Source organism: Dipodomys spectabilis, unplaced genomic scaffold (assembly GCF_019054845.1).
Source record: "Dipodomys spectabilis isolate Male_0828 unplaced genomic scaffold, ASM1905484v1 ptg000085l, whole genome shotgun sequence".
NCBI lineage: Eukaryota > Metazoa > Chordata > Mammalia > Rodentia > Heteromyidae > Dipodomys > Dipodomys spectabilis.
In genome coordinates, this window is record NW_024870762.1 from 6,831,545 (window position 1) to 6,903,633 (window position 72,089).

The window sequence follows — 72,089 nt, forward strand, 5'->3', positions numbered from 1 at the left end:
ATTGATTCTTTGTTAAGAGGCATATTTTTCTTCATCAACATACTATGAATGTAATAAGTACGACCCTGTCTATTTTCTTAAAAACTTTCAAGTATCTTCTAACTACATCAGAGATATCAGCCATGTGTTATATTTAAAAATTACTCCATGGACAGGTGACTTAAGAGGAAAAAGGAAAATTCTATCTGTCTATCTATCTATCTATCTATCTATCTATCTATCTATCTGTCTGTCTGTCTGTCTGTCTGTCTGTCTGTCTGTCTGTCTGTCTGTCTGTCTGTCTGCCTGCCTGCCTGCCTGCCTGTCTGTCTGTCTGTCTATCTATCTGTTTATAGCCAGGGAAGGTGGCTTCAGAGAAGAAGGCTTTCATGTATTTTCAGTGAAGGACAAAATCTATTGTGAATCACTAAGATAAAATTATTAATGGAACTATAATAAAACTTAACAATGATTATAGACAGGCACTGGTGGCTCATGACTGTAATGCTAGCTACTCATGAGGCTGAGATCTGAGAATCCTAGTCTGAAGCCAGCCCAGGCAGGAAAAATCATGACATCACTAATTAGCCACTTAAAAAGCTGAAAGTGGGGCTGTGTCTTAAGAAGGTAGAGTGCCAATCTTGAGCACAAAAACTAAGGGACCACACTCAGGCCTTGAGTTCAAGGTCCAGTATTGGTGTGCACATACGTGTGTGTGTATGCACACATACACACTCATGCATATACACAATTATTGAATCACAGCACCAAAGATATGTATCTTTAATACTTAACATTTTAAGGATCAAATAATACACAGGTTCTGAGGTAGGAATTGAACAGAAAATATTATACCTCAATATATGCTTTTCTTGAAAAGAAAATTGTTATATAGAAAAACCAATTGTTTCTCACTAGACATGGTGCCTGTAAAGTTACTTTGCCTCTTTTTTTTTTTAAGTGATGTTGAATCAAACTTTAGTCACTGAATTTATTCTCCTTGGAGTAACAGACATACAACAACCACAGCCTTCTCTTTTTGTTGTTTTCCTTGCCATCTACTTTGTCAATGTGGCTGGGAATGGAGCCATCCTGACAGTTGTCATCTTGGATTCAAAACTGCACTTACCTATGTATTTTTTCCTTGGAAACCTGGCTTGTCTAGATATCTGCTACTCCACAGTGACACTGCCGAAGATGCTGGAGAACTTAATCTCTACAAACAAAGCCATTTCTTTCTTGGGATGTATCACCCAGCTCCATTTCTTCCACTTCCTGGGGAGCACAGAGACCATTTTGTTGGGTGTGATGGCATTTGACCGCTTTGTGGCGATCTGCAAGCCCCTTCATTATTCTGTCATCATGAATCCTCGGCTCTGTACCCTAATGGCTATCACTATCTGGACCATTGGGTTTTTCCACTCCCTGATGCACTCAGTAATGACGTCTCGCTTGAACTTCTGTGCTTCCAACCATATCCACCACTTCTTCTGTGATGTGAAGCCATTGCTGGAGCTGGCCTGTGGGAACACTGAGCTCAACCAGTGGCTACTTAATACTGTCACAGGGACTATAGCTATGAGTACCTTCTTTCTCACACTGCTCTCCTATTTCTATATCATCGTTCATCTCTTCCTCAAGACCCGGTCTTGCAGCATGCTTCAAAAAGCACTGTCCACGTGTGCCTCCCACTTCACAGTAGTTCTTCTTTTCTATGCTCCTGTTCTCTTCATTTACATCCAGCCTGCCTCGGGGAGCTCCCTGGACCAGGACCGGGTCATCGCCATCATGTACACTGTGGTGACTCCTGCACTAAACCCTCTGATATATACTTTGAGGAACAAGGAAGTGAAAGGTGCCTTGAATAGACTGATCAGAAGGAAGCTATGACACCTAGAAATCTAGAAAACTCAACAGGAAAGCATAATGCTGAGATGTGAAATTGTTTTGTTTCTATTATTGTTCAGATTGTATAACGCAGGAACCTAATAAAGGAAAATAGATGGGAAAATGTATTCAAGTGATATTAAGAATACATTCTAGGTAACATAAGGGGAATTGGGAAGATGGTATACAAACCATAGTTTCCTAAGGATAATTTTTTAGGGGGGTATCTGTTGATAAAGTATCTTATACTTTCTTATGCATTCTTGTATGAAATATGGCTATATAACCCAGATGTTGAGTAAAAGTATAATGATTAGTTGTATCAGCCTGTCCCTTTGTTTATATAGTATAATGAGATCAATAAAATTATTCTGCTTTGTATTTTATATATTTTTTTAGTTTAGGAGAATGATTATCCAATGGACAGTTAGAAGATTGCTAAGTCTCTGGTTTACTTCTTCTGGTAAATCCAAAAGAATATGATCTAGTGCTATACAACTCATTAGGACCTGATAACTTAGTTACTTAGAACTCCTAGTTATATTGCTTTTCTCTGTAAGTATCTCAGAAAGGGACTGCAGGGAAGTGTTGAGCTTGCTTCACAAGGTCTGAACTTGTCTGTGATCATTTCAATAGTTGGGAGTCTTTATGTCTTTCTCCAGTTGCTCCACATGGTTTTATTTATTTTTTCAGTAGGAAAGCCTCAAGCCAGACTGTATTTTTCATGGTTAACAACCCAAAGTAAAACTGCCAACTATTTCAAAGGTAGAGCCATAATCAGCATTAATATAACTTCTGGTCAGGCACTGGTGGCTCATGCTTGTAATTTTAACTACTTAGGAAACTGAGATCTGAGGATTGTGGTTCAAAGCCAGCCAAGGCAGCAAAGTCCATGAGAGTCTTATCTCCAATTAACCACAAGAAAACCAGCAGTGGTGCTGTGGTTCAAAGTGATAGAGCACTACCCTTGAACAAAAAAGCTCAGGCTCTGAGTTCAATCCCATGACAAACAACAAAAAGAAAAAAAAAGAAAACAATGACAACAACAAAAAACATAACTTCTGCAATAGTCTATTTGCAAACTAAGCTTTATGGGAAGAAGAAACTAATCCCGACTCAAGGGAAAGTAGACATCCTTAATACAGTACAGCTCCTTCTCTTTTTAATATTTATTTATTCCAGTAATGGGTGTACTTTGAACAAATTCACCTGTTTACCATATCTATATTCATCTCTTCCACCTTTCCAAACAACATTTAATTACTCTCTCAGGCATGTGTATGTATGCATGTGTATGTATGCATGCATGCATGCATGTGTATATGTAAGTATGTACGTATGTATGCATCTGTAAAACAATGCAACATCCTTTTTGGGTTATGTGTAAAACAACAGGCTTTTTGGGCTATTTGTGCTTCTTTTGAGATGTGTTTCTTGAATTTATTTGCCCATTTACTTATTAGATAATTCTTTTGGTTAGTACTTAAATTTTGATTTTTTAAATTTTATTTTATTGTAAAGATGCTGTAGAGATGTGTTACAGTTATATGAGTAAGGCAAAGAGTACATTTCCTGTTGAACATCATTACCCCTTCCCTTGCTGTCCTCCCACTATTCCTTCCATCCCCAATTTTTAAAAATATATTCTGTATTTTCACCTGTCAGATGAGTACCTGAACCAGATTCTCTTTTACTGTCAGTTTCTTGTTTAGCTTTTGCAGTGGTCCACTTTTATTGGTGTTGTGTGCAGGTGATAGCTTCTAGTAATTATACTTTTTTCAATTTTGACAATGGGTTTGTCATTAAAAATATTTTGTAGAATTAGTAGTTCTCACATTTCTGGGACTATAAAGTCAACCTTTATATACTTATGTAGTAAAATAAAAAGATAACAATCATTGTTAGTTCTAAGATTCCCATTTATTACCTTTCTATTTCTCTGGTAGAAATGAAGCAGAAAGAGAAATTAAGTGGAGTTGTTAAGCTTGGACACATGTTCATTTTCCCTACATCTGGCTTTGTAGAATGAGATTTTAGCCCATTTCTTTTACAAGAGTAATTCATGTATAACTCTTTTAATTGTTTTTATTGCTCAGAATCTATTCATGGGACAAGTTTTCTATATATGACTTTTCTGGTAATAAGATATGTTTCAGTTTCCAGTTCTTGCTTTCTCAGGAATAAATGCATGTGATTCAGCACAAGTACACTTGCTTTGAAAACCCTTTCTTGGATGTGTTTTTAAGACCTCATTTCTCAGGCTATAGAGAATTGGATTGAATGTTGGGGGCAGAACAGTACAAAAAAGCAGTGAACACAAAGTAGATGTAGAATCAGAATGTGGCTTCAGAAACTCAAAGATGCAGCAGAGAGGAACAACACAACAACAGATAGATGAGGCAGAAAAGCAGAAAAGGCTCTGGCTCTGCCTTCATCAGATAACATCCTCAGAATGGTAGAGAAAGTATGCATGTAGCTAGGTCACACTGAATTAAAGCAAAAAAAAAAAAAAAAGCCTCCAAGGGCACAAAGCCAGCAGCTCTCAGCTGGAAGAAGAGTGTTTCAGGAACTGGGGTACATCGCAGAATTGATGAATAGTATTTGTACCACACTAGTGGACAGAGAATGTAGCAGTTGTACGCGTGATTCCAGGGATGGTTCCACCAGTTCACACGCCAATACCTCCTGAGCACAAGTACCAACATCCATGATGACCTTGTAGTGGAGGGGAAGACAGATGGTCATGTAGAAGTCCTAGGACATCATTGTGAGCATACTATCAGTTATTAATTTATATATGCTAAATGACATCCTTGTCTCTCTGGGTAAACCTTACTTGGTCATGGTGTACAATCCTTTTAATGGTCTAGTAGGTTCAGTTTACTGGAGCAGAAGGGGTTTCTAGTTTGCATGAAATTAGGCCAGATACCTATGTGACTGAAAGTGAGGAGTCTTGCCTATGGACCTTATGTGACCCTGAGGTGTTTCAAAATGTATGCAAGCCACCTCATTTTGCTGTGATCTGTAATTGGATGGGAGTGTAAAATATACCTGATCAGATTATAAGTCTCTAAAGAATTACAGGTTTTCTGCAAGGTGGCCTTGAAGGACCATGGAGGCCACTTGAGACTCTTCTCTTGGAACTCCCTGAAGCTGCATGTTCTAGTCTCCAACTCTCAGCGCGCTGTTGTACAGCTAGGCATGGCCCTACCCTCATCAAATGTTTCTGTTAGTGTAGAACTCCCAGGACAATGATTCTATCACTGCATCAAATAAAATGAGCCCAGGAAAGAATCTCATTTGAGACTCAGAGAATTTCAAATTTATCATCTACTCTTCTGCTTTCACAGGCAAGTTGTCTTCCTCCTCTTCACTTTCCTTGTCTTCCTATTCATCCTCGTCCATCTCTTCTGGTTTATCACTTAACCTTGTGGTAGTTATTCAACCACACTCTTTGGAAAATATGCTATTTGGGATGGGTAGGAAGAAAGGAAATTAAAGATCTGATGGTGTTGTATGTGAGTGAGATATTAAATGTTCATTCTGTTTCTGAGTGTTTGTTAGTTCAGGTGTCTGCAAACCAATTGTGTTAGCCTTTAGCTACAAGGAAATATTTGATGACTCACAGTATTTTTGCATTTTTAAAGCAATGGATACATTTTCAGTTCATAATAATAAAAAGTTTCATTGTATTTAGTGTAATGAGAGTTTTCAGATTCATATTATATGAGAGAAAAACAAAACTTTTATTTGTCAAACAAGTCAAGGTTGGTGACTCATATCTGTAATCCTCACTCAGGAGACTGAGATTTGTGGATCATGGTTTGAGGCCAGCCAGTGCAGGAAAGTCCATAAGACTCTTATCTCCAAATAATCCCCCAAAAGCTGGAAGTGGAGCTGTGGCTCAAGGGGTAGAGTGCTAGTTTTGTTAAACAAACAAACCATAAAACTGCTCATGGACAGTGTCTAGGCCTTGAGTTCAAGCTTTAGGCCCAGCATATGCATCAAAAAAGAAGTCAAAAGACTCCAAGTCTTTTATGTAGGAAGGAACAAAGGTTACTTATAGCTTCATGGGACAGAGTGAGAGCATTCTATGGAGCAATAACTTTGCAACTGTTTTGTTACTGTTATATATCACACACAATGCTACATACTAAATGAGGAGAAGGACATTGAAAGGGCAGGATTTTGTCGATCACATGGTCATTGTTTAGAGGTCAAAATAGGCATTGGTGACCATACTAGTTAAAGAGAGAGCAGCTGGACTTTAAAATAGATCTCCTCTGAGGGATGTACTCCTAGATGTCAAATAGCATTATAGTCTTGTAAAAGATTAGGAGAAATGTAGGTACATATCTGTTCTATTCTCTACCTTATCACTGACAGAAATCTGAATCAGTCTCTGTGCACTCTCTCTGTGCATCCTAAAGTAAGGTACGACTTTATTTAAAAACTTGAACAGTACTCTAGGTGGGCACAACTCTTTCATCATACCCAGCATAAAGATGAAATGTAGTTTTCCTTTTGAATATTACAAAGAGCTCAGGCTGTGGAAGTCTGTTTGGGACTAAAACAAGACAAAATATTTACAAATTTTGTTGACAACCTTAGAATTTAGAAGATTTTATTTCTTCTTCTTCCTCTTCTTCTTCTTCTTCTTCTTCTTCTTCTTCTTCTTCTTCTTCTTCTTCTTCTTCTTCTTCTTCTTCTTCTTCTTCTTCTTCTCCTTCTTCTCCTTCTTCTCCTTCTTCTCCTTCTTCTCCTTCTTCTCCTTCTTCTCCTTCTTCTTCTTCTCCTTCTCCTTCTTCTCCTTCTTCTCCTTCTTCTTCTTCTTCTTTTGTTGGTCATGGGGCTTGAACTCTGGGTGCACCACTTCCAGTTTTCTGGTAATTAATTGGAGATAAGAGTCTCATGGACTTTCCTGACTGGGCTGGCTTAGAACTGTGATCCTCAGATCTCAGCCTCCTGAGTAGCCAGGATTACAGGCGTGAGCCACTGGTACCCAGCTGCTGCTCTTCCTTCCTTTCTTCCTTCCTTCCTTCCTTCCTTCCTTCCTTCCTTCCTTCCTTCCTTCCTTCCTTCCTTCCTTCCTCCCTCCCTCCCTCCCTCCCTTTCCTCTCCTCCTCCCCTTCCTTCTCCTCCTCCTCCTCTTCCTCCTCCTCATCTTCCCCCTCCTCCTCCTCCTCCCCTTCCTTCTCCTCCTCCTCCTCCTTCTTCCTCTTTTTCCTTTTCCTATTCTTGTTCTTGGGATTGAGCTCAAGACCTTGCATTGCTAACATGCTCTCCTACTTGAGACATGCCTCCAGCTCATTTTTCATTGACTGTTTTTAAGGTAGGGTCTTTCTTTAGGCCTGAGCCAGTTTGGGCTGAAGTCTTCCTAATTGTGTTTTCCCAGATTGCTACAGATGACAGGCACAGGACATTGTGCCTACCATTGTGCTTCTCCTGTAGCTGGGACAACAGGAGTGAGTCACTGTACTCAGATGGAATCTTACAAATGTCTTTTGCCTGGGCTAGCCTTAAACTTGGATCTCCGAATCTCTGCCTTTTAAGTAGCTAAGATGGCAGGTTTGAGGCATTGTTTTGTCTTGTTTTTTTTTCTCTGTTCTTAAGCATTCTTTCAGCAAACAATCCCTTGGAGAGTTTCCTCATTGCCAACGTAAGAATCATGCATTGCAGGCTTGTGGCCCACAGTAAGCACCTGTGGCCCTGCATTTATTGGACAAGTCTGTCAAAAGGTTTGGGTCCATATTCTCTTATGATGTTGCTTTTCAATTTGTTTTTCCTTCAACATCTTAAGATCTAATACTGTACATTAAAATATAAAAAGAAATCAATAAGAGTGCAAGGAGAACAAGACCTCCATGAGAAGAATCTCAAATAAGTTCGTGATTCTTACACTGACTATAAGGGTCCTGATTTTAATCCTCATCAGCTATCTCTAAGACATGATGGAGATGAGGGAGAGAGTCACCACTTCTTAGTCCCTGACATTACATGTGGACTTTTCAGTATTCATTGTCCCCCATAAAAGTGTTCTGTAAGAGATGTCAAAATTATTAATTTGCTAATCCATTAAATTTGTATTATTATCTTTAAAGAGTTGCAAAGAAACTTTCAATTTGACACACCAACGTATGAGTAGAATGCATCTTATCTGCGTCACCCTTGTCACCTGTTTTTTTTCTAATTATGATTATTTGTGGACCCCATCATGAGTTGCCATAGATTACACAAGGCCTACTATGGACCAAATTATAGATAAGGATTATGTTGTTTATAACAGCTATATCTCTTGTTTTGTAGATTACTGCTGTTGCAGCTCATGAATACTACAATTGATGCTGCTTTTTTCTTAGTCTTCAAGATTAAACATCATGGAAGGAGAAAACCAAACCTCTTTCTCTGCCTTTATCATCATGGGGTTCTCCAATCTAAATAACTTGCAATTTTTACTCTTTACTACTTTTCTTATGATCTATCTGTGTACCCTTGGAGGAAATATCTTCATTATTTTGATGACACTGATGGACTCTCGACTACATACCCCCATGTATTTTTTCCTGAGGAACTTGGCTTTTCTAGACATCTGCTATACCACCACCAATGTGCCCCAGATGATGGTGCATCTCCTCTCAGAGAAGAAAAGCATTTCCTTTGGGGGCTGTGTCACTCAACTTTTTGCATTCCTTTTCTTTGTGGGTGTAGAGTGTCTTTTGCTGGCAGCAATGGCCTATGACCGTTACATTGCAATCTGCAAACCCTTACGCTATTCAGTCATCATGAACAAGGCCCTGTACAGCCAGCTAGCCACCTCATGTTGGACAGGTGGTTTGCTCAACTCAGTGGTGCACACAGTGCTGACATTCCGTCTGCCTTTCTGTGGCAATAACAAGATCAACTATTTCTTCTGTGACATCCCACCTTTGCTGGTCCTGTCTTGTGGGGACACTTCTGTCAATGAGTTCGTGTTACTCTTCATTGGAGTTTTCATTGGATGGGCTCCCTTTCTGGGCATCATCCTTTCCTACCTCTACATCATCACTACCATCTTGAGGATCCGCTCTGCGGAGGGGAGACGCAAAGCCTTTTCTACATGTGCTTCCCACCTACTCATTGTCCTTCTCTATTATGGTAGCTCCATCTTCACATATGTACGGCCCATCTCATCTTACTCATTAACCAAAGACAGGCTGATCTCAGTTTTGTACAGTGTTGTTACCCCTATGCTAAACCCCATAATTTACACACTGAGGAATAAGGACATCAGAAAGGCCCTGAACACTGTGTTGAAAAAATAGCTACTTTCAAATTTCATTGATCTTGAAATGTAATACCAAGTTTGGATAAATAATGTAATTAAATTATTTAGTCTAGTAATGTTTCGTGATTGCTTCTCACCAAAGTTATTGATAAAACCATAATAACTAATTGTTAATTTGAATGGTAAACCAAATGATGTAAATATGAGCGGCATATGTATTGGATAACTGGTAAATAATGGTTTTAGTATTATTCTCATTCTTAAATACTTGCATGTTCACTAAGTTTTTGAATTGCAAAGGTTGAAAAGCTAATTAGAAGTTTATATGTATAGGATGTACTTATTTCTCCATGTTTTCTGTTTAAGAATCATGCCAAATGCATTTGTTAGTTTAGCTGTTCTTAAAGTTTGCTAACCTATGGGGAACTATCCATTGTCTCTGTCTGTTGCAACTTCTGTCTAGACCTTGTTTTGCTTTGTTATTCCCCTGCCCACTTACTATTTCAAAACCTTTTTTTTTAATGTATGCCATCAAGATTTTATTTCTTCTCTAATGGAGAAGGACTTAAAAGACACTATGCTACTACTTTGCTTTCAATGAAAATTGGCATCAGTAAATCAAGTTGTTAAAAATCAAATAAAAATTTCCTCATGGGGATTCAGAAACCTGTCTCATCAAAAGAAATTTGTTTTTTTTTTCTTGGGGAGGGGGGAGGAATGATCAAATAATGCTGATTTTGGTTTGTTTTAGTTTCCATCAAATGACCTCTTCATATTTCTCAGAGTTCCATGAAGAATTTTGGTGGGAACAACCTTGAATCTGTAATCTGCTTTTGTTAGTATGGACATCCTAACTTTATTGGTTCTTTTGTTGTTGAACGTGGGAGCTCTTTCCCTTTGTTTTTTTTTTTTTTCCTTCAGTTTCTTTCTCCAGTGTTTATAATTTTCACAGTAGAGGTCTTTAGTTTCCTTGGTTATATTAACGTCCAGGTTTAAAGGAAATCTATCTAGTGCAGATGAGATAGCTTTATTTCTTTTCAGCAAGTTTATTATTAGTGTATTTTTCAGCCTAGATGCTCCTTAGTGGACAAATGGATCAAGAAAATGTGGTATTTATACATAATGGAATTTTACTCATCCATTAGAAAGGATGATATTGCACCATTTGTAAATAAATAAAAAGACTTGGGAAAACTATGTTAAGTGAAATAAACCAGGCTCAGAGAGACCAAGGATGCACATTTTCCTCATATGTGAAGCTAGATTTAGTTTAGAAACTTATAAGTCAATACATTGGGTGGTATGCAAATGTATCCTAATGTATTAATTAAAATATGGTAGACTCAAGAAAGAACTCAAATAATGTAATTCCTTAGAAAGGTAAAGTCAAAGTCCAACAAAATAGGGGCCAGGAATGTGGCTTAGTGGTAGAGTGCTTGCCTGGCAGGCATGAAATCTGTGTTTGATTCCTTAGTACCATATAAACAGAAAAACCTGGAAGGGGTGTTGTGGCTCAAGTGGTAGAGCGCTAGCCTTGAGGACAGAGAGGCTCAGGGTCAGAGTCCAGTCACACTCAGGACCAGCAAAACCCCCCAAAGTTCAACAAAATAAACACCAGGAAGTGGGTACTTGAAAGGGGTGGAGTGAGGTCAAGTGGAAAGGGTTAGACAAATGAAGAGGAGAAGAGGGGGAGAATGCATATATCCTCCAAAATTGTATATCCCACAAAATTAAGAAGAGTGAGGGAAAGGGTGGGTCAGAAGGGCAGCGTGAGAATTTTGGAAGGGTGGCATTGATCAAGATGTATTGGAGTCATAAACTGCTTTGTTAAATGGAAACTCCTTTGTAGAATTACTTAAAGATCATAAAAAAGAAAATCAGCAAAAATATAAGTGGTTTTTGTATATTGGTTTTGTTTTCTGTAATGTTATTGAATTCATTCATCAGTTTGAACACTCTTTGGTGAGGTTTTTAGGTTATTCTGAGTATAGAACCTTATCATATGAAAATGAAGAATTTGATTTCTTTCCCTCTTTATTATTTTTATGCTTTTTGTTTCTTTTTCTTTCCTAGAACGTTCACTATAATGCTGATCAAATTCCAGCATGCAGCCAGAAAAGTATGGCTGTTAAGTAACCATATTCAGGATCTGGCTATTTGTTTCTTGGTTGAGATCTTAGAAGTACAACAAAGTAAATTCCTAACAGAATTGTCATTAAAGGTACTTATGTTTATGTTTGTTATTTCTTTCTATTAAAAATAGTGAGCTGAAGTAATTGAGACTCCTGGAACTAACAAAACTATTCAAAAGCTGACTTTTAGTGGGTTAAGTGGGTGATTGTCTATAGGTAATCATCATTGTCCTAGTTCAGGTAGAGATGCTAGTCTTGAGCAGTAGAGGCTCAGAAGAACCCAGGGAAAGAATTCCTCAGAGAGAATAAGGAGGATCATTTCATATTATAATCCCACTTGAACAATAGGAGTGTGATGATCTTGGAAATGCCTTCTTATACTACACGTCATCATCATTAAAGCAGAATCAAATTGCTTGTCAGATGTGCAAATGAGCTACTGTTAGTGGTCATGACTTGGATTAACTAATGATTGTATGTGATTGGTAGGTCATAAAGTGTTTTCATGAAAATACAGGCTGAATAGGAGGGTGCACACATAGGTAATAGTTAATAAGTAGAGTGACAGCCTTGAGTGAACAATCCCAGTGAGGATGTTAAGGCCTTGAGTTCAAGTCCCAGGCCCAACACAAAAAATAGAATATTAATAACACCATACCAATTAAAGTAATTGGGCTGTAATAGAGTTTTTGATGAAAGGATTAGAGCTTTCTTTCTAGGTGGAACAAGTGGCCTGTTAGGATCTTTGGGCTGCGCTTCACAATGCCCAAGGGCCTTAAGCTTCTTTTGTTTTGAAAAGGAAAATCACATATACTCCTTCCCAATCTGAATCTAGAAATCAGGAAAATGTAAGTTGAGTATCATCAAGGAAAATAGATTCAGTTGGTAGAAGATTTTATAATTGTTTTGGAAATTAAACAATTTGTTTTAATTAATATAATTTACACTGATGAGTTTTCAATGCAGTATCATAAGGGACAAATAATTAGGTGCTCACATACCCACAGTCATTAAAAATTCAGAACAAACTGGCTGATTAGTAGAATATGATCAATGTTTTAATTCATTTATTTCAATTGCAAAAAATGAGTGACAATAACTCTCTAGTAATGTATCTTTTCATTATGTCCAAGTGTAAGGTAAATAACATTTGGATAGTATTCAAAATACATGATTAAAAGCAAGCAATAAATTTGGTGAAAATTTTGGAATTTTATATTGAAGATTAAAATCTATGCAAAAATATATTGTACAAGTCAACAAGATTAATCATCAATAGGAAGAGATGGGCAAAAACGCTAGGTAGTTAAGTTATAGAAAACAATATTTGAATTCAGAATAAACATACTAAAATGCTCTTATCAGAAAATCCAGATATACAAGTATGAGCAATAAAATATCTGTCTTGGCTACCAGAATTGCAAGTGAATTAGAATAAAAAAACTCATTAGTAATGTTAGATTAAGGCATAGAGGGGCAAGATCTTGTTCAGGAGAACTCTGTCAAGCAATTTTATTATACCTATTAAAATATTGAATATGCATATATTCTAGCACAGTAATTTCAGTTTTATAAATGAATTTTGCAGAAATATTTTCTTTTCCCTTTCTTTCTTTCTTTCTTTCTTTCTTTCTTTCTTTCTTTCTTTCTTTCTTTCTTTCTTTCTTTCTTTCTTTCTTTCTTTCTTTCTTTCTTTCTTTCTTTCTTTTCTTTTCTTTCTTTCTCTCGTCAGTCATGGGGCTTGAAATCTGGGCCTGGGCGCTGTCCCTAAGCTCTTCAGCTCAAGGCTAGCACTCTACCACTTGAGCCACAGCACCACTTCTGGTTTTCTGGTGGTTAACAGGAGCTAAGAGTCTCATGGACTTTCCTTGCCTGGGCTGGCTTTGAACCATGATCCTCAGATCTCAGCCTCCTGAGTAACTAGGATTATAGGCATGAGCCACCAGTGCCCAGCTTGTAGAAATATTTTCTAAAACAGGCAAAGATGAATATGCAAGACTGTTGATTGCAGCAGGTATAGTAACAACATAAATAAAAATAACCAAATTTCTCCTATTTCCATTAATAAAGAGATATGTCAAATTAATGAAAACTACACAACTATTAAATAACAATACATATGCTAGTCTCTTTTCCTCTATGTCTCTCATATATTTTACAGAAAAAGCAAAGTATTAAAATATACATATGTAGTGTAGAATATATGTTGAATATATTTAGTGAGATTACATTGTTGCTTTAATTTTATAGACATTTAGGAGGATGGATAGAGACTAATCTTATTTTGTTTATTTTGAGACAAGGTCTCATTCTGTAACCTTTACTGCCCTGAAACTTGCCCTGAGTGGTCTTGAACTCATAATCTTCTAGCTTCAGCTTGTCTTTGTCACCACACTCAGCTCAACACACTGAACTGTATCTAAGGATTGATGTCAATGTTAACAGTAATCAAATTGTGGAAATACAGAGTCTTACTTTTGTGTTGTAGCTCAAATGTTCTTAATTTAGCCTCCCATGTATTAGAATAGGAGAGATTACAAGTACTAACAACGCTGAAGGAAAAACCAGTTCACTGTAGTAAGGTACCAAAAGAAGTTTTACATTAAGATGAAATCAAGCTAAATTATGTCTGTAAAGGACATGCTTTCTGTGGTAGTCAAACTTTTTGTTGCTGGAGCAAAATACTTGAGCAAAACAATTTAAGTGAGGTAAGATTAATTTTGCTCATAGGTTTCAGTTCAGCCATGGTAGGAAGCAAGTGGCAGAGCAGTCTTCCCCTCATGGTGGACAGGAAGCAGAGAGAGAACACATCAGGGATCAAGTATAGCTTTCAAAAACAAGCCTCATGTGACTCATGTCCTCTAGGTAGGCTCTGTCTCTTAAATCTACAATCTCATAATATCAAGCTATCACCTGGGGACCAAGTGCTTAGGAGTGTGTTGGGGACATTTAATATTCCAACTATAACTTTCCATTTAAAACGAAACAAAAGCCATTACCTTCAATGGAGGGAGACTTTACATGTAAAACTCCCTCTTCCCTTACCATTTCACCTTAATAAAAGATTTCTACTGTAAAGTTCAATCTCTTTAGCTCCCCACCCCCTTTTATGTTTATTTGGAGAGGTGATGGCAAGTATTCTGCAAAGTATGGGAAGTTTTGATAGAAACATGTCTCTCTAACCATGGAGAAAATTCTCATTTTATACCTGATATCTTTATTTTTTTTTTTTCCTGTCAGTTTTTCTGTCGGTTGTGGGCCTTAAACTTAGGCCCTGGGAGCTTTCCCTGAGGCTTTTCTGCTCAAGGCTAACAATTTAACACTTTGAGCCATAGCTCCACTTCTGGTTTTCTGGTGGTTCATCTGGAGGTAAGAGTCTCACAGACTTTCCTGCCCAGGCTGGCTTTGAATAGTCGTCCTCAGATCTCAGCCTTCCTAAGTAGCTAGGATTATAAGCATGAGGTACCAGTGCCAGACTGGACCTGATTTCTTAATCTTGACAGGAAGCTGGGAGCTATTCAGCATGTGGAAGTTAGTTAGGGCAAACTAAGACGGTATTAACTAGATCTAGAATGCTTTGAAAGAAAAAAAGCATTTTTTTTGTGTGGTTACATGTTGATATAGTGACTTGATAAAATATACTGTTAAGACAAAAAAATCCCAAAGCAAATCAGACAAAAAAATTCATGATACATCTCTTAAAATTACCACAACTCATGTATAGGAGGCATTACCCTTTTCAATTGAGTAACCATAGTTAAATTCTTCAAAAGAGAAAAACATAGTACTTTTGTGGATTACAGTAAAATGCATTGGCCAAGAAGATCATACAGAAAATGGCCTCAATACTATTCATTGACTCTCAACATGGGTAGTACAGACATTTCTATACTACCTATACAGACATTTCTATGTATGACTAGTCAACATCACCAACTGTAATCCAAAACCAATTCACCATAGGGGTTCTGTGGCTAATGTTCCGCATGTCTATGCTTTCCTTGTTACCTGAGGATGTATTGATTCATATCACTAGATCTTATTTATCTATGTTTACATTTTGAGAAAAAAAATCTATTATAAAGTCCAATGCAATTTACTCTGTAGTATGTATTCTTATCAATTTCAGAAGCAATATAATTGCATATCAGCTTTTTTTTTTTATATCTCAGAGGTGTTCTTTAGGTCTCTTGGAGGCAGAGCTTCCTTTTGATCAACCTGTTCAAGGCACCCTTCACTTCCTTGTTCCTCAAAGTGTAGATTAATGGGTTTAGTACAGGAGTCACCACACTGTACATGATGGCAATGATCCGGTCCTGGTCCATGGAGCTCCCTGAGGCAGGTCGGATGTAGGTGATGACAACAGGAGCAAAGAAAAGAATAACTACCGTGAAGTGGGAGACACACGTGGACAGTGCTTTGTGCAGCATGCTACAAGAGTGGGTCTTGAAGAAGAGATAGATGATGATGTAGAAATAGGACAGCAGTGTCAGAAAGAAAGGGACTGAGGCAATGGTCCCGGTGACAGTATTGAGCAGCCACAGGTTGAGCTCAGTGTTCTCACAGGCCAGCTCCAGCAGTGGCTTCACATCACAGAAAAAGTGGTGGATCTGGTTGGTAGCACAGAAGTTCAAGCGAGACGTCATTACTGAGTGCAGCAGAGCATGGAGAAAAGCAATGGTCCAGGCAGTGATGGCCATCAGGGTGCAGAGCTGAGGATTCATGATGACAGAGTAACGAAGTGGCATGCAGATAGCTACAAAGCGGTCAAATGCCATCACAGCTAGCAGGAGGGACTCTGTAGTACCCAGGAAATGGAAGAAATGGAGTTGGCTTATGCATCCCAAGTAGGAAATGGCTTTGTTTGTAGAGATTAAGTTCTCCAGCATCTTCGGCAGTGTCACTGTGGAGTAGCAGATATCCAGACAAGCCAGGTTTCCCAGGAAGAAATACATAGGTAAGTGCAGTTTTGGATCAGAAATGACAACAGTCAGGATGGCTCCATTCCCAGCCACATTGACAAAGTAGACGGTGAGGAAAACAACGAAGAGAAAAGGCTGTGGTTCTTGTATGTCGGTTACTCCAAGGAGGATAAATTCAGTGACTGAGGTTTGATTCACCATCACTTAAGTGTCAAAATAATTTGTGTAACACTCTCCCCAATGAAGGTCAGTCTTTCCAGTCTGAGATTGCTATTATTTTTTACACAATCAACCTTAGATCCTATGTGGTATTTGAATGTCTACATTATTATTATTATTATCATCAATTTTGACTCAACCATTTAAAAACTATGAACTTCGCCATGAATACTTTTCTTTCTTTTAGGGATTTAAAGCAGGTTATCCATGCACTGTGTTATCTAGCTATGAATACTTACATTCTCATATAACTTTTATTTCTTAAGACAATTATATGACATGGTATTTTTTTTTACTTACTCTATCCCATTGTTATTTATTTTCCTAGTGAGAAATTACCTGAAGAATTTTAACTTCAGAAAAACAATCAAGGATGAAATTATTACACTATAAAATCTTTAAAAACTAGGAAAGCCCTAAATTAGTACAAATAGCTTTTTCTTTGAATGTATTTGCTAGAGTTATTCTCTTACTTACTCATCTCTCCTCATTCTCAGTAGGACAGCCAGGAAATCTATTTGGGTAGAAAATGAGATCACATTAATCTATATTAGTCTGAAGTATTAGAAATTTTTATCATACTATATTTAATGATAGGTTTAGTTTTATCCTGTTATTCTAAGCCTTAATGTTCTTCAAATATGATCCAAGTTTACTTCTTTAATGATAGATGCTGTTGTGTCTAGTTGCTCTGGGAAATTGTCTTTTCTCATATCCTCAAATTCCTGGATCAGAAAATTTCTGCCTCCAGTGAGTTCAAGTTGCTCTCTTACATCACTGAGTATATCTATGCCCTCTATCACTTGAAATTTCTCTTATGACACATTTCAATCATTTTATCATCTGGAAAATAAATGCATTCCTCAGTAATTAAGAAATGTTCTAGTGCTGTATGAAAAGAGAGCAGGTCAGCACTCCCCTTGATGAGGATAGAAAGGCCCCAGGCCTGATAACACACATATGGTTAAAGCATTGCCACTGCTTTTTGTTCATTGCAGCATTGTTTACCATTGCCAAGATATACAATGAACCCAGATGCCCTCAGTGGATGAATGGATCAGGAAAATGTGGTACATATACACAATGGAATTCTATTCTTCCATTAGAAAGAATGATATTGTACCATTCATAAGGAAATGGAAAGACTGGGAAAAAATTATATTAAGTGAAATAAGCCAGACCCATTTGTGGTACCTAGAATGTGCCTATAAATCTACAAGTAAACACACTGGATAGTAAATGACAAAACAAAACAAAACAAAACACTGGGATATCATAAGTTATGCAGCTCTCTAGACATTTACACAGTGAGACCAAAGGAGGATATTCTTAGGAGAGGATCACAAAGGCTCAATAGCTATGCGCACATAATCACAGAAAACAATATTTATCTGAATGAACTTCCTGAAATGGAAACAAGAATTGCTTTTTTTTTAAAAAAGAAATTTTCTACCTCAAGAAAAATCCATCTTCTGCACTTAGCAATCCTTTAATGTGTTACTGGCTGGTATGGCAGCTTCATGCCTGTGTTCTCCAAAGTTGCTACAGGTTTCTATCTCTTCAGTTGCAAAATGCATTTTCTATATTGAGTTTCTTTTCCATTATATACATTCATGTTTTCTATGAAATAAATGCAATAAGTTTTATTTCTTTCCTTTCATAGAATTGAAATTATGCTTTTGTTCAGTGAAAGTTTAAAGTCTTGAGATATTGGAAATAAGGTAATTACAATGAAATTTGATACTTGACCAAAGAGGAAATTCCTTTGAATCTTTTTCTCCAACATCATTTGAAGAATAAAGGACATTTCCTCTTTTAGTGACACTGAAAGAAAAAGACATAATGGCAACAAACAACTTTCTCTTTATTCCTTTTAAAATAAGAGAGGTAGTGTATTGCCTTTTGTATTTTAGCAGGGAAGAAACAAAAGCTTTGTGGGAAGTTGTAAAAGTGTGAATTGCTGAGAACTGTTTGGAGATCTCTGAAGATAGACAGACATAAGGGTGTTCTAAAATCCGGATGAATCATTGAAGGTTCCAGCATTCATACAAGAGAGAATTAATCAGTTTCATATGATTTGAGTAAAAATATTCAATAAACAAAGGAAATCCTCTAGAGAGCTGCTGGGAATTTTGATATTGAGAAATTAATCTCTATCTTCTGTCCAGGAGGACTACTGTTAACCAATTCAGAATATCTTTGGTAAACCTACAGTTTCTTTATGACATAAATTACCGTTTGGAAAAATACAAATGATAAACCAAATATTTTTATTTTTCTGCTCCAAATAATAATATTGTACCAAAACCCTATTGGGAAAAATATGTAACACTCCAAACAATAAATTAAAGAATAAACAGTCTTTCTCATGTTCCTCAGTGTGACATGGCTTTTTTATCTGAACTTTTAATATTTGTTGGTTACAGATTTTTTCCCTTAGAGAATGATGAACCAGTTATGCTAAACTGTGAATGAATATAGGAAATAAAATATGAGAAGTAAAGTGTTTGCATAATTGTACCATGAGAAGTCCATTATAGCACAGCAAACCAGATCTCCATTTTGAACATGTATATCATTCATTAACAAATAAAAAAAATATGAGCAATTGCTAACCAATTGCTATCCAATTTCATCCTCTTACCTGTCTTTGTGTTCAGAATCACAGAGATCAGGTCACTTTTCAGATCTAACCTCCTAAGTGATTTTAAATAATAGAAAAGTATTTGAAATGGTAGCTTTTGTTAGAATTTCAGGTTGAGTTCCTCATCTTCCAAAACCTCCCCCTCAGCTTCTGAAAATCTGCTGCCTCTTAATGATTTGTAGTTCTGTAGTCATAAAATCCTGAGAGAGAGTGTCCCTGGTGCCAAGAAGCATTGTTGTGATAATAAACAGGGTGTCTTCCCAGGAAATAGTTTTATAAAATTACTCTGTGGAGTTTTTTGGTTCCTCTCTCTCTCTCTCTCTCTCTCTCTCTCTCTTTCTCTCTCTCTCTCTCTCTCTCTTTGCCAGTCCTGGGGCCTGAACTCTGGGCCTGAGTGCTGTCACTCAGTTCTTTAGCTCAAGGCTAGCACTCTACCACTTGAGCCACAGAGCCACTTCTGGCTTTTTCTGTTTATATGGTGCTGAGGAATCGAACCCAGGGCCTCATGCATGCAAGGCAAGCACTCTACCACTGAGCCACCTGTTTCTTTTTTTTTCTTCAATTTTTTTCTTCATTTGCTCTTTAAGTTGAGAATCATGGGCAGAGTAAGGCACCATACCTACTATATTCCTTTAGACAATTTTCCTTTTATTCCTTAAGAAAGCAGAGCTTTCTTAGAATAGAGATAGGTGCCAGTAGCTCATACCTGTAATTCTAGCTAATGAGGAGGCTCAGACCTGAGGACTGTGGTTCAAAGCCAGCTATGGGATTCACCTCCAATTAACTACGAGAAAAGCTGGAAATGGAGCTGTGGCTCAAGTGGAAGAGCACTAGTTTTGAGCACAAAAGTTCAGGGACAGCATGTAGGCCCTGAGTTTAAGCCCTAGAACTGGCCAAAAAAAAAAAAAAAAAAAAAAAAAGCATAGATCTATTTTCTTATCTCTCTTTTAATATAATTTGAAATTGAAAATAGAAAAGAAAATTGGAATGAAAATTAAAGCAGTATGTCTTATTGATCATTACCAAAACAATACTAATAATACTCTACTTATTTACTTCTATGGATTTTAATGAATACCAAAGAAAGAAGAAAAATAAAGAGAATGTTTACTTTTGTTTTTTTTTAGCCCTGATTTATTTTGTCTACTTAGTAGCATGATGTTTGATTTTTTTTTTTTTTTAAAAATGTGTACCTTCAATTCTTGCTAGAACCGTGAGATAATAAAACTTTTCTGTCTCACTAGTCACCATGTTGTAAGTGAACTATAAAACTTGTGGGAAAATGAGGTCAGGAGGGAAAACTGGGAGAAAACGAGGGAAGAGGTGACAGACACTGTTAAAAAAGAAACACACTCATTTCCTGACTTATGTAACTGTAACCCCTCTTTACATCACTCTTACAATAACAATAAAAAATGGTCTGAATAACCCTATGGCCAACTGTCTGGATCTTCCATCTATGAAAAGATTATAATAAAAGATGTTCATAGTTTATTGTTGATGCTTCTTTTATTCCATATGAATCACATTAATCACTCCTTGTTGTCTATGCAAACACAATACAAATAGATAACATTTATTACATGTACTTAAGTTCCTAACATTTAATTCTCAGAATAGCCCAGTGACAAGATTTCTTTACTCCAATCCTAAGTACAAGTTGTCATGTCAAAAACGAACTTCACAACTTTGGTGTGGCGGAGTGGGGGGGGGGGATTAGGTGGGGGAGGCGGGAGGCTGGGAAGGGATGTGAAGGGTAAACAAAGGAGGAGGCTACAATGCTTGATAGGAAATATACTCATTATCTTGCCCATATAATTGTAACCCCTCTGTACAGTATGTTCACAATAAAAATAAATAAATAACAAGAAAACCGAAGCTCCTCAGTAGATAAATGGATCAAGAAAATGTGAATATCTATCTATCTATCTATCTATCTATCTATCTATCTATCTATCTATCTATCTATCTATCTATCTATCTATCTATCTATGAATTCTATGCCTCCATCAGAAAGAATGACACTGCCCCATTTGTTAGGAAATGGGAAGACTTGGAAAAAATTATATTAAGTGAAGTAAGCCAGGCCCAAAGAAACATAAGTTCCATGGTTTCCCTTATCTGCAATAACTAGTATATGTCTAGGACAAGTAGAAAAGGTCAAAGGCCATGTACATATAACCATATAAGATGATGCTAAGTGAAATGAATCACAAGACAGGGACACAAGAGGTTTTATCTTTGTTGCTGTTGTTTTTAATGTTCTTACAATGGACTATGTGATGTTTTTGTTTCTCTTTATGTTCTTCCCCCAGATATTACCCCTGCTTTTACTGTATTTGATTCTAGTGCCCTGCATCTTGTATATACATTTTTCTAATTTGAGGAGAGGAAATAATAAAAAGCTGAAATAACTATACATGTTGACCCATTGTAACAATGAGATGTACAAGACACTATGTTGAAAATGAACTTTACAACTTTGGGAGGGAGGGAAGAGTTGGGGAGGTGGGGCGGGAAGGGATAGTAGGTGAAAAACAAAGGAGGCGGTAACAATGTTTGCTAGGAAATGTACTCATTACCTTACTCATGTAACTATAATCCCTCTCTACAGTATCTTTACAATAAAAATATATTAAAAAAGAAAACTGAAGCTCAAAGGATTTAAATACATTTCCCTTTGTCTTGTGATGAATTGTGAAACTACCATTCAAACTCTGTTTAGCTCCAGAATCTATTGAAAGAGGTATAACAGGCAGGTGCCTACTAAGAAAAGGATGGAGATTACAAAATAACCTCAGTTATCAGTAAAAAATTACCTTGTTCTAATAAGGTACAGCAGCGCTTGTCCTTCATGGCATTTAGACTTTAGCTTTGTTCTACTGAAGCATCTAGGATTCACCAAGACAAAATTTAGCATTCACAATGATCTCAGTGATTCTCAGATCTTTTTCTTTTTGCTTTCTTTCTTTTCTTTTTTTTTGGGGGGGGGGGCTCGATCGTGGGGCCTGAACTCTGGGCCTGAGCGCTTGTCCCTCAGATCTTCAGCTCAAGGCTAGCGCTCTACCACTTGAGCCACAGCACCACTTTCGGCTTTTTTTCTTTTTGCTTATAAGGTGCTGAGGAATCGAACCCAGGGCCTCATGCATGCAAGGCAAGCGCTCTACCACTGAGCCACCTTCCCAGCCCCAATCCTCAGATCTATTGCCTGTGTTAAATATTTCTCAAGTTACACATCTGTGGTGTTCTGAAGAAATCGTATCAATGTTATTAAAAGACCACACAAACAAAAAATAGGCAAAACACATAAGCATGTAAGTTATAAAGAGAATGTAAAAATGGATGTGTTGCATTTGAAAATGCTTTCTAAAAATAGTTTGAAATGTTCTGACTACATAGTTACTAAAATAGCTAAAGGAAAAAGGACAATAGCAAATATTCGTGAGGGTTTAGGACAACTGGAACCTTCCTGTATTGCTAGTAGAAAATCAGTTGTTATCACTTAGAAAAAGTGTATTGCAGCATCCGATAGAGATGACAAACACATCTGTATTACTCAGTAATTTTCTTCTAGATATATACCTTTATCTATCTATCTATCTATATCTGTGTGTTTGTGCATTAACTTTAACTTCCAAATGATTTTTTTGCCTCCAGAATAAGTTTTCAAGAAAAGCAACAGTTTTTGGATAATTTTCCTAAAACCATATTTATTTTTCTGTGTATACATCCACTCTTTAATTTAAAATCCTGTTGTATTCTCTATTGTTTAGATGGTAAACATGAATTTCTTTCTTTCTTTCTTTCTTTCTTTTTTTTTTTTTTGGGTCCGGTCGTGGGGCCTGAACTCTGGGCCTGGGCGCTGTCCCTCAGCTCTTCAGCTCAAGGCTAGCACTCTATCATTTGAGCCACAGTGCCACTTCTGGCTTTTTTCTTTTTGCTTATGTGGTGCTGAGGAATCGAACCCAGGGCCTCAAGCATGAAGGCAAGTGCTCTACCACTGAGCCACCTTCCCAGCCCAGTAAATACGAATTTCTTTACCTGAAATTTAGCAATCATAATATATATTCATACAAAGATGGTTGAGTATTTACTGAATAAACACCAGGAAGATTAAAAAAATTGTTGGACAATTGTGCATATTCATGGACATAATGTGAGTTTTCAATGTATGCATAGAAAGTGCAAGGGTCAGGTAAGAGGAATATGCATCTGTATCATTTCAAACATTGTTTCTTTGTATTAGGAAAAATATATTTTATAAAATATAGTAAACTATTGTTAATTATATTCATCCTACTGTGAGCACTGTACACAGTGTTCTTCTACTTAGCTAACTCTGTTTTTGAACTTATTAACTAATAATTTCCTAATTCTTCTCATCTTTAATCTTCCCACCCGGTGGTAACCACTCTGTCTACTCCTAAAGATCAGCTTCTTTATTCTCTACACATAAGTAGGAACATGAAATATTTGGCTTGTTTCATTTAACATCCTATCTTCTAATGTCACAAATGACAGAATTTCACCCCTTTTCATGGCTATATCATACTATTCCATTATATAAATATGACACATTTTTCTTTTTTCTCCTTTTAAAATTATATATTGGTGAGTTTTACTATGAAATTTTTATTCATATTTATAATTAATAATAAATTTTACTTATATATAATGCAGTCATCTCTTGATGGACCCTTAGGTTGATTCCATAACTTAGTAATTGAGGATAGTACTACAATAAACATGAGAGTGCAGAAATCTCCTCAGCATACTGATTTCCTTTCCTTTCAGTATACACCTAGAAGTTAAGTAATGGGTCATAGTTATTGGTTGTATATGTCGACTAACAACTTGCATACCTAGTTAAATGCCACTAAATTCTGAGGCATACATTTTTTGATGTGTTGTTAGATTCAGTTTTCAGAAGAGCTTTCTAATTTGCATGTGAGATTAGGGGAGACATTTATCTGATGTCTTTCACCCTCTGTGATGCTGAAGTGTTTCAAATTTTATGGAAGCCTCACTTTGTTTGTAGTAACACTTGGATGGAGGTAGCAAATAAACATAAGAAGAGGACTGAATAAAGGATTTTAGGTCCTTCATGAAGAAACCATGAAGAATCATTGAGGCCACTTGAGATTTTTCTTTCAACTCCCTGAAGCAGTGTGTCCTGGTCTCCAACTCTCAGAGCATTGGTGCACAGCTAGGGATGCTTGGCTCTCATTAAGTACTTCTGATAGCATAAAAATGTAGGGATAATGGTTCTACCACTCCATAAAACAAAATGGCCCATAAAGTAGCCCCATATCAGGCTCTGAGAATTTAAAATCTGTCATCTGCTTCTGGGCTCTCATTTCTACTACAGGCAAGATGTTATTCTTTTCTTCCTCCTCCTTCTCCTCTTTGCTCATTTTCATGCGCTTTCTCTTTCCAATTTATGATATTCTTCAACTAGGTTTTGGAAAATTGTAAGGTATGGTTTGTTGGTAAGAAAGAAAAGTAAGATCTGGTGGAGCTCTGTGAAAGGAAAGTATTCAAAAGGTCTGTCCTTTCTCTGGGTATGTGATTCAGGCCATGTGTGTGTAAACTGTGCACTTTCCTCAATGTGCTAACTTTTCGCTATAAGAAAGATGTCTGTCTTCCCAACATATTGGCTTAACCTGCTCTGATAATTATTTGAACTTTTAAAAGCAGGGACAAATCTTTCTGTTTGTGGCAACAAAAAGTTCCACTGTGATATGCTTTGGTATCATGACAGCTATCAAGTCTGTGCGTATGAGAAAAACATAAAATCAATGTATCTGTGTAGTTCGGAGAGTCAGAACTTCACAAAGTCAAATCTTTTATGGCGAAGTGGGAAATATTACTTACAGCAGAGGGAGACCAATATGAAGCAATAACAACCATGTTGTTATTATTATGTACTGCACACAAGGCTACGTAGTAAGTGACCACATATGGTACTTGCATTATTTTAATTTAGGGAGGAGGAGTTTCACAACTTGTTAGTGGCCACTAAGTAACAGCTGGTAAGTGGGTGGAGAACTTGGACATTTTTAGTGTTGATAAAGCTAGTAGGTAGAAGAGATTTGAGTTTAGCCATCCTGCCAATGATTAAAATTAAATCATAGTGGGTAAAAGTTCTAACTCTTAGACTCATCTATAAATGGAATGATCTATTTTTTTTGTTGTTGTTGGTAATGGGGTGTGAACCCTGGGCCTGGGTGCTGTCCCTCAGTTCTTCAGCTCAAGGCTAGCGCTCTACCACTTGAGCCACAGCACCACTTCTGGCCTTTTCTGTTTATGTGGTGCTGAGGAATCAAACCGAGGGCCTCATGCATGTGAGGCAAGCACTCTACCACTGAGCGAGCCCGTAATGATCTATTTTTGCAGGGTTTACAGTATCTGTTCATGCAGCGTTCAGAGTTGGACTGAATTGTCAGTCAGCAGAGCAATTGTATGGGAGAATTTTAGTGGCTGGTCTTGATTTTTTTCCACAAGTTTCTTCCAAATTGCAATTGTAGATTCCTCAAGTTTAAGTTCCAGGAGAGACAGTGTGATGAACACAAATACCCATGGTTAGCAGTGCATCAGAATTCAGATGTTGGAGAGCAGATGGAGATCAGGGAAGCAGATAAAGGCTCTTAAGGCAGGGTCTCTAGGATTTCTGTCTTATTTGTGATTTTTTCAATATGTATGTATAATTTTGTCAATTCTAGAGAATTCACTGATGAATGGAAAGTACTTTGTCACAGACTTTTGTTTATCTGTTAGTGTGAATACTCTGTGAATCACAGTGGGTCAGACAACCAAAGCAAAACCACTCTCTGAAATGGGACTTCAGTGTTCATGAATTAAATTTCTCCTTTCAATGTTGGTAGATGTTCTGGAGGACAGTTTATGCTTTTCTTTAGTATTTGGCCTACATTTTTGTAAATATTATTTCTTTGGAATTTCCATACGTTCTCCACTACAATGAATTCAGGCAAGGACTGAAGCTGAAGTGACCTCTGGAGGGTTTTCCTTCATGGAAAGTTTATATATGGCTACCGTGAAGTGATTCAAGCTTCTGTGAAGTTACCCCACAATGTGAAAAACTGTCATTCTTAGCCTTAATTTCAATTTCTGTAATATTTCCTCTATTGTTCTTTTTACATCTGACCATGTGTAGATAATAGATTCTGTATGTGTAAAGCAAAACACAACAGGTATTCTAACTTAGAACATAGATTTAATTAAAAGCACAATCCTACTCCACTCAAGAAACTGAAGATTAGTCTGAAGGAACACTAAGTACTCTGGCAACTTGGAATATGGAGGAAGGCCACAGACAATAGATGACTTAATGTCCATTTGATGAAGATTATTGAGATTGTTATGTAATTAAGAATTTAAGTCAGCATATACCCACCATTGTTTTGACTCTTTTCATTTATCGCTATTGTTGTTGTGCTACTCATTGGGAAGGAGGTAAATATGTTTTTGATTATAGGGTCTAATGTGGGATGGTGATTTGGAATACCTGGTTTGAGTCAGGCCTATGCTCTTGACAGAAAGAAGTGTTTTTGAAGGAGTTGGAGTATATATAGTTAAGAACTAGAGAAGCATATTCAAAAGGTAGAAATTTACTGGCCACATAATCATAATCGTTCAGAGGCCAAAGTAGGCACTGGTGACCTTGCCAGTTAGAGGAGAACTTGACTTTAAAATGGTTTTCTCTGATATATTTATCCCTAGATGTAAAATAGCATCATGCTGCTGTATAATGTTGAATGAGTTACTAATATATTCTATTGTTAGCTCATCTGTGGCATAAGTTTCCATTGCCTTGTACACTCTCTTTTCCCAAGTGAATCTTTAACCTTATTACTATTATTTATTTATTTATTTTTTAGCATGGCTCCAGGTAGTTCTGCCCTTTGATCATACCTCAAATTTTGGATGAAATTTACTTTCCAACTTAATAATAGGAAGAACACAGGCTAGGAAAGGCTGCTTACTACAATAAGACAAAGTCTTTAATATATTATGTCACTAAACTTGGAAGTTAAACAATGATTTTTCTTTCCTTAAGTATATGGAAGTGGTTTCAGCAAGCAGACTCATTGATAGCATCCTCACTGCTGAGCTCAAATTCATGCAGGCAGATATATGTCCCAAGACATGCACTTTCATTTGTTTTATTAAGTCTGTTGAAGGCTATGATACCATATTGTGGTATTCCATTGCTTTTCACCTTTTCCCTTTCTCCACCACCATCTCCTTCACAATGCCTAGTAGATGATATTAAAATAGAAAAAAATCATTAAGAAGAGGGACTCAAATAACTCTATGACTTTGAGTATTGTGATCTTTATCCATCATCTCTGAGACACAGTGGGGATGGAGGGAGGGCCTGTTAACTCATATTTACACACACATCCCTGGCATTGCGTGTGATCTTCTCAATAGTCACTTTTTCCTCATGAAGTTTCTCGTATTTCTTAAAAGTTGTATCCCACCAGAAATATTAAAACTGTTTAAATGTTATGATGTTACATCCTACTAGGATTTGTCATGGAGTATAAAAGCTATACACAATAGTCATGTTACTTACAATAGCTATATTTCCTTTTTGTATTAGCCTCAATTAGCTGTACAAGAAGGTATCATCTCGGCATGTCCAAATGTGCAATGTACCTCAATAAGTCTCATCCCTTTACTCCTTTTCCCTTGTCCCATACTTCCCTAATGGATCTCAATAAGTTTCACTGTAACATTTTTACATATATAACAGCTATATTTTTCTTATATTTTTTAGATTATTACACTTCCAGCCCTTGAATATTGCAATTGGTGCTGCTTCTTTCTTAGTCTTCAAGATTAAACATCATGGAAGGAGAAAACCAAACCTCTTTCTTTGTCTTCATCATCATGGGATTCTCCAACTTAAATCATCTGCAATTTTTACTATTTACCACCTTTCTTATGATCTATCTATGTACCCTTGGAGGAAATACTTTCATTATTTTGATGACACTGATGGACTCTCGACTACATACCCCCATGTATTTTTTCCTGAGGAACTTGGCTTTTCTAGACATCTGCTATACCACCACCAATGTGCCCCAGATGATGGTGCATCTCCTCTCAGAGAAGAAAAGCATTTCCTTTGGGGGCTGTGTCACTCAATTTTTTGCATTCCTTTCCTTGGTTGGTGTAGAGTGTCTTTTGCTGGCAACAATGGCCTATGACCGTTACATTGCAATCTGCAAGCCTTTAAGGTATTTAGTCATTATGCACAAGGCCCTGTATAGCCAACTTGCAGCCTCCTGCTGGGTTTGTGGTTTCCTGAACTCAGTGGTGCACACAGTCATGACGTTCCGTCTGCCCTTCTGTGGCAATAACAAGATCAATTATTTCTTCTGTGACATCCCACCTTTGCTGGTCTTGTCTTGTGGGGACACTTCTGTTAATGAGTTGGTAATACTCTTCCTTGGAGTCTTCATTGGATGGGCTCCTTTCCTGGGCATTATCCTTTCCTACATCTACATCATCTCTACCATCTTGAAAATCCATTCTTCCAAGGGGAGGAAAAAGGCTTTTTCTACATGTGCCTCCCACTTGCTCATTGTCCTTCTCTACTTTGGCAGTGCCATCTTCACGTATGGAAGACCCATCTCATCTTACTCACTGGGCAAAGACAGGCTGATCTCAGTATTATACAGTGTTGTCACTCCCATGCTAAACCCTATAATTTATACGCTGAGGAATAAGGACATCAGAAAGGCCTTGAGAACTGTGGCAGAAAAAATAGCTACTTTCAAATCTAATTTCCCTTGAAGTATATTATCAAAAAAGTTAGTCTATGATTTGATAACTTATTTAATAACAATGTTTAGTTTAGTAATACTATCTAGTTGTTGCTAGCAACAAATTCCTAGGAATTAAACGTTAATTTCAATAATAAAACAAATGTGGCAAAATATTAATAGCAGATGGTAAATTTGGGTGAAGAGTGCCTGGTATCATTGCTGTTTTATTCTTAAGATTTTGTATGTTATCAAATATTTCTGATATATAAGGTTAAAAAGCGAATCAGAAGCTTACGTCTGTATGACACCCTTGTTTCTGTATGTGTGAAGGCATTTGTTAATTTACCTGTTCTTGTTAAAATTGCTTCTTCTAAGGTGAGCTACCTCTTGGTTTGTGCTTTTATTAGTCTACCAAACGAAAATCTTCAAGTTTCACTAAAGTTACCTACTTAACTAAGACCTAAGAATGACTTTTGGATAAGCAAGTCATACTTAAGAATGATTTTAAATAAATAAATATAACAGAATAAGAGAGAGCTCTGGTTGATTTTTGTGGTGGAATTAGTCAAAAGTGAAGTTTTTCTTGTTCCACTTTCTGTTCACTGCTCTGGTATGTTTTTATTTCTTAGGTCAAGGGTACTTAGTTCTCTAAATCCAAGCTCTGCCACTATCTGATCTTTCAAATATTGGCTCCATGCTATTGTTACACACCCTGAACTCTAGTCTTTACTTTTCTACCACACTCCAATCTCATTATCAAATGTTTCCCTTTATATGTATATATTTATTGGTAATTGTATTTTAAGCTTATTATCCTTAAGTAGTTACAAAGGGCTTTCAATTCCATTCCACATGTCACTTTGTGAGTACAATGCATTTATTTTTGTGCCTGTCCTGAGGTTTGAACTCAGGGCTTGGGTGCTGCTCTAGCATTTTTGTGCTCAAGGCTAGTACTTTTCCATTTGAGCCACACAGCTCCACTCCAGCTTTTTTTTGGTGGTTAATTGGAGATAGTCTCATGGACTTTCCTGCCTGGAATGGCTTCATACCATGATCTTTAGATCTCAACCTTATGAGTAGTTGGGATTATAGGTGTGCACTACCAGTGCCTAGTATAAACAATGATATTTCTGAAAGGAACTTTTGCAAATAGCATCAACAATTTACATATACTCCCATTTTTATGCAAATTCATTCTCTAGGAATTTATTTTAGGTAGGCAATACACATACTCTCTAATATATTTTCAAAGATTTAAAAAAGTAAAAAAATGACAGCAATCTAAATGCTACAACAAATATAATAATGATAGCTATGGATGACAAGATAGTATGAGTCAGGTAATAATACCATGTGTTGTAAGGAGAGAGGAAAATGTACCCCTGAGGCAAAACCATGAGGAGCTCAGTATAGGATTCTTTTGTACAGATAGAGAAAAGGAAATCAAGCAAAGCTTTGGAGAGCATGGGGCGGGACCAGGGAATTTTTTTCCCTGGGCCATGTTGACTCATCTTCCATTGATCTCTGTGATGGTTGACTTTTTTTTTTTTAATTTAATTTAATTTTATTTGAGAACATACTGTACAGAGGGGTTACAATTACATGGGCAAGATAATGCATACATTTCTTACCAAGCATTGCAGCCTCCTCCTTTGTTTACCCTTCACCTCCCTTCCCAGCCGCCCCCCTCCCCCCCACCCAATCATACCCCCCCTTTCCCCCTCAACACCCACATTGTAAAGCTGGTTTTGACATGACATTTTGTACTTCTCATTGTTGCAACAGGTCCACCTGAATCCTTAAACGACTTGTTTGTCCCCGTCTCCTCCACATGTTATACTGACATCAAATATAGTGAAAGCGGGGGTTATACTGTGGGGGAGGGACATACAAAGCAACAAAGAAATAATCTTATAAATGCGTTAGAAACACATGCATGAAAGAAACAAAAACATTAAAATACATGTTTAAGGGTTCGTTTTCCTAACATCACATTATCTGACCTTTTCCGCTTGACTCATACCTATACTAGATATTGCAAATAAGGGAAACCATGGGACCTATGTTTCTTTGGGCCTGGCTTACTTCACTTAATATAATTTTTTCCAAGCCTTTCCATTTCCTAACAAATGGGGAAATGTCATTCTTTCTGATGGAGGCATAGAATTCCATTGTGTATATATACCACATTTTCTTGATCTATTCATCTACTGAGGGGCATCTGGGTTGGTTCCATATCTTAGCTATGGTAAATAATGCTGCAATAAACATAGTTGTGCTGGTAGCTTTAGTGTGGTCTTTTTTGTAAACATTAGGGTAAATGCCCAAAAGTGGGATTGCTGGGTCATAGGGGAGTTCTATGTGAAGTCTTTTGAGGAACCTCCACACTGCTTTCCAAAGTGGTTGAACAAGTTTACATTCCCACCAACAATGAAGTAAGGTTCCTTTCTGTCCACATCCCCTCCAGCATCTGTTGTTGTTAGAGTTCTTGATTTTTGCTGTTCTAACTGGAGTGAGGTGATATCTCAATGTTGTTTTGATTTGCATTTCTTTTATGGCTAGGGATGTTGAACATTTCTTCATGTGTCTATTGGCCATCCTTCTTTCTTCTTCAGAGAAGCTTCTCTTTACGTCTTTCGCCCACTTATTTATTGGGCAGTTGTTTCTTTGAGGATTTGTTGTTGGGTGGTTTAATTTTTTGAGTTCCAAGTATATTTTAGATATGAGACCCTTGTCCGTTGTATGGCTAGTAAAGATCTTCTCCCAATCCATGGGCTTTCTATTGATCTGGCTAGCTATGTCATTTGCCCTGCAGAAGCTCTGCAACCTTATGCAATCCCATTTGTCCAACCTTTCTTCGATTTGTTGTGTTTCTGGGTCTCTATTCAGAAAATTTCGGTCTGAGCCAAGGAGACCTAGGGTTTCTCCTATTCCATCCTGTAATGTTTTCAGAGTGTCTGCTTTGAGTTCAAGGTCTTTGATCCATTTGGAGTTGATTCTGGTGCAGGGTGATATATAAGGATCTAGCTTTAGTTTTCTACATGTAGTTAACCAATTTTGCCAGCACCATTTACTGAAGAGGCTGTCTTTCTTCCATTCTATTGTTTTAGCTCCCTTATTGAAGATTAGATGGCTATAGGTCTGTAGGTTCATTTCTGGGTTTTCAATTCTATTCCATTGGTCCTGAGGTCTGTTCTTATGCCAATACCAAGCTGTTTTGATTACTATGGCTTTATAGTAGAATTTGAAATTTGGTATTGATATTCCTCCAGCAGTGTTCTTTCCGTTGAGGAGCATTTTTGCTATTCGGGGTCTTTTATTGTTCCATATGAATTTTTGGATTGCCTCTTCTATTTCCTTGAAGAATGAGGGTGGGTGATGGTTGACTTTTAATCCCACTAAATACAAAGGAACTTATTCCAATATCCTAGAATTCTATGAGAGGAGCTCCTAGGATCAGAGCTCAGGAAGATGTCAAGGATTGAGGGATTTCAGTGTCTCAACCAAAATTATAGTCCATCATCCAGTGTGACCAGATAATCATCCCATCTACTAGATAGCCAAGAATCAGTAAAGAGTGAAGGCAAGATCCTGGGAAATGGGACCCTTGCACTATCTTGAGGGAGATGCACATTTAGTAGAAGTCATAAAATGAATAAAAAGTCACTACTGAGTTAAGTGCTGTGAGAACAAGCTTATAGAAATCATGTAAGCAGAGAACCTGGAGAACTTAGTTCCACAGACCTATTCCCAGTATCTAAAACATATGAGAAAGATAAGAAACAATGAGAAAAACAGGAAGAGAATGTTACAAAATTCTATACTAGAATACCAAAAATAAATCTTGGAAACTTAAGAAATTTGTAAATCAACAATTCAACAGGTAAGTTGGAAGACTCATGGAGTTGTACAAGTGGAGAAAATTAGCAGACATACTGGAATAGTAAGGACACCAGGCTATTACTCAAGAAATCCAAGCTTTGGACTGGGAAGGTGGCTCAGTGGTAGAGTGCTTGCCTTGCATGCTTGAGGCCCTGGGTTCGATTCCTCAGCACCACATAAGCAGAAAAGGCCAGAAGTGGCACTGTGGTTCAAGTGGTACAGCGCTAGCCTTGAGCTGAAGAGCTCAGGGACAGCGCCCAGGCCCAGAGTTCAGGCCCCATGACTTAAAAAAAAAAAGAAAAAGAAACCAAACTTTTTACAAGTACCCCTCCCCATAAAAAATAAAGACTATTAAGAATGATTGGAAAATCTCAAAAAAATTTGTGAGTTTACCTGGAAAAATGTACATTTTTCATGGCCTTCTCCAGGGGTTTATTGTTCTTACCATGGTAGAACAGACCCATACCAAGACACCTTACAATGAAATTTGAGGAAGTGGAGGGAAAAGGACCCCAAAGACGGGAAAACAGCTTTAGAAACTTGCAAACAAGTCTGGTATGACAGGAATTCTAACAAGTCATAAGACTTTGTTAGCTGTTGATGAATTGGAATACCTATATATGGAAATATTTTCTCTATTTAAACTTGGTAACACTACAAATCATAATAGTACAATAGTACAATAGATGTGTTGCATTATTACAATAGCATTATTATAATGCATTAATACATACATGAAGTTGCTTCTGCTGAACGTCTCTAAAACTAATCTTATACACATAAATTAAACAAATTCATTTCTACTGTTCAGTCTTCCCTGTTTTACCATAATTTTTCCAAATCTTTCCATTAAAATGTCTGTAGAACCCAGCTTATAATTGATTATTTTCAGTTTTTATTATGTTTCTCTAAATTATCTTTTTGCATTCACTAAATGTTAGATTTCTCAAAGGTACGAGATGTGGTTTCTCTTTCAGATGCTTTTTCCCCCTCATTATCAACAAAGCAGTCTGTCAAGATTGATTATTTTTAATAGCAGTGTGGTGGCTTCCCAAGAACAAAAGAAGGGAATAAATAAAATGATACTTAGGGGAAGAGAAATATGGAGCAAATAACTCCATGGAGAGAAGAGGAAATCCCAAGATCATAATGCCCATCCTGCCACTTGGGAAGTTTTCAACTGTTTTTTCTCTGTCCAAAATACGAGATGAGATTTTCTGAGGTTCAATATTACACATAGACACAGGATATTAGTAACAAAGAGGCATATGGGACTTTGAGCATCCAGAACTCTCTGTTAATTTTATTTGAGACAAAACAATCTGGGTCTCAGGTTTTTGGATAACCATATTGTGTAGAAAGTTATACTCATTTCTAAGGTATGTTTTGAGAAGAATAAAGGCCAAATTGATTTAAATAGCCAAAAATGATCTATAGTAGTATTTTATTTCTGATGAAATGGCATTGAGATCACAGGATTGGATGAGTTAGTGTACCTGGGGAACTATTTTTTTTTTTAAGACATGGTTTTGATAGGGCTAAGGTCAAGACTGGCCTGTCCTCAACTTCTAGAATGCTGAGATTAAAGGCAGGTGCCACAATACTCAGCTGCTGCAGAATTTATTTAAATCAAAGCTGTGAAAAGGAGGACAGATCTAATAATATATGGGCTCATGGCACAAGTCATTAGTTTAGAAAGCTTTCAGTTTGATAATATAGTTACTCTTTTGAGAGTTTTGGGTTTGCTGTCTGTGTGATTAAGTATACATGTATGTTGTAATTATATGTCTGATTGTGTATGAGTCTTCAATAGAGACAATGATAAAGTGGTCAGATGTATGAGTTGTGTTATAAAGAGAGAAAAGATAAAGGAAAGAGGGGAGTGAAGGTGGAGAGAAAACAGGTAAGTCATCGCTTATTTTTTCATTTATTTAGTTTTATTTAACGCCAGTGCTGGGCTTGAACTTAGGTCCCAGACACTGTTCCTGAGTTTTAGCTCAAGGGTAGTACTCTACCATGTGAGTCACAGCTCCACTTCTGGCTTTTCTTTTTATTGTTGTTGTTTCTCTCTCTCTCTCTCTCTCTCTCTCTCTCTCTGGTTAATTGGAGATAAAAATCTCACAGTTTCCTGCCAGGGCTAGCTTAGAACTATGATCCTCAGATTTCAGCCTTTTTAGTAGTTAATATTATAGGTGTGAGCCACCAGAACCTGGCTAGAGGGAAAAATTTTATGATTTAGGACCGGAAGGAAGGAGATAACAATTGGGGAGTTGTTCTTACAAGAACAGAGGAAGTTCCACTTAAGTGGAAGAGTGATCTTCATACGTAACTAAATCATTATATGTAATTCATATAACTGGCACAGTTGCAAGACCATGGGTAGTTATATCAGCAGGAAACGTGTAGATATTCCCTTTTGTCTGTTGTATTGTTTCAAGGTTTCAGACGTCATGTGCTGCCTAAGAGAGAATAGAAATGAAGAGTTAGAGGCATGGGCTAACAAGACAAAGTGAAATATGCAGTTGTTTGAAATTTCCGAGCTTTCATATCTGGGATCTTTCTAGCTTTGTTGGGATCTACATAGTTGAAGAAATAGGCTTTTAATATTTGAAGATTGGCTCTCACATGGAAACATCTTCAGTCAGCTCATCCAGAGATTGTTGGCAAGCAATGTGGTGTATCCTGCCACGATCTTGCTGCTAGTATTTTCAGACAGGCCTGTTTGGTGTCTGAGTAAGCAGGTGAGTCCATAATATCTACAAGATTTCACTGCAGATGAGAATTAATGAATTTAAATGGAGAAGAATGTGCATGTCTATTTTCCTTCACTCATGCTTATCAGGGAAGTATAGATGCACAGTAAATAGTCTTTATTTTTTAAAAGGATTTTCCAGGTGAGGACATGAAGCACAAGTTGGCCAGCGGATATAAGGATGCATTCAAAGAGCTATCTTTAAAAAAATTATTTTATTTATATGATACTGAGAAATTGAACCCAGGGCCTCATGCATGCTAGGCAAGCACTCTACAACTAAGCCACATTCCTAGTTCTCAAGAGAGCAATCTTAACCCTTATTCTTTAATGGGTTTGAGAAGAGTAAGGAGAAATAGGAATGCATGACAATAGTGAGGGCTAAATAAAAAGGTTACTTGATTGTAGAAGCTGAAGTAAGACCTATAATATTGGAAAGAGAAAGAAAGTCACCTGATGGTAGTTTGAATCTAAGATGCTTGGTATTGATGTTATAGAGAGTTAACATTATTTCTTTGTAGGTACAAGGGTGTGAATATAGGGCCTTATACTCTTGATTGGCTTTCTTGCTCCTAAGTGGCTTGTTACTATTTGAGCCAACCCTCCAGCCTGACATTTTGCTGATTAACTGGAGATAGACGCTCAGACTTTTCTGCCTGGGGTTGGCTTCAAACCTCAATCCTTCAGATGTTAATCTCTTGGGTAGCTAGGATTACAGATGACCTATTTGCATCCAGAGACTTAGAATGATTAATAAAGGTAAGAACTGCAGAAGGTAGCTAAGGAAAAATGGGGCTTGTTTGAAATAACCTTTGATTCAAAGGACAAGGAGATTTGTGTGTGTGTGTGTATGTGTGTGTGTGTGTGTGTGTGTGTGTGTGAGAGAGAGAGAGAGAGAGAGAGAGAGAGAGAGAGAGAGAGAGAGAGAGAGAGAGAGAGAGAGAGAGTCCTAGGGTTTGAACTCAGGGACTGGGCGCTGTCCCTGACATATTTTTACTCAAGGCTAGTGCTCTACCACTGGAGCCACAGCTCCACCTCTGGCTTTTTTGGTGATCAATTGGAAATAAGTGTCTCAGACTTTCCCTGGGCTCACTTTGAACCATGATCCTCAGAACTCACCCTTCTGAGTAGCTATGATCACAGGTGTGAGCCAAGGGTGCCTGGATCTACTATGTATCTATTAATTACTTTTCAAATATTAAATTACCTTTTGTCTTAAAATACATTTCCTTTTGTTGTGACTTTCCTTTTAGACATTGCTTGTTCTTACTCATTTATATTTATGTGTGATTTTTTTCTTCCTGTTAAGTTCTTTCTTTTAAGTGTAAAGACTATCCTTGCCTTATAAAAGAAACTAAAAAGTGTGTACTTTTTCTTTCTTTGAAGTTTTATGTAAGTTACTGTTGTTATTTGGTGGATTTCACCATTAAAACCTGTAATTGTTGTGTATCTTTTTTCTTCTTCTTCAGATTATGGGGCTTGAACTCAGGGCCTCCTGCTTTCCTTCAGTTTGCTTGCTCACTGCTGGAATACCTTGCCCCTTGAGCCATGCCTTCAGCCTGGGTGTTTGCTAATTAACTGGAGATGGTCTTTTCTACCCAAGTAGGCTTCAGACAGTGACCCTTCTGATCTCAGCCTCCTGAGTAGCAAGGATTACAGGCATGAACTACCAGCATCCAGCCCTTTTGGGGGAAAGTTTTAAATAATAGCTTCAGTTTCTTATATAAATATCAAACAATTCAAATTTTCTTTCTTCAACCTGGAGATTTTAAGAGTTGTTTGGGATTGAGGTAATTTTAAAATTTAATTATCAAGTTCATTGACAAAACATTTGTTTGTAATGATGTTATAAATTTTGACATTGATAGAATCTGATAATATTATTTTTTAATTTTAATTTTACTGTCAAGGTGATGTACAGCAGGGTTACAGTTACATAAGTAAGGTAGTGAGTACATTTCTCATCCAACTTGTTATTTCTCCCTTATTTTTCTCCCTCTTTTTCTCTTCCCAACCCCCTCCCCAAGTTGTGTGAGATCATTTCCAACATATTGTCATGTGAGTAGCACTGTTGCGTTGGTTCCCCCTTCGTCCTTTGTCTCAACATTTTGTTGTTCCCCTTCTCTTCTCTAATTCAGATAAACGTATAAACAATACCCAGAGTACCAAACTCACATACAGTGACAACAGGGGATAAACCATAGGGGGAAAAACACAAAAGAAAAAATAAATCATGTAGTACATTAAAAACAACAACAACCAAGTAAAACCTTTTGTGACCGTGTCTTGGATGATAATACCATTTTTAATTTAGTAATGTATATTCTCACTGAATTTACCACTTTTGTAAACTTTTTCAGTACTGGCTTTAACCTGAATTTTATTGCATTTTTGTGTTCTATTTAATGATTCCAATTATTATTTTCATCATTTACATCTGACTAAATATGTAATAATTGTACATATTTATGTATAATATGATGTTAAACATATTAGGTAATGATAGAATTAAGGTAATTAGCATATGTCACTTAAATATTTGTCATTTCTTTGTGGTTTTCCATTTCCTCTTTTCTAACATAGGTCAATGATAATGGTCAATAATTTTTCTGTTTATTTCTTTGGCTGTATGTCAAAAATTTTAATGTATCTTATCTTTTTAAGCATTGAAAATATTTTCTAATTTCTCTTTGGATTTCTCCTGTTATCTAGGAATTATTAAGTATGCAATGCTTGAAGGATTGAGTTTTTAAAGAAGACATCTATTTCTTATTCTTTTCTAATTCTGTTGTCACAAAGAACACTGTTTGAATGATTCAATCTTTTGAAAAATTTTAAAAAGATTCATTTTATTTTTGATTTTGTGTTTTGGGTAATTAGCAATATCAGGAATTCATGCTGAGTTTGATGTTCTTTATGTATTAAAAAATTTGTGAAATAGGTTCAGATTTTTAGACCCGTAGTGACTTTCTGGCTGATATGTATATAGGGTTATGTTAAAATTTCTCATTATGATTGTGAATTTGACTATTCTTTATTCTTGTCAATTTTAAAACTTGCCAGAACTTATCACCAATTCAGTTCTCTCAAGTATACCCATGACTTCACTGCCATGTGGTACTAGGGCAAATTTTATTATATCTTCCATCTACTTACATAATATTTGAGGTTTGTGGGTTTTATCTGTGTTTCTCCAAAGTTTTAGATTGTCAATAGGGATGGGTGGCTTTCCTGTTGAATTTTAACATCTCGGGTAAAATGAAAAAAAAAAAAAAAAGAATGATTTACCAGGACTACATCAGAGTCTAAAACCATAAGTTGGGCAACTATTTGCTTTGTATGTTTTAGAGTTGTCTAAACTTGAATGCAAATGTTATATTTGAAAGTTATGCTCCTACTATTCTACTTATAAAAAGTGCTCTTTATCTATGCCCACTGATTTAATTAATCTAATACCATTTTACCAAGTCAGCATTGATCAGGTACATTGGTTTTCTTTGATTTTGTCACGAGTAAATTAACTTTACTGTTCCTAAACATTCTTTTTTTTTTTTTTTTTAATTTAATTTAATTTTATTTGAGAACATACTGTACAGAGGGGTTACAATTACATGGGCAAGATAATGCATACATTTCTTACCAAGCATTGCAGCCTCCTCCTTTGTTTACCCTTCACCTCCCTTCCCAGCCTCCCCCCTCCCTCCCACCCAATCATACCACCCCTCCCCCCCCCCCCCCCCGACATTGTAAAGCTGGTTTTGACATGACATTTTGTACTTCTCATTGTTGCAACAGGTCCACCTGAATCCTTAAACGACTTGTTTGTCCCCATCTCCTCCACATGTTATACTGACATCAAATATAGTGAAAGCGGGGGTTACACTGTGGGGGAGGGACATACAAAGCAACAAAGAGATAATATTATAAATGCGTTAGAAACACATGCATGAAAGAAACAAAAACATTAAAATACATATTTGAGGTTTCGTTTTCCTAACATCACATTATTTGACTTTTTCCGCTTGACTCATACCTATACTAGATATTGCAAATAAGGGAAACCATGGGACCTATGTTTCTTTGGGCCTGGCTTACTTCACTTAATATAATTTTTTCCAAGCCTTTCCATTTCCTAACAAATGGGGAAATGTCATTCTTTCTGATGGAGGCATAGAATTCCATTGTGTATATATACCACATCTTCTTGATCCATTCATCTACTGAGGGGCATCTGGGTTGGTTCCATGTCTTAGCTATGGTAAATAATGCTGCAATAAACATAGTTGTGCTGGTAGCTTTAGTGTGGCCTTGTTTGTGATCATTTGGGTAAATGCCCAAAAGTGGGATTGCTGGGTCATTGGGGAGCTCTATGTGGAGTCTTTTGAGGAACCTCCATACTGCTTTCCAAAGTGGTTGAACAAGTTTACATTCCCACCAACAATGAAGTAAGGTTCCTTTCTGTCCACATCCCCTCCAGCATCTGTTGTTGTTAGAGTTCTTGATTTTTGCTGTTCTAACTGGAGTGAGGTGATATCTCAATGTTGTTTTGATTTGCATTTCTTTTATGGCTAGGGATGTTGAACATTTCTTCATGTGTCTATTGGCCATCCTTCTTTCTTCTTCAGAGAAGCTTCTCTTTAAGTCTTTCGCCCACTTACTTATTGGGCAGTTGTTTCTTTGAGGATTTGTTGTTGGGTGGTTTAATTTTTTGAGTTCCAAGTATATTTTAGATATGAGACCCTTGTCCGTTGTATGGCTAGTAAAGATCTTCTCCCAGTCCGTGGGCTTTCTATTGATCTTGCTAGCTATGTCATTTGCCCTGCAGAAGCTCTGCAACCTTATACAATCCCATTTGTCCAGCCTTTCTTTGATTTGTTGTGTTTCCGGGTCTTTATTCAGAAAATTTCGGCCTGTGCCAAGGAGACCCAGGGTTTCTCCTATTCCATCCTGTAATGTTTTCAGAGTGTCTGCTTTGAGTTCAAGGTCTTTGATCCATTTGGAGTTGATTCTGGTGCAGGGTGATATATAAGGATCTAGCTTTAGTTTTCTACATGTAGTTAACCAGTTTTGCCAGCACCATTTACTGAAGAGGCTGTCTGTCTTCCATTCTATTGTTTTAGCTCCCTTATCGAAGATTAGATGGCTATAGGTCTGTAGGTTCATTTCTGGGTTTTCAATTCTATTCCATTGGTCCTGAGGTCTGTTCTTATGCCAATACCAAGCTGTTTTGATTACTATGGCTTTATAGTAGAGTTTGAAATTTGGTACTGATATTCCTCCAGCAGTGTTCTTTCCGTTGAGGAGCGTTTTTGCTATTCGGGGTCTTTTATTGTTCCATATGAATTTTTGGATTGCCTCTTCTATTTCCTTGAAGAATGAGGGTGGAATTTTGATAGGTATTGCGTTGAATTTGTAGATAGCCTTGGGGAGTATTGCCATTTTCACGATGTTAATCTTTCCAATCCAGGAGCATGGGAGGTTTTGCCATTTTTTAAGTTCTGTGTTGATTTCCTTTTTCAAGATTTTAAAGTTTTCATCATAGAGGTCCTTCACTTCTTTAGTTAAGTTAATTCCTAGGTATTTTATTTTTTGTGGGGCTATTACAAATGGAGTTGCTTTCCTAATTTCAGCCACACTTTTCTCATTGTTGGCATACAGAAAAGCCATTGATTTTTGGGGGTTAATTTTATAACCTGCTACTTTGCCAAAGTTTTGAATCAGCTTGAGTAATTTGGGAGTGGAGTCTATGGGATTCTTTAAATACAAGATCATGTCATCTGCAAAGAGGGAGAGTTTTATTTCTTCTTTCCCTATTTGGATCCCCTTTATGTCTGCATCTTGTCTTATTGCTGTAGCTAGGCATTCTAATACTAGATTGAAGAGAAGTGGAGAGAGTGGGCATCCTTGTCTTGTTCCTGAGTTAAGAGGAAATGGCTTTAGTTTTTCACCATTGAGTATAATGCTGGCTGTAGGTTTGTCATATACAGCCTTTATTGTATTGAGGAATGTTCCATGGATTCCTAATTTTTTCAAAACCTTCATCATAAAGGGGTGTTGGATCTTGTCGAATGCTTTTTCTGCGTCTATTGAGATAACCATGTGGTTCTTATTCTTGCTCCTGTTGATGTGATGAATAATATTAATTGATTTGCGTATATTGAACCAGCTTTGCATCCCTGAAATGAATCCTGTTTGATCGTGGTGTATGATTTTTTGGATGAATTGTTGAAGTCGGTTGGCCAAAATTTTGTTGAGAAGTTTTGCATCAATGTTCATCAAAGAAATGGGTCTATAGTTCTCTTTCTTTGATGAGTCCCTGCCAGGTTTTGGGATGAGGGTTATGATGGCTTCATAGAATGTGTTCGGTAGTGAGCTTTCTCTTTCAATTTCATTGAAGAGTTGGAGGAGAATTGGTGTGAGCTCTGCTTTGAAGGCCTTGTAAAATTCCGCTGTAAAACCATCTGGTCCTGGACTTTTCTTAGCTGGGAGGTCTCTTATTGCTGTTTCTATTTCAATGCTTGATATGGGCCTGTTAAGATAGTTTACCTCATCTTGGTTTAGTTTTGGCATGTCAATATTTGCTAGGAAGAGGTCCATTTCTGTCAAGTTCTCAAACTTATTAGCATAAAGTTTTGAGAAGTATTCCCTTATAATATTCTGAATCTTGCTTGTTTCCGTGGTGATGTTTCCATTCTCATCTCTGAGTTTATTAATTTGGGTGTGTTCTCTTCTTTTTCTGATAAGATTTGCTAAGGGTCTGTCAATTTTGTTGAGTTTTTCGAAGAACCAACTCTTTGTTTTGTTGATTCTTTCTATAGTTTTTTTGGATTCTAATTCATTTAATTCTGATTTAATTTTGATTATTTCTTTCCGTCTACTGGATTGGGGTTTATCTTGCTGCTCTTTTTCAAGGAGGTTTAGATGTGTCATTAAATTGTTAGTTTCAGATCTTTCCAATTTGTTGATGTAGGAGCTCAGAGCTATAAACTTGCCTCTGAGTACTGCCTTTGCTGTGTCCCAGAGGAGCTGGTATTTTGTGTGTTCATTTTTGTTGAATAGCATGAACATTTGAATTTCCTTTCTAATCTCTTCCATGACCCACTCATGATTCAGCAGTGTGTTGTTCAGCCTCCATGTGATACCGGACTTTCTTTGGTGGCTTTTGGTGTTGAGTTCTAACTTTATTCCCTTGTGGTCAGAGAGAATGCAAGGTATAACTTCAATGTTTCTGAATTTAGACAAGTTTGCTTTGTGGCCTAAAATGTGGTCTATTTTAGAAAACGTTCCATGTGCTGCTGAGAAAAACGTGTATTCTGATGCTGCTGGGTGAAATGTTCGGTAAATGTCTGTTAAGTCTAGTTGATCTATGCAGCTGTTTAGATCTGCGGTTTCTCTGTTGAGTTTTTGCCGAGTCGATCTATCTAGTGGGGAGAGTGGTGTGTTGAAATCCCCAACGATTAATGTCTTTGGATCTATATGGGATTTGAGGGAAAGTAGTGTTTCTTTGATAAATTTGGGTGCTCCATTGTTTGGCGAATAGATATTTAGAATTGTAATATCCTCCTGAAGGAGAGATCCTTTAATTAGTATGTAGCGACCTTCTTTATCTCTTTTCACGAATTTTAATTTGAAGTCTATTTTATCTGATATTAGGATTGCAACTCCCGCCTGTTTATGCGGTCCGTTTGCTTGGTAGATTTTGTTCCAGCCTTTAACATTGAAAATGTGTTTGTTTTTACGGGCAAGATGTGACTCCTGCAGGCAGCAGATAGAAGGGTCTTGTTTTTTAATCCAACTAGACAGTCTATGTCGCTTAATTGGAGAGTTCAGTCCGTTAACATTAAGAGATAGGACTGAGAGGTATTTGGGAGTTCCTGCCATGTTATCTACCTTCTTGGGGGCTCCGAAAACTGGGTTCTTCCTATGGTTCTTGGATTCTCAGTTTGGGTGCAGTTTCTTGGCCTTTATTGCGGTCTTGTTGGTTTTCTATGTGTAGGACATCTTTAAGAATCTTTTGTAGGGCTGGTTTGGTTGAGATGTATTGTTTCAATTTTTCTTTGCTGTGGAAGGTTTTTATTTGGCCTTCAGTTATGAAGGAGAGTTTAGCTGGGTACAGTATTCTTGGTTGATAGTTGTTTGTTTTTAGGGCATGGCATACATCATTCCAGGCTCTTCTTGCTTTGATTGTCTCTGCTGAGAAATCTGAGGTGATTCTAATTGGTTTCCCTTTATAAGTGATTACCCTTTTCTCTCTGACAGCTTTAAGGATCTTTTCCTTGTTCTGAGTTGATCCTGTGTGGATTATAATGTGACGGTGGGATGTCCTATTCTGGTCTGGTCTATTTGGGGTTCTAAAGGCTTCTTGTATCTGGACAGGCCTATCTTTTTGCATGTTTGGGAAGTTCTCTGCTAGGATCCTGTTAAACAGATTTCCTAGACCATTAACTTCTGTTTCTAGGTGCTCCTCTACACCCATTATCCTTAGATTAGGCCTTCTGATGGTGTCTTCCAGGTGTTGGATAGATCTATCATATTTCTTGGACTTGTCTTGGATGGTTGTATGTTCTTTCTCTATAATATCTAGGCTGTCTTCAATCCCTGAGATTCGATCTTCTGCATGTTCTAACCTGCTGTCAAGACTCTCTACTTTGTTTTTTATCTCTTTTCCTTCTAGTTGGTCAGCTTTGATGGCTTCAAGTTCTTTGTTGAAGCTCTGCTTTAGGTCTTGTATGAATTTCTTTACTTCCTTAATTTGGTGTTCAGTGTTTGTCCTCAAATCACTTAGTTGATTGGTTATGGTTTCTTTGGGCTCCCATTCCTTCTGTTGGGTTCCATTCAGCATTCCCTTTGTGGTCTCCCTGACTTCCTTCATCTCTTTGTTAATGGATTCCATGAATGCCTTTAGTGATCTTTGTGTGTTCTCTACCTGGTCTCTCAATTCCTGTATTACTCTTTGATTAGCTTCCTCCCGTTCGCGGGATTCCTGCAGATCTCTTTGAGTGTTCTCAGTCTGCTCACGCCATTCCTCCCTTTCTCTTTGAGTATTCTCAAGTTGTTCACGCAAATCCTGTATCAGTTTTTGAGTAGCTTCCTCACGCTTATGATATTCCTGTATAAACTTCTGGGATGCCTCCTCTCTCTCCCTATCACGCTCATACAGAGTCCTTTGTACGTTGTCAAACTTTTCATTTATCATGTTTGCCAGCAGTGTTTGTAGAGCTGTTTGGGAACTCTCCTCTGGATTATTCATTATCTGTTCTAACCCCTGATTATCAGGATTGGGAATTGAGATACCCGAATTTGCCATTTTTCTTGTGTTTTTCCGGCTTACTCTGCCCATTTGAGATGAAGATAGCACCAGTTTTGTGCTAGAACACTATCTTAAGGCAACCATCAACCAAAGTTTGCATTTGTACAGTCAATATTCTACAGATACAATCTAGTTCAACAGATACATCTATTCGACATCAAACAACTATATGTTAAAGGACTTTGAACCGCAGAGAAGAATTTGGAAAACCAGAAATTATTAGGGTTAGGGAGAGATGTGGGTAAAAAATAGGCATAGATTGGTGTGGGAAGGCACAGGGAGAGTTAACTATGTCCTAATCACAATGCAGGAAATAGGTTGGGTAGGATGTAAGTAGAGAGAGAGAGAAAAGGGAAGAAAGGGAAAGAGGAATGAAAAGAGACCAGAAAAAAAATAGAGACGTAAAAATTAATGTTATTTTAGAGATTAAAAGACCATCTATTTATAGAGGGATATGAATATGTTGAGAGAAAGGGAGGGACATAGAGGAGATGAGAAAAACTTTTAAAAAATGCTTAAAATATTATATAGGTATAAAGAGGTAGTACTGTTATTAATGAATTTAAGTCTCAGAGGTTTTGAATTGAGTAATAAGTTTGTGGATTAAGTGTGTACACAATGGGGGATAGGGTCTACTGGTTAACTACGGGTTTATCTGAGGATGTGCAGGACAAGAGTTAAGTCACATAAAGGTGAACAAAGAGGAAAAGTTGGAAAGGATAGGAAAGTGAGAAGAAAAGATCAGAAGTTCAGTAGAGCTAGAAAAAAAACAAAAACAAAAAGATAATTAAGAATGAATGAAAAAGAGAAAGAAGACAAGAAAAGAAAAGAAAACACACATTCACGTATTCCTAAAATAAAAATTATAAGAGGAGAAAAAAAAAATTAATGGAAAACAATTATTTTTTCAGAAGAGGCAAAAATTAAAGATTAATAAAAGTTTTAGAAAAGCAAAAAAAAATTTTTTTATATATATATAAGGTAACAAAAAACGAAAAAAAAACAAAACAAGAAAAAGAAAAAAAGAAAAGAAGAAGAAGAAGAAAAAAAAAGTTCTTTGATTTTTTTTTTTTTTTTTTTTTGGGAGGGGTGGGAAGAGTCCTGTATCTCCCTTTTGTCTGTAACCAGAGTCTGGTTGGAGTCTCTGGTCAGCTTGAGGTCCTGTGGCTTGATTGGTTTCTTAAGTCAGTTTGTTGGAACAGGCAGAAAAATACTCTGCTTTACCCAAGATTTTGAGATCCCCCTCCCAGGTTAGTTTACTGGGAGGGTGATCTGCTTTGAGAATCACAAAAGAGGGGGATGCAGTGATGAGGCTAGGTTCTGGGTAGAGTTGAGGTCTTTCAAGGAACAGTAGCTTTTCCCTGTGGCTATTTTGTGAAAAAAAAACTCACAGCACCCAGCCTGGAGCCATTCTCAGGGTTTCTGTTTTTCAATTGATTGTGGTGGCTGCTAGAGGGCGGGGCAGCCTCTGGCTCTGGTTACCCGGTGAGGAAAGCCACTCCAATGGCTGGTGCCTGAGCTGGGCGACCCCTCCCTGGATGGAACTGAGTCTGTGAGGTCACCTCGCCGCCAAGTTCCCGTGAACTGCCAAATGACTAGCTCTATTCCAAGGCCTGAGCTGGAGCTAGCCGCTCCTCCGAGCTTTGTCGGTATCCAAGATGGAGATCACCGGTGCTGGTGGGGGGAGGGGTGGCCTTCCCTCCTCTGCTCCCAGAGGAGTGAGGAAGTGGGGCTTCTACTCACGCGGAGTCATGGATCTCGGGTCGTCTCTGGTCTGCAAAGTGCAGGATGAAGTTGTCCGCTCCTTGTCGGTTCTTGCTGGTGTTGAGTAGAATCCGCTCCACCGCTGCGTCTGGCTCCTTCGTCCCGGACTGCGTCTCAGGTATCTCCTAAACATTCTTTATACTGTAGCTCACCCCTAGATTCCTCTAAATAGTAAGCTCCTTTCACTTAATAACAAGGTGAAAGAAAAAAAAATCAGAAAATATACCTCATTGCTATTTTTACATTTGTTCCTCAAGATGATGGAGAATATTACCATGGTGGATGAATTTTTTTTACTTGGCTTGACTGCTGTTCAGGAGCTACAACCTGTCTTCTTTGTGATATTCTTGATCATTTACCTGATAAACTTGGTTGGAAATGCAGCTATATTAATAATTGTTATTTTGGAGCCCAAACTCCATTCCCCTATGTATTTTTTCCTGGGAAATCTTTCATGCCTGGATATTTGTTATTCTTCAGTAACCTTGCCCAAGGTGCTTGTAAACCTCCTGTCCACACACAAGACCATATCTTTTCTAGGCTGCATCACTCAGCTACATTTCTTCCATTTTCTGGGAAGCACAGAAGCCATCTTGCTGGCTGTCATGGCCTTTGATCGCTTTGTGGCCATCTGCAACCCCCTGCGCTATACCATCATTATGAACCCTCAGCTGTGTGTTCTGTTGGCAGCTGTAGCCTGGATGATCAGCTTCTTTTATGCTCTGATGCATTCTGTCATGACTGCACGGCTGAACTTCTGTCGCTCTTGGAAGCTCAATCACTTCTTCTGTGATGTCAAGCCCCTCTTGGAACTGGCCTGTAACAACACAGAACTCAACCAGTGGCTTCTTTCTGTTGTCACAGGCAGCATATCCATGGGAGCTTTCTTCCTCACACTCCTTTCCTACTTCTACATTATTAGCTATCTGCTCTTCAAGAACCGGTCCTGCAGAATTCTTCAGAAAGCTCTCTCCACTTGTGCCTCACATTTCACGGTGGTATGTCTTTTCTACGGACCTGTGGGTTTTACATACATTCGCCCTGCCTCAGCCACATCCATGAGTGAGGACCGGATGGTGGCCATCATCTACAGTGCAGTCACCCCGGTGCTGAATCCACTGATATACACGCTTCGGAATAAAGAAGTGATGTTGGCTCTGAAGAAATATTTGGGATAAAGTTCGTTAAAGACTGCCTACAGCACCAAGAGGACAAATGAGACAATGTTGCATTGCATTAAGACATTCATTTATTTCAGTGTAATAAATGGCTTGTTTACTTAAGTTCTTCTTTTGTGTTAGAAAGTTTGAGCCTATCAGGTTGTGCAGTAGTTTCAAGAAACACAGGAATGAGCAAAAAACATTCTATAGTATCGTACACAAAAATTTAGTATGGTGGTGTGGGGGTACATTATACATAAACCCAAAGTACATAGTAACTTTTATGGAGGCTAGAAGGTACAGATTATTGAAAGAGATGGGAGTCTGTTAATATGTAATAAGAACTTGTCATGTTTTTGTCCTAGTTTCCTGACAGGGGGCTGCTCTGACCACCAAAATTTCTCAAGTGACAAAATTATTTTTGACATACATGAATCGTTTGGATCATATCTTGTCATGTTCCTAACAAGAACCATGATGGGCTCCCAAATATGATAAAGAGATTAGAGGCTTTGAGTCTTGGTGATAGTTGCCTGACCTTCATGAAGGGAAGGAGGCTAGAGACTTGTTTTCAGCTACAGAACCAATAATCAAAATCAATTATGCTTAGAGAGGAAGCCTCAGTTTAAGCTTGACGTCAAAGCTCAGGTGGGCTTCCTCAGTTGGCAATACTGCCCATATTTTCTGGAGGATTATGCATCTTGAAGACAAAAGAGCTTTGTGTTTGGGCCCTCACACAACTCACCTATGTCTCTTTCCATGGGACTCTAATGTTTATGATGTTTCTATGACCAAACTTAATCATAAGTATAGCACTTTCCTGAGTTTTGAGTCATTCTCACAAATTATAAAATCTCAGAGGTTACTTGGTATCCTTAACTTTGTAGCCAGATGTTCAAGGTTGAGGGTTGAGCACTTCTGGCTCCTACACTTGCAGATGGCATATGGAATGAGAGCTATCTTGTGAAAGACTAAGCATTCAACAACCTATGAAATTTGGTTTAATTCTAAGCAGTTGATGTCAAAAGTCATGATATTGTCTCTTCATTTTCTCTCTGTCTCTGTCTCTAAATTTTTTAACTTCAACCCTAAACAATTTTGAAAATATAAAGATGTTAGCTCATTGGCACTAGATATGCTCTTTCCTCAGAGATGTGATTAAGAGTCTCAGATGTCAGCGATACAGTGAATGAAATTATTGCAACAATAAGCAAAATGGAACAACAATCAGGAAATGTTGATCTAATAGGGCTGATGCTAATGGAACATTTATCATGGACAGAGTATAATATAAACAAATACAGATATTGATTTCTTGTTATGTATGGATGAGCCTGAAGCCTGATCAGCTACCTCACTCAGTTTTCATAACTGAGCTAAGATTTAAATAATAAAATTAGATATCAAAATAACCATCAGTGAAATACAGATAATCATGAATGAGTACTTTGAAAACATATTCAAATAAGTTGGAAAATCTACCAGAAATGATTAAATTTCTGGATGCATTTGATTTACCAAAATTGAACCATGAGACTATAAGCCATATAAACAGATCTATAATAAGCAATAAGATTGGAGCATTAATAAAAAACAACAACAAAGATTTGATGGACTCACTACCAAATTCTATCAGATAGTCAAAGAAGAATTAACACCAATATTCCTCAAAGTTTTTCATGAAATAGAAAGCGAAGGAACATTACTAAATTTATTCTATGAAGTCCAGTACTGCATTCATTCCAAAACTTGATAAGGATACAACAAATAAAGAAAGCTTTAGATCATTTTGATAAACAAAGTTCTTCCAAGCTCAATACATATGTTTAAAGGATCATACCACAAGAAAGACCCTACATAACAACCAAGTTTCAATCCAGGAATGTGAGGATGTTTGACATACTTAAATCAATATAACACATAAACAGAGTCAAGGAAAATTATGTGATCATTTCAACTGATATACAAAAATCTTTGGATAAAATTCACAATCCTTTTATGATAAAAAGCTCTGATGAACATAGGAGGAATAGAAGCAATGTACCTCACAATAATAAAGACTATCTATAACAGACCTACAATACAGGCAACATCTGGAATGGCAAAAAGTTTTTACTCTCCTCACTCTTATGTCACATACAGTAGTGTTGGAATTCCTAGCCAAAGCAATAAGACAAGAGAAAGAAATGAATTCAAATAGAAAAGGAAAAATCCAAATTATCCTTATTTTGCAGATGATGTGATCCTGTGCTTGGAAGATCTTACACCTGAAAAACAGTTGATAATGTAGCAGGATATAAGATCAACATATAAAAATCAGTAGCTGGGGCTGGGAAGGTGGCTCAGTGGTAGCTTTCCTTGTATGCATGAGGCCCTGGGTTCGATTCTCCAGCACCACATAAGCAAAAAGAAAAAAAGCTGGAAGTGGCACTGTGGCTCAAGTGGTAGAGCTCTGGCCTTCAGTTGAAGAGCTGAGGGACAGTGCCCAGGCCCAGAGTTCAGGCCCCATGACCGAACTCTTCCCCCCCCGCCCCCCCCAAAAAATCAGTAGCTTTCCTATATACCAACAATGAATAATAGGTTGAGAAAGAAATCAGGAGAACAATTCCATTCATGCTAGCTAGGTAAAAATTAACCAGTGAGATTTAAAGCCTTTACACTGAAAAGCATGAAGCTTTGAAGAAGGAAATTGAAGAATCCAGAAAATACATTCTTGAATTTTAGAATGTTTCTCTTGGTTTTTAATTTTTTTTTAAATTTTATTTTGTTAACTTTGCCCAGGCAGATCTCAACCTCACAATCCCCTGCCTCTAATGTCCTTACTAGCTGGAACTTCAGGTTTGGATGACCATACTAACTAACTCATATAACTTTTATGTGTCTAGAAGCTTCTGAGTAAAGTTATCTCTTTGATTTTCCATTTTTCTGTAAGTGATGATTTATTGTGTAAGTATCAATTGTTAGATTTTCCAAGGGGAATAGAGGAGAATATGCAGATTCTCTTCCAATCTATTTTCAGGGAACGAAATAAGGCTGTGCGCAAGTGCAATTTAATTAAATATAACCAAGTTTTCTGATAATTATACCATAAGATGAACACATATTTATGATGACAGAAAAGCAGAGCTAACAAGACCTTTGAGAGGAAATCCCAAGACAGCCATGCCTGGGACACCACTGTGGAGAGTCACCGGGGATTCAGTGTGTTTATTTTCCATTTATAATAGAAACAAAGGCAAGACTTCTGTCATTGGTTGCTACACTTAGATATATGAAGGCTGTCCTATGAGGCTTTGTGATGATACAAAGTCTCTATTAATTTTATTAAAAGAGATAATCAATGCATCAAAACTTAATTCTTCAAAGTTTCTATGAAAACAGATATATTCCTTCCGAGGTATGTCAGAACAAAATCAAAAGGATGAATGAACATAAATAGCAGATAGAACAAAAAGAGATTAGATTAGAAATAGTTTTCATGGGAAAAAATTGAAGTTTTTTTTTGTTGGGGAATAAAACTACCTGAAAATTGTCTTTGACTATAAATTGTAAAAATTTTACAATTTATAAAATGGAAGAACAAGTTGGCTTATGGCATATTCATTAGCTGGAAAATTTGGGAATTTCCTGATGTAGTCAATAAGCTTTAAAAAAATAATATAAGTATACAGTAGTTGCATTTACATATGTGTGTTTTTAAGTTAAATGTCAGAAAAATGCTAAGTAACATACACAGAACCACATCATTCATTTGAATGCTTTTGTAATATTTAAATGAAGTTAACATATTTATCTCCCCAAATATTCATCATTTCTTTCAGGTAGAACTTTAAAGATACCTTCTTATATCTTTTTGAAATGTACAGAACATAATTATTATCTATACTCTACTGTATACTAATCCTCCTGAACTTGTACCTGCGACTTTGTATCCATGCATCCCTATCTCTCGTTTTTGTATGTGTGTTTTCTTAAAATTTGCTTTTAATCCGTAAGAGCTCCATTTTTGATTGAACTACGTATGCTGTGTATCCTTTTTACTTTGATATGTTGAATACCAAGCTGGTCCAGAATCTAACATATATTATTGTTTTCTTTAATTATGCTATAAATAAGTTTAATTCTGCCATTCTTAATCATGCTGTTTATCATAGATTATCCTCCTACCATTTGAGATGATGCACTTACTTATACCCTATGCCAGAACATATTTACTTGTTGTGATGGTCAATAATTTTATTAATTTTAGTTAAGTAGTAGATTTCAATGTGATGTTTTCTATTTGTATATGTATCTTATTTAATTCATACATATTCACCTCCCAATTAATCTTTTGTTCTTTTCTTCCTTCTCTCTGGAATAACCTCCTTTCTTTTTTCATATCTTTTTTTTTGGTTAAAAATCTAGATTATACATTTAAGTCAAATTTTATGGTACTTTTCTTTCTGAGTTGGGTTTATTTCACTTAACGTGATGATCTTTAGTTTATCAATTTTTCTCTAATTTTGCTTTTCTTTATGACTGACTAATATTCCATTGTGCATGTATGTATGTATCACATAGATATGATACAGATCTACATGCATATATAGCATTTTATTTATCTATATGTCTGTTGATAGGTCTCTAGATTGACATAACTTGACTGTTAGGAGTGTTTCAATAAATATACATGTGTAGACACTTGTCTTATAAGCTAAGTTTCATTCTTGAGGTCCACGTGATAATTATTGTTGACTGTCAATTTAAGTAGATTGAGAAGTTTTTAGAATAGTAAAGCTACCTCTGGCTATGTCTGTGAAGGTATTTACTGAAAGAATTAACTAAGGGGGAAAGCCTTAACCTGAATATCAGTAGCATAATTCCATAGACATAGAGCTCAGATAGTATAAAAGCAGAAAAAGAAGAGAGTCAGTTAGTGCATAAGTATATTTCTCTTCTTCCTCCCTGCCAGTATAGACTAAAACTTTGGAAGCAATGAGACAAAACCAATCTTTTTTTCATAAGTTGATTATGGCAGGTATTTTGTTGTAGGATCCAAAGCCTGCTGAAAATATTAATGGCCCTCATTTTTTTCTCCCCAAATCAAAGGAGAATCTCACCACAGTGAACGAATTTCTTTTGCTGGGATTGACCTATGTTGAAGAGCTACAGCCTGTAATCTTCATGGTTTTCCTCATTTTATATGTGATAAACCTGCTTGGAAATGGGGCCATATTGGTGGTTGTCATCTCAGAACCGAGACTGCACTCCCCCATGTACTTTTTCTTGGGAAATCTTTCTTGTCTGGATATTTGCTATGCTTCAGTGATACTGCCCAAGCTAATGTCCACCATTCTTTCCAGCCACAGGACCATTTCCTTCCAAGGCTGTATCACTCAGCTACACTTCTTTCACTTTCTGGGTTGTACCGAGTCCCTTTTGCTAGCCATTATGGGATTTGATCGATTCATGGCCATCTGCAACCCACTTCGCTACCCTCTCATCATGAACTCCCAGCTGTGTGTTTTGTTGGCAGTTATGGCTTGGATCACCAGCTTCTTCTATGCCTTGATTCATTCTGTGATGACCGCACGTCTGTCCTTCTGTCACTCTCAGAAACTCAATTACTACTTCTGTGATGTCAAACCCCTCTTAGAATTGGCATGTGGTGACATAAGGATCAATCAGTGGCTCATTTCTATTGTCACTTGCATCATTGCCATGATGGCCTGTTTACTCACTTTCCTTTCCTACTTCTATATTATTGGCTTTCTTCTGTTGAAGAACCGGTCCTGTAATGCTCTCCAGAAGGCGATGTCCACTTGTGCTTCCCACTTTATGGTAGTGTCTCTTTTTTATGGGACTGTGGGACTCACCTACATACCGCCTACTGCTGCAGCATCTTTTATAGAGCAACGGTTAGTGGGCATCATACACACAACAATCACTCCAGTGCTGAACCCCCTAATCTATACCCTTAGAAATAAAGAAGTGATGTTGGCTCTGGACAGAGTCTTTAGGAGGAAGCTGAAACTGTTTGCCTAAAGCAAATCATTCATGACACTCAACTAAAGAAAGAGGTCCTATGTCATATTATGATTTATTTTCTAATCTGTAATAAATACATGTCTTACACTTTATTACAGCAGTTCTGTTTATTAACTAGGTTTTGATTCATGTGACCCCAATTAAGACTCTATCATTATTCATTCATTCATTCATTCATTCATTCATTCACTGATTATAATAATCATTCTAGATTATTTTTTGAGAAAATAATAAGTTGCCAAGTATACGGCAGTGCAAAGAATCCCTGAGGCCATTCAGGAGGACAGATAAGGAGTCAGACAATAAACAGATGAATCATTAAATCTCTCCCTGAGGTAATATGTATCATGGAAGGTAAAAATAGGTAGTGTGAGCAATGCTTGTATGGTTTTATTAGTAAAAGGCTTTTCCAAGAAGTGGCACTTGACCAGGATAAGGAAAGAAATTTGGGAGTGAGTTATGCAAATGTGAGGATGTGGCATATGTTTGCAGAAACAGCATCAGGTAAAGAGCAGCAAGAGAGAATGCCTGCCCAGAAAGAAAAAAACATGCATGATTTCCTTTGTATGTGGAAGCTAGATTTAGATTATAAATTTGTAGGTAAATATGTTAGGTAGTATACAAGTATGTTCAAATGTATTAACTGAGATATGGTAGAGTCAAGAAAGAACTTAAATAGTGTAATTCCTTAGAAAGGCAAAATCAAGGTTCAGCAAAACCAGACACCAGGAAGCAGGTATTTGAAAGGGGTGGGTGACTTCAAGGGGGAAGGAGTAGATGAGTGAAAAGGAGAAGAAAAAGAAAAGGAGAAAGGGGAGATTGCAGTCAATAATTCAATGTTTATCTTCCAAAATTAAGAAGGGTAGGGGAAGGGTGGGAAGAGAAGGGATGGGTGAGAATGTTGAAAGGGGCGACACTGATCAAGCTATATTGTCTTCATAAACTGCTTTGTTAAATTGCAACTCTTTTGTACAACTGCTTAAAGATAATAAAAATAAAAAAACAGAATGTACCTGTTGTTCATAAGAGAAGCAATATTGTCTATATGTCTGTAGGTCATTGGCTAACGGAGAGAATGGCAGGTGAATCCAGAGAGTGAAGAAGGCTGTGGCATGGACTTCTTGGTATTTGGAAGACTTTAGGATTGATGTAGGGTAACACTGGGCAGTGGGAATGATAGAAGATAAATGGTCTTGTCACTTGTCCTGTGCTGAAAGTATCACAGTAAATTCCATGTTGCAAATATTAAATGGAGGAGAAAGTTGAAAACAGTAGTCCTCTATATTCTTTAAGTAGGAATTAGAGATGACTTTGACCAAGATGATAGTGATGGAAATACAATGAAGGGCATTTTGGATGTATTTTGAACAGAGAATTTTTAAAATTTGTTAAGAGCTTAGATATATGGTATGAAAATAAGATATAGCATAGATCATTTTCCTGTATTAACTGTAGAGAGAAAGCTATGGTAGGGATGCAGTAGGCTGTTACCATATCAAAGGTGTGATACAGATTTGAATGTTTTCTACATAATGAAGATAATTTGTGATAAAAATTTCTTTCTATTAATGAATTCCCCTTTGTGCCAGGGTAAATAAATATGTGAGATCATAAAATAAGGTTAATATAAAGTTTAATTTCTTTAAAACTTCATCTTTACTATCAAATTGTCAATCTAAAGATAATAATTTTTCTTTTTTGGACATTACTTAATTCAAATTTTAAGGTAATAAGTAAAGATAAAATTTAATTTTCAATTTTGAGAAGTTCTAAATTTATGAAGATGAATAAAATAACAGAAATAACCACCCAATAAAAAAGAACATAACAGGAGATTATATCATAAAGAATAATAAGAAAGAAAATCTAGAATAATTTGGAATATTTTCATCTACAGTAGAAATAATACTCTACCTTATATTTGACATCATTTACCACAATATTATAATAGCCTAAGAATGTCAGCACACATTAATGATGTGAAAGTAACCAATAATGTCATGAATAATGGAAAATCTCCAAATATTTTGTCCTCAAGTAGTTCTTAGATACACAGTTACATATCTATACACATTCACACATGGTACTGTGTGTACCTAGCACAAAATTACAAGGTGAGCTGATATTTTTCCAATAAATTTATTATTATGCATACATATTTGTTAATCATGGTATTTTGGTTGTCTTTGTTTTTACTTTAACTTCTCTCTTTCTTATTGCCCGCATTTATTTTCATCAGTTACAATCTTAATTTCTGCTAACAACTTAATGTGGATATTTGTCAAGCCATAGAAATGTAATTTATAGACATATGTGTAGGTTTGTAAAGAATATTTGTGTATGCCTAAACTACAGTGGTAAGGAAAACAAATATTTACCTATAATAAATTCTACTTCTACCAGTCTCAAATTTACTTATAACTGAATAAAAAGCTCTTTAATAAATTATTGTTAGTTTTTGTTTATTTAAATTTATGTTTTGGAGACAAGGTCCCACTAAGTGACTCAGGATTATCTTGGACTCATTGCATAGCTCAAGCTGGTTTGGAATTTACAATTCTCTTGCCTCAGCCTCCTAAAATTAGGATTATAGACATGTGTGACCATGCTTGACCCTTAGTTAAATTTTTTATTGTAAAGATACTGTACAGAGGGATTACACAGTTACATGAGTAAGGTAATGAGTACAGTTCCTATAGATAATTATTACCCCCTCCTTTGTTTTTCCCCTACCATCCCTTCCTTCCCCACCTCTCCAACTCCTCCCTCCCCACCCCCACACCTGAAGTTGTAAAGTTTGTTTTCAACATAGTGTCTTGCACATCTCATTGTTACAATGGGTTAATCTGTATCCTTATTTAAGCATTTTGTTATTTCCCGTCCCCTCTTCAAATTAGAAAAATGTAAAAACAAGATTCAGGGCACCAGAATCAAATGAAAACAGGGATTATACCATGGGGGAAGATTTTTTAAAATGATAGAACAATTCAAAATATTTTATTTACAATTTGTATATATAATTTCCAGGATGTCAGGGAGATGGTAAAATAAGATATTCTCTACCTTCGATTTGCCATCAATAATAGTACTTAGGAAGCCACTCATGGAGTAACTTCTCTTTGGGAGATATAGAATCTCAAGACAAACTTTCTGCTCTTGGTATAACTTTTATATGTAGTTGAGGTTAAATTGAAATTAGTTCAAATAGACTACTAAAACTGAAAAATAAACAATGGAGGTTTAAGACACACACACACACACACACACACACACACACACACACACACACACAGAGCCTTTAGTATATTCTCAAAGGACAAATAGAAGCCGGTGCTGATGGCTTAAATTTATAACCCTAGCTACTCATGAGGCTGAGGATTGTGATTTGAAGCCATCCTGGGCAGAACAATCCATGCGGGTGTATCTATTACATGTTGTCTACATTCCTTTGGATATATGTCTAGGAATAGTATAGCTAAATCATATGCACAATTTTATTGCGAGAAACCATTTTTGAGGAAGCATTATATCATATCCATAATGACTATACTAACTTAAATTCCCATTAAGAGTGTTTATGACTTCCTTTACCCCACATATTTGTTAATATTTGCTGTTGTTGAGTTCTTGATTGCTGCTTGTTTGTTATGTGTTTCTCATGTCAAATCCTATGAGTTGGGTTGTGTGTATGTGTATTTGTTACTGGTTATTAATCCTGGGACTTTTGCTGGCTAGACATCCACTCTACCTCTTTTTTTTTTTTTTGTCGGTCGTGGGGCTTGAACTCTGGGCCTGGGCGCTGTCCCTCAGCTCTTCAGCTCAAGGCGAGCGCTCTACCACTTGAGCTACAGCGCCACTTCCGGTTTTCTGGTGGTTTATTGGAGATAGGAGTCTCATGGTCTTTCCTGCCCGGGCTGGCTTTGAACCGCGATCCTCAGATCTCAGCCTCCTGAGTAGCTAGGATTACAGGCGTGAGCCACCAGCGCCCGGCAACTCTACCTCTTTAAGTCATGTCTACCATCCCTTTCTTTTCTTTTCTTTTTTTTGGGGGGGAGGTGGAGGATAGAGTTTTATTAATTTTTCCAGGACTGACCTCAGAGTTGTGATTCTTTTGCCTCTGTCTTGTGAATAGTTAGGGATTGTAGAGATGCACCACCACCACCACCAGAAATGACATTTCCGTGTGCCAGAAAGCGTAAGTGTGAGTTTATTATCATTCAGTGTTTTGAAATTTCTGTAAGTTATGATGTATTTTGTGTCCATTAGTAGGTTGAAGTCCCAGAGGTAAAAGATGTACTCTCTCTTTCGTTCATACTATGTTTTCATTTTACCTTTTAGTGAAAAACACAAGCTCAGGATAACATTTCATTAGATCCAACAAAACCTTCTCATGAGTTTAGCACAAAATGAAGATGAAACCTTATGATAATGAGAAAAGGAGAGCTAACAAGACCTTTGAGAGGTAATCCCAAGGCATCCAGGCCTGGGACAGCTCTGTGGAGAGTCACAGGGGATTCAGCATGTTTATTTTTTCATCAGCATAGGAATAAAGGCAAGTAAGCCTTTTGTCATTTGTTGTTACACTTAGATATAAGAAGGTTGTCTTATAAAGCTTTGGACAACACAAAAATCTCTAATAATTTTATTCAAAGAGATAATGTACTGTAGTCTGATTCTTGAAATTATTTATGCAAAAATATATTTATATCAAGGTATGTAAGGACAGAAATAATCATTTTGGTAAATTGACCCAGGTAGCAGATAGAACAGAAGAGAGTAGAACCAAACTAAATTTTCCTAATTCATTCAAATCGATCTTTTTTTTTGTTTAATGTAAGCACAGTTGAACATGTACATTTATATATGTGTGTTTATAAATAAACAGTTATAAAGAGCATATAACTGGTGAAGTTAAAAATGGAGAGGGCTGCATCTTTTACTTCAATATTTCTCCCTTCTCCCTTTTGAAATATTTTTACAATGATTGAATAGTATATAGTCATTTAGTTTGTTGCTCATCTTTTGAATTGTAATACTTTTTTTTTTTTTTTGGTCGGTCATGTGGCTTGAATTCTGGGCTTGGGCACTGTTCCTGCACCCTTCAGCTCAAGGTGAATGCTTTACCGCTTGAGCCACAGCGCCACTTCCGGTTTTCTAGTGGTTTATTGGAGATAAGAGTCTCATGGACTTTCCTGCCTGGGCTGGCTTTTAACCGAGATCCTCAGATCTCAGCCTCCTGAGTAGCTAGGATTTCAGACATGAGCCACCGGCGCCCGGCTCTGAATTGTAATACTTAATGCCATGGAACATGTATAATATTTTGATGTGCACAAATACATTTGAAGAACAAGTTCTTAGAAGTAGAATTGCTAGTTCCAAACTGTGAGTATTTTCTTTTTGATAGTCATTTCCAGATTACTCTTCAGAGATCAAATCAACTTATATCAGTTCCCTGGAAAATGTATTGGCATCTATTGATTTGTGTCAAAATGGTATTTTATTGTATTTTAATTTGCAAATTTCATATTCTATTAAAAGTTATAGCTTCTATTTGGAAACTCTTAATGAAGTTTTCCTCTGTTTCTTTCTTTTTTTTTTTTTTTTTTTTTGAGGTGAGGACTAGCCCATTGAGAAACTGTGATTTTTTTCCTTCATGAGGATTTATGTTTTCAGGTTGACTGCCTAAATGTAAATTAGCTGAATCATATGGCTTAATTTACTAAAAGGTTCATATGGACAGACAGAAAAAGCACCTTCTCAGGTCTTGACTCACTTTGTGGCTATGTCTTTCATCTCATTAAATAACCTAATTTTCCTTGATCAGAGCCCATGCAATGCCTCATCCTTTATCATTTTCCTAAGAAATTCATACACCATGAGACTTTCTATCGCTGATGGAGTGGATTAATTGTTTTGTTGTGTGTCTGAAGTTCTCTTGCTACTAATATTTCTACATGTATGGCTTCCTCCATCCATCTGAACAGGCTGACTGGTGTGGTGTTGTCTTGTGACTCTTTAGCCAAATTCTGCTGATTTGTATTCCTTCTGCCTACATATTATTTGAAGTTTGTAAATTTTGAAAAATATAGGTTCAGTAAAGATTGAGGTTATAGGCTACAGGGAACTTATTTTCCATTACAAAAAGTTTTTTGTTGGTCGTAGGACTTGAACTCTGGGCCTGGGTGCTGTCCCTGAGCTCTTCAGCTCAAGGTGGGTGCTCTACCACTTAAGCCACAGTACCACTTCCAGTTTTCTGGTGGTTAATTGGAGATAAGAGTCTCATGTACATTCCTTTCTGGGCTGGCTTTGAACCTTGATCCTCAGATGTCAGCCTCCTGAGTAGCTAGGATTACAGGCATGAGCCACCAGTGCCAGCTTACAAAAAGTTTTGATTAACACGTTAGCTGTGCATAAGAATGGAGTTGAGTGTGACATTTCACACATGCATAGCGTGTACTGACCAACTGCAGTCTAGCTGTTACCATCCTCAACAACCACTGGCCATCTAATCACTGGTAATCACTATTCTACATTTACATTTTTGTGTGTGTGTGTGTGTGTGCTTGTACCAGTCCTGGTGTTTGAAGTCAGGGCCTGGACATTGTCCTTAAGCTTTTTCTGCTCAAGGTTAGTGCTCTGCCACAGCTCTACTTTCAGCTTTTTTGGAGATTAATAGGAGATAAGATTCTCAGAGCCTGTCCTTCCTTGGGCTGGTTTCAAGTCGTGATCCTCCAGTGTCAGCTTCCTACATAGCTAGGGTTATAGACATGAGCCACCGGTGCTTGGCTTTGGCTCCATTTTTAAGGAGAAATGGGCAGATTTGGATCTCAGCTGTTGCCATGCTCCTACCATCATGTAGACATAACACATACTTATTATTTCATTTGAAAATGACTTCAATTATCATAATTATATCTCTGCTAGGTCTTTACTAGATGTATTAATAGTAACTGTATTGGTGAGGCTAGACTATAGTAATGTTCTGGCTTAAGTTTTCTTTTTCTTTTTGAATATCAACATTTACCTACACAAGTTTTTTTGTTGTTGTGTAAGTCAGCATTCTGAATGTCCTTCTGGTATCTAAGTATCAAGTATTATCCTGACTTAGAATTTGTCACTATTATCATTTTGTTTATTGTGTTGCAAAATTTAACATTGGTGTCCCTAATCAAGTATTTGCCAAAGATCATCTAGGTAATAACACAATTTAATTAAAATTAAATTGTATGTGGAGTATATTTGCTGATTGTTATGGCTATAGTTAATTGTAAAAAATAATGGGTTTCAGTAACATTTTAATAGTTGAATACTATGGATTTTAATTGTATCTACCACCCAGAACCCTTGCTTATTTCCATGCTCTCTTTGTTCTAACCTTACTCAAAATCCTTCAGATTTCATGTCCTAAAAATCTAGACTCATATATAAAAGAAAACATATTTGTCTTTTAAAATAGAAATTATCTTTGCTTTAACATGATGATCTCCAGTTTCTTCTACTTTCCTTCAAGTGACATATATCATTCTACTTCTGACTGAATAATATTCCCTTGTGTGTGAATACAGTATTTTCTTTTTCCACTCAAGTTTTGATGGACATTGAGGCTGATTTCTCATAACCCGGGCATTGTGAATAGTGCTGCAATGAGCTCAGGTGATCAGGTATTTTTATTGTAAACTAACCTTGAATCCTTCAGATATTATGTGAATCTTGATTGTCAACTAGATGGATTCAGCAATACTTAGGAGAAGAGTGAAGTGTATGTCTGGATATTCCTGTGATAGTATTTCCAGACAAGTTGGAATCAAGAGAAAAGCCTTCTCCAAATACGGAAAAGATCCTTCTGTAGGCTGAGGGTCCAGATAGGATAAAAGGAGAGCGTCATTCAGTGGAGATATCTTTCTTGATTGGCATTAAATGAGATATTCTGCTCAGCTACAGTGACAGAAATCTGTGAGACTGTGAGTCAAATAAACTCATTTGGTTGCTTATGTGAGGTATTTGTCACAAAAATGCCTATCTGACTAACATTACTTGTCCCTCTTATCTTTTCTCCAACAAGCAATTGAGAACAACACTACAGTGAAGGAGTTTGTTTTGCTGGGATTGGCGTATGGTCAAGAGCTACAGGCTGTAATCTTCATGGTTTTCTTCTATGTGATAAACATGCTTGGAAATGGGGCCATATTGGTGGTTGTCATCTCAGAGCCAAGATTGCACTCCCCCATGTACTTTTTCTTGGGAAATCTTTCTTGTCTGGATATTTGCTGTGCCTCAGTGACACTGTCCAAGCTAATGACCAACGTCCTCTCCAGGCAGAGTACCATATCCTTCTAGAGTGCATCACTCAGCTTCACTTTTTCTACTTTCTGGGTTGTACTGAAGCATTTTTGCTAATACTTATGGGATTTGATAGTTTCATAGTCATCTGCAACTCGCTTTGCTACCCTCTCATCATGAACTCCCAGGTGTGTGTTCTGATGGAAGTTGTGACCTGGGCCAGCAGCTTCTTCTATGGTCTGATGCATTCTGTGATGACTGCACATCTGTCATTCTGTCACTCTCAGAAACTCAATTACTACTTCTGTGATGTGAAACCCCTCTTAGAATTGGCATGTGGAGACATAAGGATCAATCAGTGGCTTATTTCTATTGTGACTTGCAGCTTAGCTATGGTAACCTGCTTCTTCACTATCCTTCCCTATTTCTCTATTATTGGCTTTCTTCTGTTGAAGAACCGGTCCTGTAATGCTCTCAGGGAGGCAATGTCCCCTTGACTAAAGGTCTCTGCTTGGAAGAAAATCATTTGCAACATGTGAATGAAAATTGCACATAATTTTGAGTTTTCCTCATCAACTTCCAATCAATGTTCCCTACATTTCATATGTTAGAATTGAGAGAACCATATTTAAGATGCAGAGGATACCATGGTAAAATAAGGCTATGTATGGAGACCTCGTTCTTAACTTTCAATTGGTGGGGCAAACGTTCAATAAATGAATGAGAAAATAATGGTCTTTGTCTGAAGCTAGTGTATATTATAAAAAGGACAAAGAAGAAAGACAGTTTGCCCCCTGAAGGTTAGAATGTGTTTGTGACTTTAAGTATCACTATCCCACAACACTATGAATTTTGTGAAATTTATGTAATCACTTAATCACAATAAAAATTGCTACAAAAAGAAGAAGGGGCATGTTGAGGTGTTTGTGTTTTATATGTTTGGATAGAAGGTTTTGTTTTCACTGATTCTTTTAAAGGTTTTGAGTCCTGGCTATTTTTACACATTTTCTTTATCTATAATCCATCCTCTTACTGGTCTCCTCACATAGTTTATTAAGTTGTTCTATGCTTCTGCAAGCATATACCTCAGATTTTATTTCTTTTTCATGATGAGATAGGAAAGGGATACTTGTGAGAAATCTGCCCTCTTCTTCTGTACTGTTAATTTTGAACAGAGTCAGGGTAAATTTAAGGTTTCTGCACTTCTTAAACTTAGGTCTGCAACATTACTATCTCTGGTATGTTTCCAAGATGATTTTGCAGGGAAGATATTTATGAAAATAAATAATTTAATTTAATGAGACTGTAACTAGAAGAAAATGAGCAGGAGATGGAAGATAGAAAACATTAAGCAAGCATGGGGACTAGCTTTGGTATCATCCATGGGGATCGTTACATTATATATAGAATTGGTCTCACTTTGAGTTACTGAGACTAATTTTTGGTAATGATTCTGATGTGGCTCCTCGCTATCTTGAGGAAAAGAGAGAAAAGTTCTTTTTCTTTTAAAAATGATCTTCAAGTAGTTGTACAAATGGTTTCTCCATTTGTGTGTACAATGCATTCTTATTCAGTGTCATTCTTTCCACCATTCCTCCCTTGTCCCATCTATCCAATCCCCATACGTGTCTTCAAGTTTCCTAATTCTATTTTCTTATATGTACATTGCGTATTGTGGCTGTGTTTGTTCCTTCCTCCATTCCTTTCAACATTTGTCCACTCATTTTCCAATAGAGCCTTGCTCTAGACAAGGAGAGGTATGATCAGCCATAGTCCATGGTGCAGAGCCACATACCTGTAATCCCAGTGCTTGAGGTGAAGCTAGAAGGATCATGATGTTAAGACCAGGATGGATTGAATAGTGAGCTCTAAGCCTTCCTGGGAAAAAGAGTGAGACTATGTTTCAAAATGAAGAGGGAAGACAATAAGCAAAAATTTATCACCATATTTAGTAGGCTACAAGAAAGCATAGTTGTCTCAATTGCCGCAAATATCATCTGTTAAAGATCAACATATATTTATGACTAAAAATACCTAGCAAAGAAGTACTAAAATGAAACTGAAGTACTTACTGTTACCTACCAAAAAGCTGTAGAAAGGACTTAGACTTTCTGAGAACAGGAAGTAGGGTGAGTAGTAAGTAGAGTAAGAGTTCTACTGTCCTTCTTACTCCTCACTGTGCTTTGTTAGCATTCACCCCCAGTATCTTAAAAGACATAGAAACAGGGCTGGGTATCTTAAAAGACATAGAAACAGGGCTGGGAAGGTGGCTCAGTGGTAGAGCGCTTGCCTTGCATGCCTGAGGCCCTGGGTTCAATTCCTCAGCACCACATAAACAAAAAGAAAAAAAAGCCGGAAGCAGCGCTGTGGCTCAAGTGGTAGAGCACTAGCCCTGAGCTGAAGAGCTGAGGGACAGCGCCCAGGCCCAGAGTTCAGGCCCCACAACCAGACCCCCCCACCTCCAAAAAAAAGGAGACATGAAACACCTAGTAGAGATTGAAAAGTAATTCATAAAACTTCTTTGTTAGCTGGGTGCCAATGGCTCACATCAGTAATCCTAGCTACTCAGAAGGCTGAGTTTAGAGAATGTCAGTTCAAAGCCAGTCAGGGTAAGAAACTTTATGAGGCTCTTATCTCCATTTTACCTCAATAAAAACCAAAGGTGTAGGTGTAGCTCAACTGATAGAGCAGCTAACCTTGAGCAAAAGAGCTCAGAGACAATGCCTAGGCCCTAAGTTCAAGCCCCAGGATTGACAAACCAAAAATCTGAAAACCAAACCCCCCAAAACCTTCTTTGTTTACATATGCCTATAAATCTTTACATAGAAAGACAAAGAGAAATAAATCAACAAACTATTTAAGGAGACCTCAACAAATTTCCCAAATGGTATAGTAAAGAAGTTCCAATTTGTGGGGCTGGGGTTTAGCCCAGCGGAAGGGCGCCAGCCCAGCGGAAGGGTGCCAGCCCAGCGGAAGGGTGCCAGCCCGGCGCACGCAAGGCCCGGGGTTCGGTCCTCAGCCCTGGGAAAAAAAAAAGTTCCAATTTGTAACAGCAATAAAAGTTTTATAGTATCTAGAGCAAGCTTAACAGACACATAAAGTCTACATACTGAACAGATATCTGGTGTTCTATGTACAAACCATTTGAAAAAGGCACAAAAAAGGTTTGAACAAGTTGACTTATCCTCTGATTTTTTTCAAATATTTCAATTTCACTCCAAAATTATTTATAAATACAATGCAATGAGCATGAAGTTTCAAAGATTGGTCAAAAGCAATGCTGTTCTCCCACAATTTTCTAGGTTGATTTTGGAAAAAAAATAAAGGATAGAACTGTTACATCTTATATTAAGGCCCATTGTAAGAGCTATTAATAGAAAATTTAAGCCAGTGGCCAGATTAGAATGATGATATCAGAGTTAGTCCCAAGTATTTACATGGAGATTAGTGCATAGTAAAATGGTTCCAGAACAAATGGTGTAAATTCAGAAGTGGTATACAAAAAAGAGCTTAATGTAGAAAAATTAAATCCAGTCACTAGAAATTAAAACTTAATCTTTAGTCATTTAAAGTGAAGTCTAAATGACTGATGAAAAAAATATCTTGAACTTCACAAGTATAAATCTAATTTGAAAGAGCTGGGAAGGAAGCCTTATGCATATAATCCCAACTACTTAGGAGGCAGAAATGGAAAAATGCAGGAAGAATGCAGTTTGAAGCTAGTCAGGGAAAAGTGTTAGTAAGAGATCATCTCAACAAACATGTTGATGTAGTTAATATGACTAGTAAATCACCAGTAAGTAGGAGATATATAGAGAAAGATCATGTTCTGAGGCTAGTTCAGCCTCCCTTCCTCGTTCCCCTTTCCAAAGTCCAAGACGCTATGTGAAAAATAATCTAAAGCAAAAATAAATGCTGGAGGCCTGGCTCAAGTGATAAGCACGTGCCTAACAAATATAATGTCTTGAGTTCGAATTCTAGAATTGAACAGAAAAAAACTAAAAAGCTAATATAAAATAACTTGACCTATCAAGAAAGACTTTTTAAGAAAATTTCAACATCTACAACCCACAGTCTGAGACATGATTTTTTTTCACAACAAAAATAAATAATGTTCTTTTCATAGTAAACGTATTCTAGATAGTGCACAGATGACAGGTCATTCGAATGTATTTGCAAAAACTAGAAGTGACCAATAATGTCTAATAAAAAATCCTAAGAGTTTTTCAGAAAGAGGACAGGGAAACTATAAATATGTATTTGTAAAAAATACCCATAGGTATTCAATAGTAAAAGTAAGCCAAAGAATTGAAGTCTTTTGGAGGTGTGCAAAATCTGAGTAATGTACAAAGTGCTAGGCAGCTTCTACTGTGTATATGTCAGACAGAACATTAGAAAGCTTGGTTGTGTCAAATGAACAAGGGAATATGTACATACTACTGTTGGTGACACAGGTACAATTGGGGAAGATGGAAGATTTTGATTACATTTGTAAATTTTTAAATATGTTGAATGCTGGTTTTGCTTTACCTCCACTTTGTTTTTAGAAAGTCTTTTCTGAGTTTGAGCCCTTCTAGCCCAGGAGATAGCCATGGAAATCAAGCTTACCAAGTCATACATAGCTTACAAAGAGGTATATATTTAGGACAATGATTCAGTGGATAAAGATTTTTTTTTGGTTAAGAATGAGTGTACCAGAACAAAGGGTGAGCAAATGTAGTCATTATATTCAATGTACATTATGTAAAAATTGAACTATGTAACTTGAGGGTAGGGAGGAGAGGGGCAGGATGGAAGAGGTGACATTAATCAAGATGAATGCATCTCATAATCTAACTTCTGGAACTGAAACTCCTTTGTACAGCTACTTAATAATAATAATAATAATAAAAAGAACAAATGTGCTATTTAAGTTTCCTTACCTCCAGAAGGAAATCAGATACTTGCAATTAATTTAATTTGAAACAGAAAAATGAGGCAATAAGAATCCAAAGATGAATTTGGTCTGATATGATAGAATTTGGTCTGATATGGAGAAACTAGAGAATGATATTCCTGGAGCACTGGAGCACGGGAGAAAGGATGTATAGATTGTTTTCTTCAGTCAGTTGTGGGCCAAGTGGTCATGGTCCATATGGAGTAATTTTGATCTCATGGGAGATTTTCTAAAGAAAAGCAGAGGAACTGGAGGACAGTCCAAGGCTCAGCAGGAACTGGAATGCTCAAGCTTAGGACCACTGAGCTCAGAGACCACAGAAGTGTGTCTCCTTGGCGGGGGGAAAGTATCCCACAAGATGTAGTAATTGTCTGCAGTGAAAGGGCATTGTCCTTACCCATTGCAGTTGCATACAGCCTTTGGGGAGACTCTTGGTCTCTAGAACTTGAATTTGCCAACACAAACTCTCCAGGGATCATTGCCATGACTTCTTGTCTTCATAAGAGCAGTTCCACATCAGGTTCTAGGCATCTGATGGGTAATCTTTGCTATACAGTTTTGACCACAGGTGAGTAAATACTTTTTTAATTGCTTAGGTATGGATTCACTCTTCTGACTTTATCTTTGGATGAGAGATTAAGGATGTGACAATGAATGTGTAAAGACACGAGGGGTTCCCCAGGAAGGAGAATTAAAACTGTCTCATGCCATAAGTGGCCTGAGTAGCTTTAGCATTTGTGGAAAAGAGACCTTCTTTCATTTCAGTTAATTTCTATCTCACTCAGAATGGACTTCTCCTAGCTGCGAATCCTTCATGTAATAAAAGACATGCCTTTATTGTATAAGCAAGAGAACCACCACAGAATTGCAAAATATAATGTCTCAGGACAATATCTCCTATGACATTCTCATTAGAAACATTCTTTTGTGTCGCTCTAAGATTGCTGCATGCTGGCTCATAGGTTTTTTTTGCATATTTTTTTTATGGTCAAGGTGATGTACAGAGGGTTTACAGTTACATAAGTAAAGTAATAAGTACATTGCTTGTCAAACTTGTGACTCCTTCCCTCATCTTCCTCCTACTTTCCTCTCCCCCACCCCACCACCAAGTTGTACAGATTATTTCCAACATATTGTCTTGTGTGTATCACTGTCCTTTGTCTCACCATTCTGTTGCCCCATGGTTTCCCTTATTGACTCATAGATTTTGTACCTTAAAAAAATATGCTGTGTGATGTCAGTGATAAATGAGGGATGTGGAAGTGCATTTTAGAAATCCTTTCTATTTAATTATTTGGAATAGCTGGGGTCCTGTGTTTGAGAACATTCTTTAATAAAGAGCAACTGGATTCTACAGAAGTAAACTCCAAGATGAATTTTCTGAAGGCTTTTCCTTGGGGCATTTAGCATTTCTAATGCCTTCTTACTGTGATGTGATGCCTGAAAATATTTTCTTTTTCCACCTTGTATACTATTTGAACCTCTTTGGTCTTGAATAAGGGATAAAGAGCTATTTTCCTGAACTAGTATATGAAATAGCTGTGCGTCCCATAGGGAATTATGACATATTGGTTCTTCAGTTCTTGAGCCAATATAGTTCCATAAATCTGAAAGTATATAAAAATTTCAGTGCCACATGTGGAATATTGTCCCAGGTATGGAAATGGAATTTTTTCTTTAGTTTTATTTATACGACTTATTATGCATGTGACCTTATAAATAATCCTTTGTTGAACTGTGTGTAATGGCTGATGTCTGTAAGCCCAGTTACACAGGAAGAGTATTTCAAGACCAGCCTGGGCAAAAACTTAAGAGTTCCATCTCAGCAAATAAGCTAGACATGGTGGGGGACACCTGTAATTCTACCTGTGTGGCAGGCATAGTTATGAAGATAGTGATCTGAGGCTGACACTGAGCCAAAATGTGAACCCATATCCAAATAATAGCTGAGATAAAAAATGTCTGGTCCCTCTCTCAGTGAGTGCAAGGCCCTGAATTCAAACCTCAGCACCGCTTCCCTCATCCAAAGTAATAATCCTTTGGTAACTTTTAGCTTCCTTAACTATTCATTATAGCTGTTATGGAATAATAATATTGTAGACGTGAACTTTTTTCTAAGTTCTATAATTATGAATATGTGCAAAAGAGAAGTGTAAGTTATCTTTTCTTATCAAAAACATGTGACATTCCAACAGGAATGATCTGAGATGTTAAATTACAAACATTCATTTTTTTCTCTCTTAGGAATACTTAGCTTGTATGCTAAAATTTTATGGAAAAGTATGCGATTAAATAGATATGTGGCATATAGATGCTATCACTGAAATAAAAACGAATGACCCTAGAGTTCCCAAGATAGACAAGATATCGTTTTCAATTGAAAAGTAGCATTAAATCTGAGCTTGGATCCAGTAAGGATTGGCAGATAGAAATGGGGACAAGAAGAAAAATGTTTATTCAGGTCAAGTGGGTATAAATAATTAAAAACAAGAGGCATATTCTGCAACAGAAATGTATTCTTGTTTCAAGCCAAATGAAATTTAGTGTAGAGTAAGACACTAATTGCTTAAATTATTTATCACATGACAGTTTCATGGATGGGGAAAGGTATGATTTAAGTGAGGAAGAATGAACTCAAGGCATAGGAGACCTGAGTGGGCTCTTAGGTGACAAATCAAAAGCATCAGACTATTCCTAGGAGAAAGAGATTTACAAGGGTGATAGAGCTGAAAAATCCAGTATTTCCCTTGTCCCTAATGTGATACATAGACTGTCAACATCATGACTTAATGCTTTTGTTCATGATGGAAACATTTATCAGCAGGTTAAGTTATTTTTGTTCACGAGGAATGGTGGAGAAAGACAATTGGCATTCTTATATTTATAAAGAGTTATAGCAGTGGGGGGGGGGGAGATGGGAGAGGGCAGGGATGGGAAGGGGAAACAAAGGAGGCGGCAACAATGCTTGATGAAAAATATACTCATTACCTTGCTCATGTAATTGCAACCCCTCTGTATGGTATTTTCACAATGAAAAAGTTATTAATTAAAAAGAGAATGGAGAACTGGAAAAAAGAGCTATATTTGCACTACATTTTATTTTTATTAATTAATTTTTATTGTAAAAGTAATGTACAGAGGAGTTACAGTTACATGTTAGGTAATGAGTGCATTTCTTTATGAACAGTATCACTTCTTCCTTCATTTTCCCCCAATTTGTCCTTCTTGACCCTCCCCTCATAAGTTGTATGGTTCATTTTCAACATGGTGTGTAGTGAGTATCACTGCTGCATTTGTTCACCCCTTGTCCAACCATTTCTGTGCTCCTCCTTACCCTCCCCTCAACAGATAAACTTCCACACAAGAACAAAAGGTACAGAAATTAAAAACAGTGACAAAGAAGGGAATCCCCCCCCCCCCCGCCACAAAACAAAACAAAATCAAAACTCCAAAATAACAAAAAACCTTGTTTCCATTTCTTGGAGTTCATTTCAATAAACATCATTTTATATGATGATGTGCACATAGCTCTTGAGCCTTTGTGATCCTCTCCTAAGAATATCCTCCTTTAGTCTCACTGTGTGAATGTTTATTGAGTCCTGTTTAATTTATCATGTCCAAGTAAATTTTTTGGTCTTTTTCCATCCATTGTGTATACTTGCAAATTTATAGTCACATTCTGAGTCCTATAAATGAAGGAAACCATACAAGCTATGTTTCTTTGGGTCTGACTTTTTACTTAATATATTTTTTCTAAGTCTTTCCATTTCCTTAAGAATGGATCACACTACATTTATACTATACATGTGACTCAGTGCTTCTTTCATTTGTTCATACTATTATTTTGACCCCTCTAAGTCTTTTTCCAACTACTACGTGTAGAAAATTAATTTTTGAGATCTTAAAAACAAAACTTAATTCTGATCCCTTTATATGTTAATTGTTTATCTTAATTTGCCCCTCTTCCTTATTCTTCACCAAAAATTTAAAGATTTTCTAATTTCAATATCTTGATTAGCTAGTATTATTGGTATGAGCCACTGGTGTCCAGTAAAAATCATGCATTCTTAAATCATACATTCTAACCTTGAAAAGGAATGATCATTAGAATCTGAGATGTAGTTATCACTGGGGTGAAAGCAATCTGTAGGTTTTTAAAAAAATTACCTTAGGCCCCCCAAAATTTCTGTTTCACATAATGTCAGAATGACAGTTCTATTTTATTTCTAGGTCAAGCTGAATGCTCTGATGCTAAGAATCACTAATGGATTCCTTCTCACGTTTCATCCATTTCTGTAGCGTTAAGCCACATCTAATGAAATTTTTTGTAGTATTTAGACGAAAAAATACATATACATTTATATACACTGTCATGTTTCAGAATATTTATTACAACAGTAAGTTATCAAAAATTGATGATTAATAAAACCATATATACTTCTTCATTCTTATTTTGCTTGCCTAAGCATGGAAAAATTTGTTGGAGTAACATATATTAAGCCATTAGCAGAGGTTTTTTCCTCTGATGAATACCAACAATTATTATTTGAAATGTTTTTATTTTCCAAATGTTCTAAAACACAAAAAATATTGTAATCAAAAGGAAAAGAAAGCTGTGAACCCGTGGCTCATGCCTGTAATCCTAGCTACTCAGAAGGCTGAGATCTGAGGATCCCGGTTGAAAGCCAGCCTGGGCAAGAAAGTCCACGAGACTCTCATCTCCAATTAACCACCAGAAAACTGGAAGTGGTGCTGTGGCTCAAGTGGTAGAGCACTAGCCTTAAGCTTAAGAGCTGAGGGACAGTGCCCAGGCCCAGAGTTCAAGACCCAAGACAGACCAAAAAAAAAAAAAAAAAAAAAGGGAAGAAAAATTAAAGATGATAAGGAGAAAATGATAGCTTGAAAGAAGCCTTGTAGAATGAGAGCTTGTTGTAGAAACTATTCTGGAATGCACATCCACACATCACCAAGTGGACACAGCCATTAGGGACAGAGAATCTTAGGATTCATGGTACTCTTTCGGGGTCTTCTTTTTAACTAAAAATGGTCAGGCATTTGGCTTATGCATAAAGTATTTGTATATGTCTTGGACTGCAGGTATGGCTTATGGCTTTTTAAAAAATAAAATGAT

General features: G+C 37.0%; 6 protein-coding genes and 2 pseudogenes across 6 annotated transcripts; 7 read left to right on the forward strand and 1 right to left on the reverse strand.

Moving 5' to 3' along the window:
- Nucleotides 1-942: 942 nt before the first annotated feature.
- LOC122111468 (olfactory receptor 12D2-like) lies at nucleotides 943-1,869 on the forward strand. Its single transcript, XM_042684312.1, has one exon. It carries the CDS (start codon nucleotides 943-945, stop codon nucleotides 1,867-1,869), a length of 927 nt encoding a protein of 308 aa, XP_042540246.1.
- Nucleotides 1,870-8,243: 6,374 nt separating this feature from the next.
- Nucleotides 8,244-9,167, forward strand: LOC122111183 (olfactory receptor 5V1-like). Its single transcript, XM_042683914.1, has one exon. It carries the CDS (start codon nucleotides 8,244-8,246, stop codon nucleotides 9,165-9,167), a length of 924 nt encoding a protein of 307 aa, XP_042539848.1.
- Nucleotides 9,168-15,443: 6,276 nt separating this feature from the next.
- LOC122111184 (olfactory receptor 12D2-like) lies at nucleotides 15,444-16,385 on the reverse strand. Its single transcript, XM_042683915.1, has one exon. It carries the CDS (start codon nucleotides 16,383-16,385, stop codon nucleotides 15,444-15,446), a length of 942 nt encoding a protein of 313 aa, XP_042539849.1.
- Nucleotides 16,386-17,288: 903 nt separating this feature from the next.
- Nucleotides 17,289-17,390, forward strand: LOC122111586 (annotated as a pseudogene).
- Nucleotides 17,391-27,921: 10,531 nt separating this feature from the next.
- LOC122111185 (olfactory receptor 5V1-like) lies at nucleotides 27,922-28,872 on the forward strand. Its single transcript, XM_042683916.1, has one exon. The coding sequence runs from the start codon at nucleotides 27,922-27,924 to the stop codon at nucleotides 28,870-28,872; it is 951 nt and encodes a 316-aa protein (XP_042539850.1).
- Nucleotides 28,873-46,812: 17,940 nt separating this feature from the next.
- On the forward strand, nucleotides 46,813-47,771 carry LOC122111186 (olfactory receptor 12D3-like). The gene is given in 2 exon segments (XM_042683917.1): nucleotides 46,813-47,716; nucleotides 47,719-47,771. Coding segments are annotated over 2 exon segments (957 nt in total).
- A 3,281-nt stretch (nucleotides 47,772-51,052) lies between these two features.
- Nucleotides 51,053-53,739, forward strand: LOC122111187 (olfactory receptor 12D3-like). The gene is made up of 2 exons (XM_042683918.1): nucleotides 51,053-51,109; nucleotides 52,747-53,739. The coding sequence occupies exons 1-2, from the start codon at nucleotides 51,053-51,055 to the stop codon at nucleotides 53,737-53,739; spliced, it is 1,050 nt and encodes a 349-aa protein (XP_042539852.1).
- Nucleotides 53,740-54,215: 476 nt separating this feature from the next.
- Nucleotides 54,216-62,519, forward strand: LOC122111188 (annotated as a pseudogene).
- The last annotated feature ends 9,570 nt before the right edge of the window (nucleotides 62,520-72,089 follow it).

What these genes read in the sequence shown, in the direction of transcription:
- LOC122111184 (XM_042683915.1), bottom strand. Translation starts at nt 16,385, where the DNA reads ATGGTGAATCAAACCTCAGTCACTGAATTTATCCTCCTTGGAGTAACC.
- LOC122111187 (XM_042683918.1), top strand. Translation starts at nt 51,053, where the DNA reads ATGCATCAAAACTTAATTCTTCAAAGTTTCTATGAAAACAGATATATT. An exon ending in ACAGATATATTCCTTCCGAG is followed by an intron (nt 51,110 to 52,746) that starts GTATGTCAGAAC and finishes ATTTTGTTGTAG; the next exon opens with GATCCAAAGCCTGCTGAAAA.
- LOC122111185 (XM_042683916.1), top strand. Translation starts at nt 27,922, where the DNA reads ATGGAAGGAGAAAACCAAACCTCTTTCTTTGTCTTCATCATCATGGGA.
- LOC122111468 (XM_042684312.1), top strand. Translation starts at nt 943, where the DNA reads ATGTTGAATCAAACTTTAGTCACTGAATTTATTCTCCTTGGAGTAACA.
- LOC122111183 (XM_042683914.1), top strand. Translation starts at nt 8,244, where the DNA reads ATGGAAGGAGAAAACCAAACCTCTTTCTCTGCCTTTATCATCATGGGG.